The sequence below is a fragment of the Meleagris gallopavo genome, chromosome 29 (assembly GCF_000146605.3).
Source record: "Meleagris gallopavo isolate NT-WF06-2002-E0010 breed Aviagen turkey brand Nicholas breeding stock chromosome 29, Turkey_5.1, whole genome shotgun sequence".
In the NCBI taxonomy this organism is placed as follows: Eukaryota; Metazoa; Chordata; class Aves; order Galliformes; family Phasianidae; genus Meleagris; species Meleagris gallopavo.
In genome coordinates this window covers 1,813,014-1,882,477 of record NC_015039.2, presented here as the reverse complement: position 1 = coordinate 1,882,477, position 69,464 = coordinate 1,813,014, and the positions used below count along the sequence as shown (strand labels likewise).

Here is a 69,464-nt window from a genome sequence, read left to right as displayed (position 1 = left end):
TTCTTTTTTTTTTTTTTTTTTTCCTTTAACATGCCCCAGGTCATTGCTGCAGCTGCATGCATGTGATCTGGGAGTTTTGATTGATTCCCTTGGCTGTGGTTATCAGAGTTCTCATGGCCCCACACAGTGCTGTGCTTGGGCAAATAACAAATAGCGGCTATCAAACCTCTTGCTGAATCAGCTGTTTCAGCAGTAATTTAAATTAATGGCCTAAATGAGGTTAATCCTCGTGCCAAAGGATGCCTGCACTGTGGATGTTGGGTGAGGGTGGAGGGTACAAAATAGCAAATCATTTATTTGCTGTTGAATTTGTTAAGCAGTGGTGCTAAGGCAGAAATGCAGTTGCGTCACTGGTTGTGTTGGCTCTGCCAAACTCCTTAGAAGTTCAGAGAAGAAAGATTTGACTTCTTCTAGGAAGAGCAGAAAGATTTTACTTCCTACAGATAGCAAAGAGGAGCGATGATTGCTAATTTTTCTTTTCACAACAAATTTCACTCTGGGCTTCAAGCATGGGATTTTGTATATCTTTCTAGCAACAAGTGTCTGTGCAGTGCTGTGCTTCTCTGCAGTGTCCCGTGCAGTTTAGATGGACAGATCCACCCCTGAGAAATAGATGTTTGGGTGCAATAAATCTTGCCCATGATCAACCGTAGGCTTAAAACAAACTTAATCTTGTCCTACATCTATCTGCGCCAATGCATGTCATTTGCTTTAGAAGATGTGTCGGTGGCCAAGCAGGTTGTAACTGTACTGATTACAGATTGAAAGCAATCACATTTTGCCTAATTACCGGCCTGATTCATCTCACTCCCATAGCCCTTTTTTACCAATCCACATGCTATGTTTTCCCATGGGAGGTGAGACACAAGGACTGCCCATCCTGCCCATCACTTTACATGTGCGATGGGAGTTGCTTTGCTGCTGTGAGTGAATGGTTTTGCAGGCATGAGTGATGGAGAATCACTTTACTTACTGTGTCTATCTGCACTGGAGAGCACTGGGGCATTGCCAGTGGGTCTACATGCAGCCAGTGAGTGTGAAAAAAAGCACACCATGCACACAGCTGCTCTGAAGTTTGCTCTTCTGAATAATGCAGCCATCACAAGGGAGCCAAAAAGAGCGCTTGTGCTAACTTTTGAGTATTGCTAACTAAAGTGCTTGGGATTGCATGGCGGAAACATCTTTCTCAATTGACTGTAGAGGACATTTGAGATCCTGAACAGTCGTGTTCTGAATTACAACTTGATTGTATGGCAGGGAAAAACTACAGTGCAGATCCCTTGGTGCCTGGTGAGCATCAAGTGATGTGGGGCATAGAGCCATGTAGCCATGGAAGGTCTTTATCCTTGTCTCAGCCCCGGATGGGGATACTTTGCTTTTCCTCATGCCCCAAATACTTCACTTCAGGCAGAAGTTGTAAATACTCAGGGCTCTAAGTGGTAGATGCCTCCCGGGGCTTCAAGCTTCACTGGTACAGAGAAATGCTGTTTTCAGTCTGGCATTTAGTGCTTATCTCCCTTGCCTGGGGATGAGGGAGTGGTTTCTGCTTTTTCTTCAGAAGAAGCATGATATGAGGTGGTCCCACTGGCAGCATTTGAACTTTTTGTCCTTTTCATGTGGCTGGCGCTTCCCTTCCATGCACTTTGCAGACAGCAGTTGTAACTGCGTGATCCTTAAGTTCCTTTCCAACCCAACAAACTCCATGATTCTATGGTTCTGCAATTTTTACGGTCCCTTCCAAACCAACCACGCCATGATCCCATGATTCTATAATCCTTAAGGTCCCTTCCAACCCAAACATGCCTTGATTCCATGGTTCTGTGATCCTTAAGGTCTCTTCCAACCCAACCATTCTGTAATTCTATGGTTCTGCAATCCTTAAGGTACTCAACCATGCTGTGATTCCATGGTTCTGTGATGCTTAAGGTCCCTTCATACTCAACCATGCCATGATTCCATGGTTCTATGATCTTTAAGGTCACTTCCAACTCAACCATGCTGTGGTTCTATGGTTGCCATCGGTTATAGCTGCATTTCAATCCTGGAGTTGCAGCTGCTTCCATACTGGGGACTGAGTTGTGCTGCAGCTCAGGAGGGAGTTCAGCAAGGCTAATGAAGAACTATTCATTAAATGAATCAGTAGGGAGAAATTAGGAAGACAGATTGCAATTATTATCCAAATGAATCCTGGCCTTCAAGCCATCTGCTGGCACCTGCTGAAAGACCCTGGGGCTCCCAGTGCTGAGCTGCTGGTGCAGGAACGGACAGCACTGCTGAGATGGTGCTCCCAAGGAGGAGCGGGTGCACCGAGGCATCCACTTTTCTCCTCTTTCCACACCATCTGCTGCTTCCCGAGGGCATTGGCCAGGTTTTTCCTGTTGTCTGACCTCGCTCAACCCGAATCCAACGCTATCACCATCCCAGTCTGGCATGTCTCAGGCTGCTGACCTCAATTCACCCACACATTCCTGCACACTGATGGCCCCGTGGCTCTGCTGGGGCAGTGATTTTCATAAGATGTGAAAATTTTATTTTATTTTTTTTAAGTAGAAATCGAGTAATACTGCAGTCTTTTAAAACAAAGCTGAAGACCTAGCGCTCTGCAGGAAGGATCTGGATATTATTCTGCAAAATGGGTCTCAGAAGGTGGTATTTAAGAGAAATTCATGGTCTGATTGGTGCTCGTGTGGAAGATGAGCTTTTCTGGAAGCATGCAAATGTTGTTCTATATTGCTGACAAATTATGGTCCGGTGGGACATAGCTCCTCTCGCATTGTTGTGCTTTGGTTGTTAGGGTGGAAGTAATCAGAGTTTGATGGGGATCAGAGAGAGGGTAACAGTTTCCTCAGTTTATGGACCAGCATAATTCTCAAATATTTGGAGCTTCACCATTATAGTTTATTACAGCACTATATTTCTTTTTAAATATCCACTCAACTAGTGCTAAATTTCAGTGATTGCTATGGAGGTGATTTATGCCAGCTATAAGGACCCTCCATAAGTACTCACCATTCAAACAAATGCTTGCACCAATATGCCGTTACAGGGAGATGCTGATTGCACAAATATGAAGGAAATGACAACATCTCGTAGTGAATGCAACATGCCAGCCTGCAATGCCTCTGTTTAACTGTTTTTGAAGGGTAGAATATAGGGGTATGATCTACCATCCGCTGGGTAACATGTAATGCCATCCTATAAAATAAATTTTAAAAAGAACTGGTCCTGCCCAGTAGCAAAAGCTGGTTTTGAAAGCAGAGATCTTTGCATTAGGAGTGTTATATGTTGTATAGTGGCTTGTCAGCAACCATTACATTTGGGTTACCGGCTCCTAGTTTGTAAAAGGAATAGCACTAATGCTCACACAAGACCATCATAGCCTCAGGCAGTATCTAGGACTTCAATAACTTCTTCTTTAAAAACAGCAGCCTTGTAGAAGAGCAGAGCTGACATCCCTGCTGCTCCTGTACAGCTGGATGGGAACAGCGCCCAGAGGGGTGTGGGCAGACATGGAACCCATTTCCACAACGCATCTCCCTGCCTCGCCTGGCAGAGCTGCTTGACAGCCCCTCTGGGATGTCACAGTCTTGGAGGCCGAAAGGAAAACCCTGTCCTTGTAAACACATCTCTGACAGCTTCTGTGGTGCTGCTTCCCAGAGCTCCGTCCCCATCACTCTTGGCTGCTGCGAGATTAAACCTGACACCACGAAGGATGTATGATATTTTTTGCTTGTCTGACATACTTCTCTGCCAGCTTTCTGATAATACAAAACAAACACAGATTTAAAGAGAAATCCACGTCTGCTCTTAAAAGGGGGGAAGAGGACAAAATATTTAATTATTTCTCCGCCCCACCCCCCCTCCGAGTTTGTGTTAATCTTTTAGCTGCACCTTGTGGTTGACCATCTAAATCTTATTCTGAATATTGGTTCTGTGTTTTTTTTGTATTCCTCTGGAGTTTTTATAAACATCACCCTCCCTCTCCCGCCCCCCAGTGAAGAGAGTGCTGAAATATGTCTCCAGCTGAAATGAGCCTCGTGTGTCCTCTGCCCTCCTGGCATCTTCAGGACCTGAAGGTTTCTCTGCAGGTCTCTGAGACACAGTGAGAGACTTTGCTGTAAAACCCAATTTTAGAGCACAGTTTGTTGGGTGGCTGGAATAGTGCAAGCTTGTCTTTCTGCTGTGTCCCAGTGTTGTTCCCAGCTGTAAGGCCATGCTTTTGGCATGGGAGTTGAGGTGCCCTGAAGAACATCCTTGGAAACACCACCAAGGACAAGAGGTAATGGCTTTGTGTTGCCAAGGGAGGGTCATGTTGAATATTTGGAAAAATTTATTCTCCTAAAGAGTAGTAATTCATTGGCACAGGCTTCCCAGGGAGGTGGGGGAGTCACTGACCCTGGTGGTGGTGTTCAAGGAATGTTGAGATATGGCACTGAGGGATATGGTTAGTGGACATGGTGGGGTGGGTTGGAATTGGACTATATAATTTTAGTGCTCTTTTCCAACCTACTGATGGAGCGTGGAGGAACCCATGGTTCCCAAAAGTGCATGCAGTTCACCATTTGAAACCTTAAGATCCTTCACAAACCACATGGATGTGGCAGCCTGCTCCAGGTGACCCTGCTTGAGCAGGGAGTTGGATGAGGCCCAATGGTTTTCCCATCAGGACCCACGCAAGTTGTGTGTCCTGCTCTGGGAAGGGACGCTGGGCTGGGTGGATGTTGAGGCTGGATGTTGCCTTGTCGTTGTGGCTTTCATCTGTTTGTTGAGTGACATCTGCAAACAGTGGACCAAATTTGCCCATTTCACCTATCTGTCTGCTTCCTCTATCAGTACTTGCTATTTTTTCACCTTCCAAGTGAAATTTAGGGCAGTTTTAGGGTCCTCATTTAATTTTTCTTTTCCTACCAGATATGTTGTCTCCGCTCAGGATCAGAATTTTATTCCTTCAGTCTTTCTGCACTTAAGGCTAGAAGGGAGATGAAGTCTTTTCTGTCCACTAGGTGGGAGTTACCTCCACACCAAGCCATCACTGCAATCTGTCTTTTGGAAGGAGATCCCCTTGGGATGTGACGCTTCAGAAACCTGTTTGATGTAGGCATTCCTTGCAATTTGCAATTTGCAGCCACACGGTTTCATTTTAAAGAATGTACCGCAGCCTCCTGCCTAAGAGTGAGCAAATGGACCATTGCAAAGCACCTTCACAGAGCCAACTGGGCCAGGTCATTCCTCACACCTCCAGTGACATGCTGATGTGGCTCGGTGGGTGCCACAGGAGAGCTGTGCTGTGTGCATGGACCAAAAGCTCAGAAATAAAGCCATCTTTCCTCCTAAACGTGATCTTTTCCACCATCTCTTGTAGGTTCCTACTCAAACCCATCCCCGTGCTCCCCTTTCGATGCTCCTGTTCTCCTGGACCTGTTGGAAAGTCCCTTCGTTTTTCTTTATTCTCTGTTGTCTGTTGTGCTGTTAGGAGTGACTGGAAAAGATATGTCTCTAAATCTTCGTGTCCCACAATTGCAGGGAAAATGATTGTGAAGGATGCTAATTCACCCTCCTTTCAGTGGTCATTGCCTTAATCTAACAAATAACATCTTGCCTCGTCAGTGAGCTCTTCGCTGCGTCTTTGTCTGATGTAGAAAAGTAATTTACAGACTTCAAATTACTTGCTTTTACCATCATTTTGCTCCATATTGAAAGGATAATTTATCATCAGATATGCTTGTCCTGTCTGTGCTGATTATAAACTATGAAATACCTTTTTCTCTATTACTCTGGTCAGGCTTGCTTGCGTTTTGGATATGAGTCCTTTTCGGACTGTTGGTTTGACACGCAGCAGGATACACATTTCTGCCTCTGAGCTCTTGATTGTGTCTTCATTTCTGTACAAGGAGTGAGTTTGAGATGTCCATGCTCTGCCTTTTAATCCACAAGAGATAAGGTTTTCTCCTTCGATGTGTCAGCACGAGGAAGGGATCCTTATGGCACTCAAATATTGTTTCACGTGTTTCGATCTGTTTACCTTTGCACTTAGTGGGTGCAGAGGCAAAAGCCAAAGCAATCCATCAAAGGGGAAATTTGGTGTTTTCATAGGTAACTCTCAAAGCACAGGTCTGTGTTTTTTTCCTGGTTTGTGCTGGGCTTCCTTTCCATTTTCAGTTAAAGCATTAATAACAGCAAGCACTGCTGCTTTCCCCTAAGACAAATACATTGAGGTTAAATCATTCTGGTTTGCCTCGTGTTTACCATCTCAGATGTACCACAGCAGCTAGTAAGCTCTGCTGTTACCCTTTCCAAACAGCTCCATCCTTTTATCTTGATGATTTGATAATGGTCTGACTCCCCCCAAAGCCATGCCCTGTTATCAGGGAGCCCAAAAGATCCTGAAACTGAGGAAATGTACTGAAAAAGCTTTATCTTCCTGAACAGTCATTCATAGCAGAAGTGAGAAGGTCGGGAACAGCGCAGCCCCGTTGAATGTGAATTGAAATGAATGTGCTTGGTTTTGGAACTTGGCAATGCTTTTTAAAATGCTGTTATAAATAGAGTTTTATAGCTGCTTAGGGAAAGATGGAAGGCCTTGTGGTACGGATGGTGGAAAGCAGGAGCCAGCAGTGGGGTGTGGGCATCAATCAGAGCTGTACCACAGAGGAAGATATAAACCCTCAGAGGCTCTGTTTAATGTCTGCTGCTCTCCACAGTTCCATTCCAAGGAGAGCTGTTGGCCTCAACGCCTTCATTGCTCAGAAACCAGTGCTGATGTGTGAGGTTCAACTCAATGCCCGTGCTTGGGCTTGTCAACACGGCTTAGGGCTGCCTTTTCCTCTGGGTAGCTTAACCTGCAGGGAATGGCTCTCAGTTCTCCACTCTCACTTTGTCCTCTTTGATTTTCAGACCTTTGTGGTGCTCTCCCAACGATGGCTGCTGGATGTCAGCAGTGGGAGCAGCACAAGCCAGCCTGGACCCCAATGGAGGCATCTTCGTGGGGTTTGCTTGGATCAAGAGGGAGCTGTGGGAGCAAATCTCCCAGCTGTCCCCACTTAGAATGGTTTGCTTTGCATCGAGGAGCTGTTTACTCCTTGTGTAGGAAAGACATGCTGCAGCCCAAAATGGGCACCTGGTCCCAGAGGAGTGAAGTCTTAGCATCAGCTCCTCCTCTCCACTTCTTCTGCTCTGTACATCTCTTGCTTCATGCTGTTTGCTGATGTATCCCTTGTTGGAGTCTGCTTGAGCACCAGTTCTTTGCTTAGCTGTTAAGCCTAGTGGTGACCCTAAGATTTTTACATTCTAGGATTTGAGCAGAGATGCATGATTACTTGTTGGGGTGGGTTCTCCGTATTACCATCATTTCCCTGGTGCACTCTTGGCTATAGAAAACCACACGTAACTGCCTGATTTGCAGAGATGGGAGGGCAGATAGACACCAGGATCTTTCATGAGGTTTGATGCTCAGTGCTGGCAGCAGAAAATAATGGGTCTTCCCAGGAAAACATTTCCTTGCAGAGTCCCAGAGGAGACATAGATGATGGAGGTAAGGTTGTCCCCTGGGCTCGCTGTTTCTCATCTTCTACCCTACAAGAAAATATCCACTGTGGCTGTGGTAGGCAGACTGGTGGCCATTGCCATCAGCCTTTGGTGGTCCCTTGCTGAGAGTGGAGAGGAGGTCTCTCACTTTGCAGCTCACTGTTAGATTGAGTTTTCTGTGGTGGGGATCCAAGAAGTACACTCAAAGTGAGCCTCAGGCCACCATCACTTGTTTATTGGGTAAAAATGTCCGAAGTGGAGGTTTTACACTTGAAGTTTTACAGCTGCAAAGGGCAATATAAAAAGCCCTGTAAAATTGCCTGGATTTATTTGGCTAAGGGCTGCACTGGGTGCGTCAGCGTTTAAATCCTTACTTGGCATTTACAGCGTGCTGTTGCTTTATATATAAGCTTACTAGTTTTCCTGTGATTTTCACTCATATAGGTTCTCTTCTTGACACATTTTAAACCATCCTAATTAGACATTTTTGACTTCTGCCTTCAAAGCCTATCTGGAAAACCCATCTACGGGCACTGGCTGCTAACACAGGCTTACTGTTGTTCAGATTATCTTTCCAGCCTGAATGGTTTAATGGGTCACTCAAGTATTAAAAAGGGATTTTCACTTGGATAAAATCTTTTTTAAAAGGACATCATTTTTCCTGCAAGTGCTTTGTATGCTCTGCATCCCTTTTGCACCGATTGGAGGTTCGTAACTCAAATATGATTTCCTGCCCCAGAAGATTCTTTTATTTTTTTTTTTTTTTATTCAACCGGTTCCCTGATGCTGTGCTTTATAATATATGTCAATATTTGATGGGAATAAATTGCTGATGACTCTGGCTTTTGTGTTGCTTTATGAATCATCTCAGGGTCGTGTGATCTCAGCAGACGTGTTAGTGCCTGGCGATTTGTGCCGAGGCTGCTGGTGGGACTGCAGCCAGCTCTTGTGCTCCCTTTGCTCTGAATATTCATTAGTGCCCTTTGCCAGTTGCTTACTGATTGCCAAGACGGATTCTCTGTGACCACAAAGAGCGGCTCGAGGCGCTTCGTGCCCTCTGTTAGAATCATAGAAACACAGAATGGTTGGGTTGTAAGGAACCTTAAAGTCATATCACTATCAGAGCACGACCCAGCAGTGGTGATGTCCCTTGCAACTCTAGACAAGCCAGGAACGAGCTCTGAGAGATGAATGGATGCAGAAAGGCAAGCTTGTGATACTATACTGGTGGATACTTGCTATTGGAAGTTGTGGTACCCCATCCCTAGAGATGCCCAAGGCCATGAATAGGCCAGTCTGAGCCCATGATGGGGGATCGGAAATAGATGGGCATTAAGCTCCCTTCCTTCCCAGCTGTGCTGTGATTCCATGGTTCTACGATCATTAGGATCCCTTCCAACCCAACCATGCTGTGACTGTATGGTTCTATCTTTGAGGTCCCTTCCAACCCAACCATGCTGTGATTCCATGGTTCTACGATCATTAGGATCCCTTCCAACCCAACCATGCTGTGATTCCATAGTTCTACGATCATTTAGATCCCTTCCTAACCCAACCATGCTGAAGTTCTATGATTCTATGACTTTACAAGTGAGCTCCAGTGCCAATGCACAAGAGAGAGCATTGCACTGAGTTTTGGTACAAGCTCAAGTACAGCCTGTACCTGTGTTTCTTGGAAAGTGAACACAGTGTGGATCAGGCAAGCTGCTAAAGACATTTGTTCACTGCTCTGAAACACCTTTCCTTCCCTTTTCTCTTTTATTTTCTGTAAGGAGAACACAGTATGCTGAATTATTAAACTAGATTAGATTTATCTGCAGACATTTCCCTTTGAGCTGCAATGCATGGGTGTTTCACATCACTCTACCTTTGTTCAGGTGCAAAGAAGCATTTGTTACATGGCACTTTCTCTCTTTTCTTTTCACAGGTGTTTACAAAATATGGGAAATGCTATATGTTTAACTCAGGAGAAGAAGGACGGCCTCTTCTTACCACAGTTAAGGGTGGGACAGGCAATGGATTGGAAATCATGCTAGACATCCAGCAGGATGAATATTTGCCAATATGGGGAGAAACAGGTAAGAAAGGCCTTTTTCTTCCTGCAGATATGAATGTAGCGTTTTCTTGGTTTTATTTTTGAAAAGATCATCCCATCCCATCCTCCTCAGTCAACGCCCCTCATGCTTAGGAAGGTGTTTTTGGACAGCCACATCTGAGGCGGACCTCTTTGTAGTTTCCTCTTTGACATTTAGGAACACTTGCTGCCTTTTGTGTGGGTTACTGCTGCATGGGTGGTCCAAGGACTCTGTGCTCTTGCAAGTCTCCTTTTGAGCACTTTTCAATCTCCTGTTGAGATCTGGCTACATTCATTCAAAACTTTATTTGTGTGGTGCAATTGCACAGTCCTTTATAGCACGAGCGTTGCCTTCCAGTTTGCATCTCATGCTGAAAGTCATTTTCTCTGCTCTGGGTGGAGATGGTGATGTGGAGGCTCATTTCTGACTTGTTGCATGTGTCTGAAGGCAAAACAGGCTCACAGAAAATGTGGAGATGAAGTGCATCTCCCACCCATGATGCTGTGTTGCTCACAGACTGCCTGCCTTGGGGCAGGAGACAACAGCATTAATGGCTCATGGATGTAGCAGGCTTGGAGAAGCACACCATCAGCTGCCTATGTTTAGCCTTGTTGGGTTTTTGGACCCATCTGAAGTTCCCAAAGTGACACAAACCCTGTCCTTGTGTTAGGGTTGCTTTTGACAGCTGATTTTAGTACTGTGCTTTCCTAATGCTGCAGAGATGGGAAAGGTGGCTTAGTCACAGCTGGGTAGAGCAGGCTGTCGTTATACAGAAGGTGAAGAAAAGAAAGAAATGTAAGTGGAAAAAGAAACTGGGAGGACAAAGGAATGAGGGAAGCCCACAGGAGAGCCTGTGGTGGTGGAGATGTTTCCAGCCTGATTCCTCCACAATCTGTGAGCATCTCCATCATCCTGAGCTTGGGAGGGGTGATAGTTTTTGCTCTGGTTGCTCTTTTCAGGAAAGTTCAAGCAGAGGTGCTTTGTAATCTGGCTCTGGTTGCAGACTTGAAATGTGAAGGAGAAAAAAAAAACCCACACAAATGCATTCATTTTTTCCAAAAATCTTACGGGATTTAGGGTCTCTTGAGTACATCCTTGACTTTTGATCACGTGTAAACCAGTGCAAGGTACCCCGTTGTTGTGCAAGACGCCCCAATGATCTCCTGCCCCACTGCCGCCCTCACACATATTTAACATAAATTTGTACTCAGCTGAAGACCAGAAACTTGGGGAAGATCCTCATGTCCTTGGAACTGGACTGATGTTGCAGGTGCTGGATTGAGTTGGATTATCAATTAAAGTCAATACCTGACCACAAAATGCAGTAGGACTCGAAGCCATATAAATAGGGCTCTTTGTTTAATTAAATGGTGTGGGTAAAGCAGCTGGACTTGTTGCAAACCCATTTGGCCATTTGTTACAGGTCCGGGTAGAACTGGTGCTTGTCATTGAAGCTCATAAAACACAATCTTTGCCTTTCAACAAGGGACTTTTTCATCCTCCGCATTCATACAGCTCCTTGCACAAGCTGTCTTCAATCTTCATTGGGCTCTCTGGACACTACCAGAATAAAAATATTAACTATACTGGTTAACAGTTGCTGTTACCATGGAAACACTTAACTCAGCTCTTCGCAGGTAAGTGAAAGAGTTGATCATTTCCAAATATTTGCATAATAACATAAATGTGTTTGGAATTAAATCTCTTCAGCTGCTACCACTGGGACTGTGCAAAGTTGGCTCTCCAGTGGGAAGCATTGTCAAGGACACTCAGGTCATGGCAGTGGGCTTCAGCCCTTACCAAGGAGAGGGATAAGGATGGATGTGGAGTGGAATCTTTGCACTGCAGTGCCATATCCATAGGTAGGGATGAGGATACTTCTGGGATTGAAGGAGTTCCTTCTTCCCAGTGAGTTATTATCTCTGTTATAACCTAAACTTCCCTACTCTATCCTTATGTTCAACTCTTCACACATTCCTACAGTCTGGTTTTGTTGCTCCATTTCCCCCATAGCCCCTCCTGTACTCAGCAGCTCTCTTCATTGCCTCTTGGGCAGTAATTTTTGTGGGGTTGAGATGCTCAACCTTTTATCTCCATATTCCAGCTTCTGCAGCATCCCTCCAGGGGGGCTGCTCAAACCCAGAGCCATCAGCACTGGCAGCCTCCTGTGCTGCTCCTTGTCCCAGACGTGGCATTGGCATTTCTTGAAGGACTTCGTGGATGCTGAGGGTTGGCCATCTTCCATCACATCAGGGAGATATCTACCTTGAAAAAGATGTGTTTATCTTGCCCATCATGGTGGCCTTGGTTTGTGCATCTTGTGATTGTCTTCCTCATAGAAAACAGCCACCCAGAAGAACCCCAGTTCAGTCAAACCATGGCCAGAGCACCCTGCAGGACCTTTCCCATTCATCTCAGATGCCTCAGACCCTCACTGACATGGAGTTTGGGTTCTCTTGGGTGCTGGGCTGATCTTTATTAAAGCAAACTTATAACAATGGTGTCATACTCTGTATTTGGTCACGTAGCCCCTCTGGTTTTTGCTCCAGATTTGGAGGTGCCATAAAAATGTATTTTGACTGGTGTGCAGTCAAAAACCCTCATTTTGCTGCTGGTTGTATGCCTCAGGATCTCTGTTTTTAAGGAAAAAAAACAAACAAAAAAAAGCCATTGCCATCGTTCTTTGCAATTCGAGTAAGAAACTAAGATGGAAAATATTGCTTCATAGTTTGGGATATGGCTGCTCTGGAAGCTGCTGCTGCCATGTCACGTTGGCACAGGCTTTGTAATACAAAAAGTGATTTAATTGTTACCGACTCGGCAAACAAAGTGAAGTGTATTATCATTCTAAAAAAGACCTTTGCTGAGTATCCATTAATATCTTGGGAAGCTGAAATATCCTGTCTAACAAGTTCTTTGCGTTGGAATAATACACCTTTTGCTCAACTGTGTGCATATGCAAGCCCATTATTTGAGCATGTTAAATTTATATGCAGTCTAATTTTGGAATAGTGAGCACCCAGACTGCTTCAGTCTTGATTTTCCAGTGCAAAGAAAGGGTGTTTTGACTGCCTGGGTGCCATGGCATCTAGCAGCTTTGGGGGCGCAAAATACTGTGTCAGGATTGTCAAAGTCATGGGACAGGTGGAAGAAAAATGACGACAGAAAAGAAAAAGAGCTTGAAAAAAAGAGCTGGAAATCCTCGTCTTCTGAATTTTGCACCTCTGGGATTGATATTTTCTAGCATTTTACTTTAATCATGAGAAGATTAGGAAAATAACCTGTGTCTGAAGCCTTCACATCACCCGTGTGCTTTGCAGAAGGCTTTAAACATTCCAGGTGTCACGATATCCGCATGGGAATTAAGATCCAAACAGACAAAACCCACAGCAGAACAGCTTGCACAGCTGTGCTACGTGAGATGGAAGAATGCTTACCAGAGAAAACTCATTCCAGTAACCAATGGAGAAGCAGCAAGCCATGGGCTGCAAGTGGCATGGGTGAGTTCCCCAAGCCCACCCAACCCACCATGCCCACTGCCCATGGCCTTCAATGCCACATCTCCACATTCCTTGAACACCTCCAGGGATGGTGATTCCCCCACCTCCTTGAGCCTGTGCCAATGCTTGACCACTCTTCTGTAGAATTCTTTCCTAATATCCAACCTGACCCTCCCCTGGTGCAACTTAAGGCCGTTCCCTCTCATCCTTTTGCTGTTATCTGGGAGAAGAGACCGACCCCCACCTCAGTGCAACCTTCCTTCAGGCAACTGTAGGGAGCAAAATGACACCGTGTCCCCCAAATTCTGCAGTTGCTCATCTTTGTCACAACAGAGTGGCAGGGGTGCGGGGGGGGGGTTGTTTTATTGCAGTGTGAGGAAAGTGGCAGAAATGCAATCAAACATAGTAAAGGAAACTGTAATTTACAGCAGGGACTATTTGATTGGAAAGGGAATCCACTTGTGGTTAATCTTTCTGGAGTGGCCCAAGGTATTATGTATTGACCTAATATAACGGTGCAGTAAATTGGAAATCACTCAGGCTACAGGGCTGTAAATAAGAAATACAATCAGAGAGTTCTGCATTTGTGTTTCAGGAATTGTCGGATAACGATGAACATTTCATAGCAATTAATCAAGCAACACGCTGAAGAGAAAAAAAAAGAGCGATGAGAAACGCACTATAAAATTGCACTAAAAAGAAGCATGAAATCTATAAAGCTTGAGGCTTCAATCCACTTAGGAGATGTACACGTTGTGTTATGGGCTGCCGTTATTTAATTCAGTATAAAACACAGGCTACAGGCGAGACTCTGGATCTAGGTCATGCAGAGGAAAGATCTCAAGCCTGTTTCCCTGCACATCCCACAGTATTGCAATGCATTTTTGGGTTCTCAGTGGGGTCTTCTGTTGCTGTTATAGACCAGAGGATGCCTGATTTCCAGCTCCTGACATCCAGGGATGGATGGAAGCTTGGATGCACTGTACTCAGTGCATTGGATGCTCACTCTGTGCTCTAAGATCCATCCAGGTCAATCAGAAGTGCAGGTGATTTCAGTGGCATCAAATTTCTGTGCCTCTGCTTTTCTGCTTCATTGAAGCCACCTTAATTCAGCAGATCTCTTTCCGCTTCCCAACTGAATTTCAATAAATTAATGTAGCATGGCTTTAATGTTGATTTTTGGGGTCTTCACGCAAGCCTTGATGCTTTAGGAGGTGGCTCAGACACATTTTCTGCCACTGGCTGCTCTGAGAACTGCTTTGGTCCCCTTGGAGTTGTTAAAGTGGGGGAAATAGGATGGGAAAAATGTCCCATGCTGCGACAAGCAGCAGCACCCACCTTCCTCTGGCATCTCTAGGACCTGCCAGAGGTTTGGGATCTGCCCAAAGGGCTGCCCAGCAGAAATCATTCGCATTTCCTCCTTTCAGGCAGCACCACAATGATGCTTCTGGCCCTGCTCTCAGCTCACAGATGCCCTGATCCTTCATGCACTGTCCTGCTGCAGATGGGTTGAGGGCAGCTCTGGGTTCTGAAGGCCGCTGCTGCAAACCCTGAAAAATTCTTTTTGCAAAGTTCACCAAAGCTGGCGCAACTGGAGAGCGTTTCCATGGTTTCTTTGATTTCTCTGCCCCTCCGGATTTCCTGCCAGGCACCTCAGATTTAAGCAGCAGCTCCGTGCTGCAGAGAGCAGCCTGTGAAGCACTGCTGCTGCTGCTGCTGCGCTGCAAAGTTTCCTTCAGCAAGGAGGGGAAGCTGGCAACACACTCCCAGGGTTGGGTATCCCCATGCCCTTTTGCCAAAGCCTCCAACCTCTGACTCTTGGCCTCCAGCCGTACAACCTCTGTGCATGGTGCATCAGCAAGCCCAAGCCCTGCAGTGCTGCGTTTGCCAGCTGTGCAGAGGCACAAAGCAATCACTGTAATTTACTTCTGCATATTAATATGGTCAGCAGCGGTTCCTGGTCAATTCAGCCTGCTTTGCTTGCAAGATGTCTGAATCCAAACATGCTGCAGGAGGAGGCAGCCCGTGCAGCCCCAGGTCACGCTGCAGACTGCATCATCATGGATTTACACTGTGGGGAACCGTCTGCAGGCTCTGAGCCAGCAGCGTGCACTGCAGGGCTTGGGGGATGGAAGGAGGCAAAGGGTTTGTGCATCATTGTGGAGTTTGAATTGGAGTGGTTATTAGCAATGGAGAGCAGATCTGTAAGTGCAGAATAAGTAGGAGATGGCCCAGCAGTGGGGGAAGTGATGGTAGCAGCAGGTGTGCACCGTGGGAGGAAGGAGTGCTCTGGTACTGCGTGGGCAGCATTGCACAGGGCTATCGAGTAGGCACGTGCATGCCAAACCTTTGGTGTATTTTAAAACAGGAATGCTCTTCCTCTAAGCCTTGTGTGGTTAGTGCTGACCACAGGACTTCCCAGAGCCTTCCTAATTTCCTTTCCATCACAGGGGGCTGCGAGCAGTCATGCCCTGGAACAGCTTTGTTGCAGGTGAAACCTTGCTGCAGAATGGCAGTTCTCAATATAAGTTGGCTATCAATTAGAAAATTAAAAGAAAAGAGAGGGAGAAAGGCAAGGCAAGCTGTGCACAGGACTAACTTGCCTTCCTGCAGCATTTTGCAGCTTTCTCCAACATACCCCATGTATGGGGTGACTCTTCTGCGTGGGCAGATGAAAAGTGCTCCCTCTGGGAGGAGGAAGGAACAAAAAAGCATTTGAAATTCACACCGGTTTAAGGCAAGTGAATGATACTGAATTCATTTGGTAAAAAACTTCAGGAGGGACTTTGGGATTTGGAGGGGGATGGCTTTGCTCAGAGGCTGACCGGGTTAATGCAGTGTTAGTGCAAAGGGAGCATCCTGGGGCCCTGCGTAGCACAGCCCCTTGAAACTCGTTTTCCATCTCATGCAGAATGCTTCCTTGGAGCTGCAGGGGCTGAGACATGCGATAGGAACTTCTGGCATCTGGCACAGCAGGAGTGCACTGTGTAGCACAGAGGTGCTTGTGGTGCTGCTCCGATTCTGGCTTTTCCTCTGCATCCTAGCAGAGAGGAGAGGCTTGTTCCTAATGCGAGAGTGTTGAGCACAAGAAAGGCACAAAATCAAAGGGTGGGTGCTGCCACAAACGGCGCACAAGCTGCAAGGTTGACATCTGCCCATATGTGAAGGAGAACCTTGTGTATCAGCTCCCTATCGAGCAACTGGGTTTGACAGCTCCTGGTAGGTATGCTCAGAGCCTACAGACACGTCTCTGTGCCAGAAGTACTTCAGATTACGACCTGCAGTGAAAGCATGCAAAAGCAGTGGGGAAAACAGAGAGAGGGAGCACCTCCTGTCTGTGCTGGGATGGTCATCGGTTGTGTGACAGCAGGTCCTTAAGGAGCTGAGTTGTCCTGGCTGCTCTCGAGCCTTCCTGCTACATGAGGTAGAGCACACAAATCTCACCTTGCTTTGTGTGATCTATTAAATGCTGCCATAAAACTGCTGCTGCTGAACTGCAGTTGGTGCTGCAGAGGGGGAAAGCTGCTCTATGTGAAGTGATGATGGGGGTTTGGCTGCACCAGGTGGCAATATGGAGCCAAGGCAATAGAAGAGCACCCCAAGCCTCATTGGCACAAGGTTGGTTCATTCTCCTGAGGATTCAAACATAGAATCATAAAACGAAGGAAGGTTGGAAAAAACAGATCTCTCAGATCCCCAAGCCCAAGCCCAACCCACCCCACCATGCCCACTGACCATGTCTGTCAGTGCCACATCTCTACTGTTCTCGAACATCTCAGGGATGGTGACTCCCACCTCCCAGCATCAAAGAAACAAATGGTACCTATAAGTATAAATAGCCTTTAGCATAAAGAACACTGGGGATTTGGGCAGGACTTGCTGCAATAGGAAACAAGCTCAGATCCAATCTTACATCTGCTCATCAAGAGGCAACTTGACCTTTAGGAGGCAGTCGGTGTCACCTGGAGGGTGTTGTAAATGTGCTGTGTTTGGCTGCATCCTGGGACCTTTTGCTAATGAAAGTGAGAATTCATTCAATTAGCCAGGTTTCCCAGGGAGAAAAGGTCAGCATTATTTCCATCTGCGCCAGCCCCCTGACAACCAGAGCATCCACGAAATTAGGCTGCCACTAAAAATTAATTACGTTTGCCTGAGCACCCTTATCAATAGTGCAGGAGCATAGAGGGGAAGCTCAAAGGTTGCTCAGGTTCTCATGTCCAATGGTGTCATTAAAACTGTCGAGTTCACAACATGCTCCAGTTTGTTGTGAGCTGCTCTTTGGGACCTCTCAGTGCAGTGCTGGAAAGATCAATCCCAGCTGGTGCAAATGCTATTTGTTCATCTCATGCAGTGGAGCAGGTTCTGCTGTTTCCCAGCAGGTTGTCCAGGGGTTGATCCACCTCAGCTTGCCCCAAGGACTGGTGCTGGCCATGCAACATGGCTAGAGGAGAGAGGAAACTATTTTGGGAAGGAGAGATTTTGACTTGATGTTAAAATGAAATGGTAGTAGGCATTGACAGTTGGGAGAAATGTTTATTGGTAGCCAGTCTAGGACTGTGGAGCCAAAACCAGTGCTCTGCACCTGTCAAGAAGAACATCTTAGCTGCTTTGGCTGCCAGTGAGCAAGCATGAGCTTGAAATGTGTGGGCTGTTTGTAAAGGATTTTCTCACTGGGCAGCACCAGAGAGCGCAGAGCATCCCTGTACTTCATCCATCTGTCCCTCTGGTCCTCAGTGTGAGCCTGGTGCTGAAGTCCTGCCTCATGAATGTGGTTTTAGCCCTTCCCAGTGCAGTCAGTACACCACACAGTGTCCAGGAGGTCCAGTTTGTGCTGGTGTGGTTACACACACACACAAAATCACGGTGCAAGGCAAAGTGCATATATGCTGCAGGTATTGCATCCCTTCCTTCCCCAGCACCACATCCCCCTTACAAACACGTATGTGCAGAATTCAGATGTGGATGGGAAAGCTGCTGCTGTTGCTGTTCTCCTGCTTAAAAAGAGGAGAAGGGTTTGTCCTCAGTGGGACTGGAGTCTGTAAGCACACCCAGGTGTCCCCAGTCACATCATGAAGATTGTAAATGTATCTCAGTGACTTAACAAGGAAATCCTTCAAAGGATGCAGGTCCTTCAAAAGCTTCTCTTAAAAGGAAACGAGAAAACACCCCAAAGTCCGGAAGTGTTCATTTAAGGCAAAGCTAAAGGAATAAAGACTAGAAGCTGGCTTTGGGAAGTCTGGCAAAGCAGAGATAACACACCTCGCATCGCAGCTCCGTGTTACAAAGCAGTGTCATGCAGCATTACAATTAAACACTCATTTCATGCTGCTGCTTTCATTTGAGCCTTTGTGGCTGGCGTGTGAAGTTAAGTGTCCTTAGCCCAGAGAGATGCTCAGAATAACAGGAATTTGTTATTGGGAGTGAGGAGACAGGAGAGGAGCTGGGAATGTGTGGTGCTGTGGCCGTGGGGCAGTGCCCATAGCTCCAGCCAAGGCAGCAAGGTTCAGGGGCTGCTGTCTGCAGGCTGAGCCCCACCAGCCACAGATGTGCCTGCCAATATCTGTATTATTATTATTATTATTATTATTATTATTATTATTATTTTCTGTGCTCTGGCCCTGTGGTATCAGTGACTCTGGTGAGGTTTGGGGATGCTCCTTGGCGTGTTTTAGGTGAATATAATCCATGTCATTATCTCTGGGTAATTACCTCCTCTTTGGGCTTTACCATTGCCTGAGTATTTTCGTTTCCCTCCTGGAAGATGAAAAGCTCAGCACATGTTAATCAATCTCATGGAAGCACCGGGAGACTTTGTGGCTATGAAGCACTTTGAAGATAAAAATCTCTTGCAAGTGCTAATTAAATTTAATTTCATTAATCTCTTTGGTGCAGGGATCATCCTCTTGCTCCGACTTTGTCCCATCCCATAGCAGCAGGGGCTCTGTCAACGTTTGAGACCTCCCAGGCACTTCCTGAGAGCAATTTTAGTAATCTTTGCATGGTGGATGTGGATAGCAGTGGGAGGATTATTCCCCTCCTGTAGAAGCATTTCCATCATTCTAAGGGTATCCTCCAATTTTTGGTGTCCATACCTAACTCTTCATTTCACCATCACCACATTTTCATTGTCCAGCATCACCAAATTCTCAGTCTTTCAGTGACTCTCTTGCTCATTTACAAAACAAAAAAGCCAGTGGTCCATGCTGAGCATCTCTAAGAGCACAGCGCTGTCTTCACTGTGTCTCGTTGCAAGAATACAAAGTGCTTGGGGGAGTCATGGATGGCAAAGAGCATCCAGAGAGCTGTGCTGGGTGGCTGGAGAGCAGGCAAAGACTGTCTGAGCAGAACAGAAGAGTGGAAGAAGAAAGCGTGATTAATTATTCAGCCTTTATAGAGGTTGAAAGGAGGGCAGAGAGAGACAGAGCTGATGTCTCATCAGCTGGAAGAGCATCATTTGTAGCTCTGCATTCATGGATCCCTAATGGTCGAATGTGCAGAGGGATGATGGAATGGGAGAGAAAATCTTCAGTGCTGTGAGGTCTTCATTCGCTCAGATGGGTCTTGGGGGGCTTTGGTTGGAGCTCCAGGCATCACAGAGGCACAGCCATTGCCCCTTACTGCCATGTGGGGTCTTCTGCTGAATGTCTTCTTCTGTTGTCCCTTGCGTCCATGGAGGAGTGAGGGAAACCAAACCCACCTCTACTGGAGAGTTAGGGACAGGGTAAATGGCAATCCTGCAGAGTTTGGCAATGGCTTGGTGCATCCCTGGGGCAAGAGTGGGCCTGGGTCTCCCATGCGATGGGGCTGGGTGACTTTCCTGCTCAGTGGACAGCAGAGTGAGATTGCAAAGCCATGTAGCAATACAAATGAGCTGTTAGAGAGATGTGTGACACGCAGAACCATCACTACCTGTGGAAAAAAAAAAAAAAAGAAAAAACAAAGCATTTGGGGGCTATTTAGGGTTGTGTTTGGCATGCAGCCACTGGGACGAGTAGTTTGCTACCAAATACACTGAAAAACTGGGGAGCTTTGTGAGAGAGAGGGCTGCGACTGTGTTTTGTTTTATCGGATTTAATATTTTTGTTGTAGTTATTACTTCCACAACTACTATTTAAGTAGAAGCTTATAAAGATTAGAAAGGGAAATGCCATCTGCGAAACTTGGCCGAGTGACAAATTATATTACATGATGTCGTTACTCAAATATTTTGGAGAGCGTGAGCAGCGGAGAAGGGAAGCGATTGCCATTGCCTTCTGTCAGATGTGTGTGTACAAATGGGAAGGCCTCTTCTCTTTCCAGTGTAAGGTCAGCATGAGAAAAGCCAGGCAGCAATTCCTCCAGCATTGGCCTCATGCACTGCTGTGGTTCACTCCATGGGGTAGTCATAGAATCATAGAATCATAGAATGGGTTGAAAAGGACCACAGTGCTCATCTGGTTCCAACCCCCTGCTGTGCGCAGGGTCACCAACCAGCAGCCCAGGCTGCCCAGAGCCACATCCAGCCTGGCCTTGAATGCCTGCAAGGATGGGGCATCCACAAACTCCTTGGGCAGCCTGTGCCAGTGTGTCACCACCCACTGAGTCTTCCCAAAGGCTCCTAATTAGGTGCAGTGCTCCTTGCTTTTCTGCAATCTCTAGTTTTCTCAGAGCCAGGGACCTCTCTCCACCACTTTTCCAACCTCCAGGATATCCAGGTCACATAGGTCTTACTCCAATGTAATTCAAGGGGAGAGCTAAACCAGCTCCACATTGCAGCCCCAGTGTGAGCAGTATCAGAGCCAATTCTGGAAGAGAGGAGATGGCAAAAAATCCTGTCTATTTCAGTGATAGTCTGATGGAGATGCATTTGTCATGCTGCGAGTTCTTATCTGAGCATGTTCCCAAGGGAAAAATTGACACATTTTAAGGATACACAGCAGTTTGTTATACTCTGTCCCAGGAGCCAGCAGCAATTTATCTTCAGTGTCTCATACTCATGCCCTCCAGTGCAGATATTTATTTCTGTAGATAGCAATGGCCTCATGGGCTTGTTAGTATGGATGTTCTGTGGGCTGCCATAAATACTGCAATAATAAAAACAATAATTAAGCATTATTACAGCAATACAACTTCATACTGAGCTTAAGAAAGCCACAAGCTCATAAGCAGGATCCCTCTCACCTCTGGCTTCTGGCTCTAACCCATCCCATTGCAGCCAAGGGAGGGGACCAAGTTGTTGGGGGTTGGGTTTGGCCATTTTGCTTCCCCACCATAGGCTGTGGATACACAAGAACCCATGTGAGCCGTTGATGTAATAAGAATAATGGGCAGCGGTGCAGGGACTCTCTTTCTGTACCCCAGTACAGGGCCAGAACTAAGCTTTCCAGGGGCAAAATTTTCTCTTGGGGTTGGAATTGGGGTCTGTAAGATGCTGTCATGGTGCAGATCATTGGGGTCAGGTGAGACAGGGGGATGTGGAAGGCAGCTTTTGCATCTTCATGACCCAAGGGTCTTCTCGACCACCTGGCTTTGCTTATGAAGAGCTGCCTCTCTGGACCCACAAAACCTTGTTGTTTCCAGACCATTTGATTTCCATACTGAGCTTCTTCACCATCGGCTTATCTAGCTTGGATTTTATTTTCTTTTATTTTATTTACTTTTTGCAAACATTTTCCTGTTGATGGAAATGCTCCCTTCTGGTGTTTGCCTTGGGTGTATTCAGAGAGGACTCGTATCCACATTCAGCCTTTGTCTCACCAAACACTGCACAACCCAACCTGTGCTGGACTCCTCCCAAACTTCAGGCTCTGCCCATCCCAGCTCCTATGGTGTGTTCCTCTCATCACCCCATCCATCCTGCAACCAGAACCCAAGATGGAATTTCCGATGTGCTTTCACTACCAAAGCTCTCTTAGATCGTTTTGGTTGGAAAAGGCCTTTGAGGTCATCAGCTGCAGTCTTCACCCAGACCTGCCAATTCCCCTATTTTAAGGTCCATTCCAACCCATCCATGCTGTGATTCAGTGATTTTATGAACCCAAGCAACCGTGGTCAGCTCTGAGATGTCAAAAAAACAGAGCTGAGCACTCTCCTTGCTCTGCCTCTTTGCAAACCCCACCTCACCTGTCCAAAATCTGGTTCAAGCCACATCTCATGCTCCATCCAGCTGCTCTAATTCACCTCTCTCCTGCTACCCCTTCCTCACCATGCCTTGTGAAAGCTCAGAGGTAACTTCTGACATCAACCCACCATTTGTCAACTTAAACCTCCAGGTTAGCAGTGATGGATTTTCTTTTTCCACCCCCTCCAGCAAACTTCCTGGCAGCTCAGTGGGCTGCCCCGCTTCCCCAGCAGCGCCACACAAGATGTGATTTTCACAGGTTATTTTTATCTGAAGGAAATATTAGACTGCCTGCTGCCATACAAGATCCGTCCGTGCCCTGCTGGCCTCGCCGTGGGCAGCAACACAATGCAAATATTTTTATATATAGCATCCTCCATATGTGCTGGTGCGAGAGGAGAGGGCTGGGGGACAGCAAGGGTATGGCAGTTTGGGGGCTGGAGGTGCTGATGTTGCAAGGAAGCAGCAAGGCTTTTTCAGTAAGATGGGGCAAGCCTTGACTGTGCAAAATAAGGAAGAATGATTGTCTGGACAGCAAGGGCTCAGTGGAGTCTGAATGATGGGAGTGGGGAACGTGTGCGAGTGGGGAGCTGAGATTGGAGGAGCCCCCATCCTGACAAACTGTTGGGGTAAAGAGTGGGGAATGTTCTAAGGAAATGGGGAGGAACCAGAACTCAGTGTGGGAATGTATGAAGGAGAGTCGCTGGGATTCAAGTGTAGGGTTGAAAAGCAAAGTCCTAAATATCCCCAGCATGACCTGCAGCTGAAGCATTATTTTAGATGTGAGATCTACGCTTACCTGCTTTTCTCCCTCTCATCAAGCAGGGATCTGGGGGCTCTTTTTTTATTTTTCTGCCCCTTCCTCACTTCTGAAAAAAATCATCTGTCGACTTTGGGTCCTTCCTGGCCGACACTCACACAAATGCATGAGCAAGAGAAGCATTTCCCTTGCTGATGTACCTTAAATACTTAGTTAATCTGGTTATTTTTTCCCCAATTGGGCTGATAGTGTAGCTCTTTCCTGGCATTTTGTAATCAAAAAACACATCTGATGTGCATCCTTTTCCATTAAAAGAAGTGTTTACTTAGTCACCGAGTTCACTGAAGTGCTTGGAAATTACATCATTCAAAACACTGACATTTATAGACAATGCAGATTAAACAGACATAACCAGAGATGTCAGAGCATGCCAAGTCAAGGTTTCTCCAGGCAGTGTGACCTGCTCTGCCCGTGCCTTTCTTCAAATGTCCTTGCTCCAGAGCTGGTTTTATTGAATGCCTCTCTAATTCTGGAGCCTTCCCACCCAGCCTGGCTCTGTCTTGAGAAATTGCTTCTCTCCAAAAGGATGCAAAATGAATAGAGCTGTCCCCCAGGTGGGGGTGTGGCTGCAGGGTCTGGTGGGGAGTTTCTTCCTGGAGATGGGCTGGTAGAAAATGAACAGTTGTAAGCAGTTATTATCATCAGAGCGGCTGCAAAGTGATAAAATCAGGCAGGTGCTGGGGAGGTGCATGCTCAGCCAGAGAGGGAACTCACATCCCTGCAGGATGAAGAAGCAGCAGGAGTAAATCCCAGCTGGGTGGCTCTTGTGCCAACCTGAGAAGCATCCCTTGGCATGGACAATTCAGCACTGGTGCTATGTATCAGTCCAGCAACCTCTGTACCTTGGTGGCACGCACCTTGTAGATCCTCATTGCACACGAGGTTGTCCCTTGCTTATGCCCACCCCCATTTCTCTATTTCTTCTTATTCTGTCCCACTTTGTTGCACCCTCCCACAGGACCACATTCCCAGGGAGGTGTCCCCATCCCATCTGGGATGTAGAGGTGTTCCCCATGCACCAGTGATGCTCAAGGCTGGCAGATCTCCCTGGTACCTCCCAGAACCTCCAGCTTGCTAAACCAGATCTCACAATAGCTCTGCCTAATGCAGCTGGGATGGCATCTCCTTCCCATGTGCCCGAGGACAGCAGCATTGCCAGGACCCAGCCTGGGCGCTGGGAGATCTGCTTCCATCTGACTCCTCATGAGCTGAAATTAGCAGCAGCTTTCAGACTGTTTAATATTTCAAGATGTTCTGGGCAAAGCAGCGAGGCTCCTGGGGAGGGGGGATGGAAGGATGTGCAAGAACTGCTTCTGTGCCTTTAAAGTGTGGCCTTTGTCAGTATTATTATTGTTATATATATATATTTTTAGCTCCTTTCTGTTCCTTGCTGGGGTGCAGTTGGCAGATGGGAAGCCCTGGGGGGAGCTCCCTCTGTGTGGGATGCAGGCAGCAGCCGGAGGGAGCAGTTCTCCCCTCCTCGCTTCAGCTTTCGGGCAGCATTTCAGCTCCGGGGACCCCATCCCATTTTCAGCTCTCCTCCCGGGCTCACATTTTTCCTGTGGTGGCTGCTCAGGACCTGGACATAGGCAGCAATGACATCCAGGCTTACATCTTCCATCCCTGCAATATGCAAATCCTATAGGATGTGGAGGTGGGAAGTGAGTATTTGTCCCTTCCCCCTGAAAAAAACAGCCCTAAAAGCAGCATCACCCAGCAGGACTGACCCTCCCTGCCCTGCTGTGAGGATACAGGTTAGGAGATGTTTGTTTTGTTTGTTAAACTTAACAGGGGTTGAAACAAGGAACTGAAATATTCATTGCGGGCTCCACGCCGTCCATTGAAACCACTTTAACATCCTCGGTCTCGGCTTGCTCCTTATATTATGTAAGAGGCTTTTTAATAATATACTTCGAGACATATGGCCCCTCAGATTTAGTATGCAAATGCAATATGCTTAACTAAAAATAGCTGCTATGCTTAATGTAGTTTATTATAACACCTTCTGTTACTTGGTGAGTAATGGAGCGCGGCTGCGCGGTGCGGAGCTCGTAATGCAGGGAGCAGGGGAGCAGCCCCCAGCCCTGAGCTCCTGCCCTCCCCCACCACAGACACTGGTCATGGAGCAAAAATCACCCCAGTAAGTGTTCACTGGGGGGTTAAGGTAAGGAATGGTAGGAAAAGTTTTGCATCCCACCAAGGTAGAATGTTGCCTTACATCCCGGAGCATTACCTCGTGTTTTGGAGTCTATCTCCTGCATGACTTCTTATCTCAGTTTATCATGTAGGAGTCATGCAGTGGCCAAATCCCACCACGGTGATGGTTTTGCGCAGCCTCATGTGGGATGCAGTACTCTCCTCACAGGCACAGAGCTCCTTTTCCTTTTCCTTTTCCTTTTCCTTTTCCTTTCCTTTCCTTCCTTCCTTTCCCTTCCGTTCCTTCCTTTCTTTCCTTTCCCTTCCTTCACCTTCCCCTTCCTCTTCCCCTTCCCCTCACCTTTAAAGGTCCCTTCCAATGATTCTATGATTATTTTGGCCTCTCTGTGCAAACCCCTACTTGCTGAAGCCAAGAGCAGCACCAGCCAGGTGTCATCTCATGGTGATGAATATATCTGGATCACAGTGATGCTCCTGTCCCCTCCACAAAGCCACTGAGGACAGTGAGCCCTCTGTGCTCCCATCACAGCCCCAGGAACGTTCCAGATGCAAGATTTCTGAACGTATTTACCAAAGGTGTGATTTCTTAGTTGGGGGAATGATTTAATAGAGATGCTGTATTCCTATTGGTTTCTCAGCTCTGGAAGGGAGCAGCTGAATTTCCCATTGGGTTTCTGTAGTGTGTATCGTAGCTGCTGGGGGGATGAAGGAATTGCCTGGCTCAGTGGGCTGTGGGAAGCTGCAATGTGTTGGCTGTGACTCATCCTGTTGTAGGCATTGCCCTGGGATGGGATGAATCACTCTGGGGCTGTCACTTCGCTCCTGCGATGGAGGGAGATTCAGCAGGGTACAAACTGAGCCCGGATCAATGCAGCAGCAGCACAGCCCCCTGCCATGCCTCCAAGCATAGAAAACAGAGAAAACAGCCCCATTCCTTAAAGGGCTGCATGGAGGGAGCAGGGGGTGAAGCTGGAGGTGATGTCCTTGTCCAAGTGGAAGGAACAAGGTTGAGGAACCTGTGGCAATAACCAAAGGGCTGAGTGGCCTCCAGCAGTCCTCTATATAGAACCCACTGAATGCAACACCATCCATCCCATCATGCTTCCCCAGAAGGCCACACACAGGGGGTTGGGTTTTCCCTCTCCTCCAGCCCCTACAGGGACATTTTTCTCTTCTCAAGCATCACCCCCTTCCCACCCAGCCCCATCAGACAACACCCCAATGGGCACTTTGTCCCTAGGTCACTCCAGGGAAATTCCTCATCCCCACTTCCTCCCAAGCAGCCCAAGCAGAGCCCAGAATAGCAAAACATGCAGGACAAATGTTTAGAGATTGTTTTCAGTGGGAAAGTTGTGTTGGCTCCATCGCCTGTCAGGCGGATGTTGTCAACCCCCCCCTCCCCAAAACCCTACTGTAAATACTCTTATTTCAGCCTCACTTCATCTTGTTACCAAGCAACTTTAGCTGCAGAAAAACACAACACATCCACGGGAACAAGAGCATGCACAAGGGATCAGGGCTGGTTTTGCTGTAGTTAAATGGGTTTCAGTGTAATTCCATATTTTCTCCTGTTGAGCTTAGCTGAGTACAGCTTTCCAGGACTTACCTTCCCATGACTTTTTGTTTAAGTATATGTAATCAATAAATTTTTGTCTAGCAAAAAATGTGAGAGTGTTATGCATTTGCCGGAGCTTTGTGCACAGTCACAATGTGTTTGTGGCAGCAAAACCCCTACAAGCTGCTCCATGGGTGCAATGAGCCCAGTATGCTCAGCCAGTGCCCTTGAGCCTCCCAGATGCATTTCACCTCCACGGCATCACTGTGCCATCAACCCAACCAGAAATACAACAACCACAAGCAATCAGCATCTTTGCTCCGACCCATCCCAGCAATCAGGTTTATGTGCTGCTCTGCTCCATGAAAGAAGCTCTTGAGCAAAATTGCTCACTGTGCACATGCTCCCCTTTTATTTTATTTTCTCCTCCTTTTCCTACTGCCATGTTTCTGTGTTGTCTGACAAAGGTTTGGAGGGATTTATGGGGACAATAGGCTGGTGGTGACAGGGACATGGCCATGCAACGTGAATTGTGCTTTACAGAGTGTAGAAGAGGCACTGGAGAATATTCCAGCCCACCAACCTACAGACTGGAGAGTTGGGTGGAGAGGAACCTGTTGAGTTTTAACCAGAGCAAGCGTAGAGTCTTGTACCAGAGGAGGAATAACTGCATACATCAGTACAGTTTTGGGGATAACCTGAAGAGCGAAGCTCTGGGGGTCCTGGTGGATGACAGGTTGGCCATGAGCCATCAATGTGCCCTGGTGGCCAAGAGGCCAATGGGATCCTGGGTTACATTCAAAAGAGTGTGGCCAGGAGGTCAAGAGAGGTGATCCTCCTCCTCTGCTCTGCCCTGGTGAGCCCACATTGAGTGTACTGTGTCCAGTTTGGAGCTCCCCAGTTCCAAAAAGACAGGGATCTCCTAGAAGGAGTCCAGCAGAGGGCCACAAAGATGGTAAAGGGCCCAGAGCATCATCTGTATGAAGAAAGACTGAGTGACCTGGGTCTGGTCAACCTGAGAGGATGGGTTTATAAATATCTGAAGGGAGGTGGGAGGCAAATGGATGAGCCCAGGCTCTTCTTGACGGTGTGTAGAGACAGCACAAGGAGTACTGTCCTCAAAGTAGTTCTCAAAGTAGTGCATAGGAACTTCTGTACTAACATGCAGAAGAACTTCTTTATGGTAAGGGTGATGGAACGCTGGAACAGGCTGCCCAGAGAGGTGCTGGAATCCCCTTCTATGAAGATAGTCAAGACCCCTCTGGATGCCAACCTGTGTGACCTATTGTAAGGAACCTGCTTTAGCAGGGGGGATGGACTCAATGATCTCTTGAGGTCCCTTCCAACCCCTTTGATTCTGTCATTCTGTGACTTCAGTAGCAACACTGCACCCATTCTACAGATGAGGAAACTGAGGCAAAGAACGAGGAGCATCCAAGGGAAACCAAACCTCCTAGCTCTGTGCTCTATCCAAACTAAACCTCCAGGTCACCTAATACAGACATGGTTGAGAAACCATGGACCAGGCTGAGCCGGGTGGGATCTGCTTTGTTTTTCTCCAAGCAGTGGTCACTTCCAAAGCTGTGCACCTTGCAGCATGCAGTGCTCTGCAGCCAGCCTGAAGCACGTGCTGAATTCATCCCCACTTTAATTAACGCTACTGTAATCCTTCAACAAAAAGAGCAGCTCAGTATTTGTTTGGAAACACTGCCCTGTGTATAGTAATATGTATTTATGTATTTTAAAAGGCAGTCATTAAGGGGATTTTCTCTATTTCCCATATGGGCTGCATGAAGAAATAAATGTGTATGTGCTGCTCTCTGAAAAAAAGGAGTAGATATTGGATGAAGATCTCTGCTTGGGCTTCCCAAAATCACGAAATTGGTCTAAAAATGATATGGTACAAACCAAACCTCAGTTCCCTTGAATTTATCTTTAAAATCTCTCTGGCACCTAAGCCAGACAAAGGTTTTCAGTAGTTTCATCTCACCTGTGTTTCCTGCAGAAGGAGCAATGAGGTGGGGAATATTGATGACAGGTGGACGGTTGGGTTGGGTGATGTTGGAGGTCTTTTCCAACCGTGGTGATGCTATGATTTTATGAATGCTCTCATGCTTCTGGCAGCCTTTCTAAACTGTGCTGTTTATTTTGCTCTTCTTTCGTCTATCAGCGACGAAAATTAATAACTGTTTGTTTTAAAACCAGACTTTGTTCTACAATGTAGTAAATCCATTCCCTTCCCCGTGCGTGATGGTTTCCAGCCAGGATTTTCTATGTTAAATTGGAAAGCCTGTCACTTAAGTCTTTTGCAGATACTTGCAGGCCATATCTTGTTTGCTTGCTCATGTTCTGGACGCACAGTGGTTTATCCACGGAGACAGAGCAGTGCACAGCACTTGGGGAAATGCCTGGGATTCAGTCAGAGCTGACCCTGGGAAATGCGAGGCAGATGCAGAAATGGGCAGAATAATTTCGGACCGAAAGTGTTTCGACAAAACAGCTCCCGTTGCCCAACAAGTGCAGCTAAATACAAGCTTTCTCCTCCAACTTGTCAGGTAATTAGTGAAGGAAGCATATGGCATCGCCTGGAAGTGTTGGAAGGGGATCAACACCAGACAAAGCTGGGGAGGGTTGGGTGAGTGGGCGTCATGTGGAAATAATGGGATAGGGAGAAGTGGGAGGCGGCGATGGGAAGGGGTGGAAGCCCGTGGTTCTGGCATATGGCTGCCTTGGCAGTGATGGGGTGGATGAGGATGCTGGGTGTTCCCAAAGGCTCGGTGGGAATGCTCTTTTCCTCTCACTGTTTTGGGGAGCTGCTGCTGAGGAGGTGGTAGTAGGGAGGGGATCTTCAGTGAGGATTGTGTGTGTGGGCAAGTGTAGGGCTTGAGCAGCCGGACAGGGAGCCTGGACATGCCAACATCCACCCAGTGTCCACCCATCACCTTGGAGGGAGATTAGCCAAATTATGGGAGAACAAGGCAAAGGCAAATACACCTGGTTTTTCTTGTGGTTGTTGGTAATAGGCTTCATAGAACCACAGCATGGTTGGGTTGGAAGGGTCCTCAAAGCCCCCACAGCCCCACCCCTGATGTGGACTGGCTGCCCCCCACAGCTCAGGCTGCCCAGAGTCCCACTCATGGCCATGGGAACCTCCAGGGATGGGGCACCCACAGCTCTGGGCAGCAGTGCCAGGGCATCAGCACCCTCTGAGTAAAGAATTTCCTCCTAACTCTCTCACCTTTTAGTTTAGAACCATTCTCCCATATCTTCTCTTATCCTGTCTTTACCTTGTCTTGGTAATAGGGCTGTGTTGTTTACAACAACTCCCATCACGAGAGGTTGGCAGAGATAATTCAGATCATGGTCACTGTGTCTTAGGCAAAAGTGGAGGCAATTGTGGTTACATCCAATCTTGCTCCATGAGTCTTCAGTTCAGCAATATCCAAAACAAACTCATCCTTTCTATGCCGTTATTGCGCTGATGTGGCATTTTACATAGGAAACACCTGCAGCTTGCTCATCCACCCCAGCGTGCAGCAGTGATGCTGCCATGCCCCCGTCATGACACTGTTTACTACTAAAAGCAATTTTGTCACATGGAAGTAAAAATACACAATTAGCTTGCAGAGGAGTATTGCAAAGCCGATGCCAGGATTAGCACAAATGCTGGAGGTGTTGATCAATGGGAATGTGTGATAAAGAGTGAGTGGTGATGCAGATAATACACCTCCAGCTGGTTCAGAGTCCAACTCCAAATGGTTGGAGCCAGGCACACGGACAGCTTGCTGACCACCTGGGTTTAGCAGGAGTATGAGAGACCTGGGGAGGTAACTGATTTAATAAATCCTATTTATCTTCAAATTGTTTTGGAGGTAGGAAAGCTGAGCTTTAAAAAGGTCAAATGCTAATAAATACTAATAGCTTGCTCCAGCTGCTCGGTTGGTAAAGGATGCTGAGATAAAATGCCAGAGAGCAGCGCTGGATGCTGTGGGCACAGAGTGTTAAGATTCAAGTGGCCAATGAGTAAAGCAACCTCACAGTCACAGCAGGGCTTTTTGATGCTGATTGTTCCCAAAAGGTGAATGAAGTTGTTTGTGTTTGGACTGGGAAGTTCAGTGGCACAGGAGTGGCTTCCCGGATCAGTTTGGCCATGGCTTTGTGTAGCTGAGTGCTGAAACCTTGAGGGATGGGCAGCTATCAAAGAGGTCTGGGGCTGACATTCCTTCCTTCTGGTTTTGTTTTGGATCAAATACAGTGCTGGTAAAAAGTTGGAAAGCATAATAAAATAGTAGAAAAATACCAAGAGATAGTAAGCAAAGAAAATAAAGAGTGATTCATCACCAAACAGAAGTTCTTCAGATGCTTAGGCGGCATTTGTTGGCCCTGGGCATGGATTCCTATTAGTGGGTTGCTGTGTGTTTAGACCATACTATGCATAACTGATGAGTTCCTTTGCCAGTGAGCCCCCACCTCTTAAATCCACATGCTCCCTGTAGTTGGTTTGGATGTGAGGCTGTAGCAGCAAAGCCGAAGAGAGAAGTGTTCTGTGCCCCTGTGGTGGAAGATGCCTGTGTGATAGAGGAGCCCAAAGTGCTGGATCAGCCCAGTCAGGTCTGACTTGCATCCTTCAACTCAGCTTCAGAAAGCCTTTTATCAGTTTGGTGCAAGAGTAGCTCAAGATGTGAGGATGTCACATAAGCCAAGTGAGGAAACCCGTAACAGGGTCATAAGTTTGAGCCCGTGAGCTGCAAAGGGCCTTTGTGCATGGAGCAACTGAAGCTTGGGATTTTACACTTGTTTCATTGCCCATGTTATGTTGCAATAGGCTTCAGGTGTGTCAGTGCCAGAGATGAGGCTGCGGGGCAGCAGAGGTGGGTGCACCTGTGCTTTTGGTATCAGAGACCATACGGATACTAGAACTGACTTTTTGGGAAGGAGAAGTGTATTTGTTTTAGTCGTGTGGGAGTGCATTTAAAGTTCTGCAAATAAGCAGCCAGAAAATGGATGTCATCTCCTGGTTTTTGTCTTGAAAGTATGGAGAAATCACAGCTCTCTGACATATGCTGACATCAAGCCCTTGGGATAGAAAGCAGTGAAGGACCAGGAGCCAGCAGATGGTTGTGATCCCAACAGGGAGAAGCATCCCTTGGTGCTTCCCTCCATCGTGCCCAGCCCCTCATCAGCCCAGCGATGCTCTCCTGCCTGCATATCTCCTTTTGAGCAGTATTGACCAGACAAAAGTCCCCAGTGGCATCATCCCACCAATCCCAGCTTAATCCCCTGCCTTCTTCTTCCAGAAGAGACGACATTCGAGGCTGGAGTCAAAGTTCAGATCCACAGCCAGTCGGAGCCGCCGTTTGTCCAGGAGCTCGGCTTCGGGGTGGCCCCTGGATTCCAGACCTTTGTGGCCACCCAAGAGCAAAGGGTAAGTCCCACATTTCGTCTGCACACCGAGGTGCCTCCGCTGGGTCTCATCTATGTGCTGATTGCTCCCTGAGAAGTGATGTGTGGTTTTTTTTCACTCCTTGCTCCAGATTGGGAAGAGGACAGCTCTTCTTGTTTCCAATACATTACCCACAACCCTCACAGTTTGGGTCACAGAAGGGATTCCATCCCTGGTAATATCCCTGATTGGCTTTTTGGTGTTTGTGGTTCCCCTATGGCAGTCTCTAAATGTGCTGAGTACCATCCAACCCAGTGTGACAGGTTGCTTTTTTACAAAAATCTCTCATGCTCCAAGGAGATTAAATGAGACCAGAGGAACGCGTTTCATTAAGCAGAGCAGCACGAATCCTTTCAGGTTGGCACCAAAACAGTCACGTTATTTATGCTGACCAGTGGTGGGAAGCTCGTGGCCCAGGGTGCATCACCATCCCTGCATCCCAGCAGTGGCACTTCACAGTGCAGATGGATGCGATGTGACACGGCGTCATTAGACCCAAATCCTGGGTAGGTATTTGGAAAGCTAGGGAGCAAAATAATTTTCTCCCTACTGTTTTTGGCCACAATGCCTTTGCTCCTGACCTTCCTGCCTCATTGCCTCTCTTTTTCCTCCCTGTTCTCTTGCCTCCTCTCAATGCAGCATGGTGGGTCGATGGCTGGAGTAGATGATCTCAGTGCTCTTGTCCAACATTCTTTATCCTATGAATCAAACTGAGGAGAGCGAGCAGACTCTCATGGAGGGTTTGCTGTGATCAAACCTCAGCAGAGATCAAGGCTGCAGAACTTCAGCTCTAAGCATCTCAGCAAAGTCGCCACCAAATATATCTTTAAGCCAAGGCATCTCTCCAGGTCCCCGGGTACCAAAATACACCTGGAGGCTGCAGCATTTCAGTGAGGCTCATTCATTACGACGTGCTTGTGTGTGCTCATCCCAGAGATAACGAAGGGTGTGGGTTCCTGGTGGGCGGGCGCCAGGTGGAGACTTCTCAATTAAAGCAGAGCAGTGTTTTGCTGTGTCTTGTGAGAAGTCTGGTGGGCTGGAGAAAATGAGCAGCTCTATTAGCACTCGTTTGGAGTGTAACACCTCGGTGACAGTGAAGGCAAAGGGATCTTCAGGGGCACAGTGAGCACCTGCTGAAGTCCAGAACAGCTCCTGCCCCATCTATGTCCCAACCACAGGCCAAGCCCTGTCCTCGTGCTGCTCAACCTCCCCAGACTCACTCTTGAGATGCTGCGTGGCCTGGGCACACTTTGCTGTGGGTTTGGATGCATCAGCTATTGGAGGAAATGGCCTTGGAGACCCATGGGGGGCATTCTTCATCCCCTACCCTTCCATAAATCCATTGACAGTCATTTTGTGCTGCCCCAGAGCACCTATTGGGTTACAGCCAGCAGCCAGTCGGTTGGGTGAGCCCACTCACAGCCTGCAGCAAGGACCTCGAGGACTTTATTTTAGGTAGGAAGAAGCATAAATGCTGAGATTTGCTCTAAATCTTCCCAAATGCTACCCTTCCTACTGCCAACCTTAATTATTTTTCATTCTTCCTATTATAAAAAGCAATTGCAAAGGACTGTGTTAGGAAGACAACTAGCTGAGAGAAAAGAAATGAAATAAAAACCCTCCCTCTTCACATCCCTCCTTCAGGAAAGAAGATGACAGTGAAGCAGAATTTGGGAGGCTCTTTGCTAAAGCATGTCTCCCCTTCTGTGGGCTTTGCCCCAGTTTCAGTGCTGGCAGAGGGCAGGGCTCATTGCTGCTCAGTGCCAGCCATTCTGGAACAGGTTTAAGATTGTACCACAAAGCCTTAGCCCATGAGACACAATAAGGTCACTTTATAGCCTAATTACAACTACTAATTACAACCACTGCAGCACAAGCATACTACTGCCTTGTCTAATTACCCCCCAGGGCACACCTACCTCCTCCCAGCCCAAATGAGCATCTCTGATTCAGGGCCCAGATTGAGTCTTTTCTTAATACCTCATCTCCACGGCTGGGGTGGGCATGTGCTATTCCTGCCATAAGTCAGAGCAAAAGGAGGAAAACCCCATGAACATCACCCAGAGGACTGAGTCCAGCCCATTATTGCAGTCCTAAACTGCATGTTTTATATCACCATGGTCAAAAGCAAACCATGACGGTGTGATTTCCTTCAATGTTGTTTGAAAATGAGCTGTCAGTCGAAAGAAGCAACAAAAAAAATCACTTTTTCTCCTCCTTCTGCAGCAGCTGAGCCTTCCAGCAGAGTGACTTCTAAGAAACATTTTCCAGGTTGGTGGTGTTAACGCAGAGTAGTGTTGGAAGCACCCAGGGAGCACTGCAGATGGGGACACTGCAAGCAAGCTGTGCTTGCTGAGTCAGCAAAAGCAAAGGCAGTGCTAGCAGGGGGTTCTCCATAAAAGCTGTTTGTGCCGTGTTTTTCTGCTGTGGACATGTCAGACTGAAGCAATTTCATCTAATTACTTGGAGTTTAGGAGCTAGGACAGAGCTCCCCAAAGCTCAGGCACTGCTGGAGGCAGTGCGGTGGCAATTAAAATGGGAGTGGTTTGATGGAGGACGTCAAAAATCCTCTCTGAGTGATTTAGGAAGGGAGCTGGGGCAGTTCACACGGAGACGTGAGACTGGCTGCTGTCTTCCGGGGATCTTACACTGTGTTACATGAGGAGGGGAGCTGGAAGAACTGGGGCAGAGCAGAGATGCTCTGGCCATGCAGGAGAGCTGTTTCTATGGCAATCCGTGAGCCTAATGAGTAAGGTTTGTTTTCTCATGAATGAGCCAAATGTGGAGCAGCAGCACAGGAGCTGGCTGCAGGCACAGGCAGGCTGGTACCAAGCAGGGCAGGAGCACCATGCACAGGGCTGTGCCCTCCTGCTGCTAGATTTGTGGGAGCGCATCCCCAAATTTCCCTTTTCCCAGCACTTTTGGGTGAGCCTGCAAAAAAACCTTGCGTTGTGCATACCATAGGATCAAGGAGTCATCAAGGTTGGAAAAAACTTCTAATATCACGTGGCCATAATAGCATTAGAAAGGCTGTAATGCACACTGGCATTCATATTTTGGAATATCCATTAAAAATAAAACAGATTCCTCCTGGATTTGCCATCTTTTTATCCTATTTTCCCAGCTGTGCTTTATGGCATCATTGCTGGTGGATGGGATGGGTAACTGCTGCTCCCTGCCACGCCACCGGCACCGTGTGTTAGGGAAGATGAAAAGCACACTAAAATGGCAATTTCTGCCAACTTGGCAATAAAAATTTAAGAGGCTTCAATTAAGCAACAGGTTCGAAGACGGAGCAATATTGTTTTATAGGGCTCTAGTGCGCCTTGGAGACTCATCCCCTTGTAATGTTTGCACGGGACAGAGAGCATCAGCTACCAACAACTGCAGGATCATGAAGTGTAATTACAGAGCCAGGAAAATGGGGCTCAGGGTCCGGCAGTGCTCACTCCTATTTTCAAACAGGGCGTACGTAGGCTGTTGCATTTGAAAATCGGGAGCAATTAAGTGACGTTTCCCTGGTTTGCCAACGCTCACTCAGAGCATCTTCTACCTACAGTCTTACACCTCCTCCTGGAAATGTTAGCTCTCAGTTTCCCTCAGTCCCACACACTCTCCCTGTTGATTTCCTCCGGTCTGTCATTGGGCTCTAATTAATTAAACAGCAAGAAGCCAGCCAGCAGCCAGCGGTGGCAAAAACATCAGCACATGGGTTCAAGGGGGGATGAATGGAAGCCATTGCAAGGATGTTTTTCTCGGTCAACTGTGTGGTTTTGCTTGGAAAATTTCATTTGGAGTTGGCCTAAAAGGATACAAGGGGAAATGGGCTTGGAGCAAGCAGTGGAAATGAGTCCGACTGAGGAGCAATGAAGATAGAGAGAGATTTGAAAGGGCTGCTTTGGGAAGGAAGTTGGTAAGAGAAACTCCTCAAGCACATCATGGGTGTGTATGGGATGATGGGCAACAGTGTTCTGTTAACCATTTGCTTTGTGACAGGGATAGCAGATAGATTTTATTTTAAAAGATGGAAAGCCACTTTCTGAGCATAGCAGACCTCCAGAAAATCCAACGCACCCCCAGCTTGGGCACCTATGTGAGGCTGGCCAACGTGGTCCAACAAGTAGAGCCCACATTGACCAGTGGAATGTGAGATGGTACTTCTACTGACAAAGGAGGTAGCCAAGGGGGAAAAGGCAGAGCTAATTGCCATTTGATTGCAGAGTTAATTGCCATCCCATCCATGGAGGGTTTCAAGGCTGGATGGGATTCTGGGCAGCCTGGCCTGGTGGGGGGCAACCAGCCTACAGTATGGGGTTGGAGCTTGAGGTCTTTCAGGTTGCTTCCAACTAAACCATTCTATGATTCTGTGATTTAAAATACAAGCAGAAGGCACAGTTCATTGAGCACGGGCGAAAAACACGTGGAGCTGCCACCCAACGACTTTTGCTTTGCAAAATCATTCCCAGGGAAAAGGGAACCTGGAGGGGCTCACAAATCACAGCGTGCCCAAATGAATGTTTTCTCCCGGTGATTATTCAAATCCAGGGCTGTGTACCCTTGCCAAGCACCGCAGGCTGCTGGAAGGGTTAAGCTCTTGTCAGTCAAGATAATTTTATTGGTGCAAATGGGAAAGAACAGCTGCATGGCACACAGCACACCCCGCCTGGGCAGGGAGGCGATAAATAGAGAAATTCCAGCATCATTAACTGGGAGATGGAGACAGGAACCTGCAGCGTGTACACTGAGCTTTTTAAGCATTTTACAAGTGCTAAAGCTGTCTGGGATTGAAAATCTATTAAGTTGATGCCATTTGATGTCTCATTAAAGAACATAGGTTTCTGGTCATTATTTCATTTGCAGCAAAAGCAGACACACCTTGCCTTGAGGCTATAAGCTCCAGTGGTGGGCTGGTGGCTCTGGATGTGCCTGGAGCACGATGACATCGGGTGGTGCTGAGCCAAAGCAGATTTATGGCAGAGCACAGCTGCAAACAGGGCTGGAAGCAGCTTTGCCACGTTCCCACACTGCAACCGCTCATTGTAATCCCCTAATAGCAGGAATCAAGGCAATTTAACGAGCACTTAATTAATTAATTAAGTATTAATGACGGCGAATGTGAGGGGATGCGTTTGTCGGCCTCAATTAGGGGCTGACGCTGAACTCCAGCTATTGGGAAAGCAGATCAAAATGATGGATCAGTGCCACTGAACTGAGGGCAGAAACTGTTCCTGCTTTGCTCTTTTCATCCTTTCCTTCCAGCTTCTAAGGGACGTCACTCATTGCTGGTGGTGAGGAGCAGCTCAGCATCCTCGGGCAGCATCTGGTCCAGCACCAAATCCCACTGCTTACTGCATTTGGGGCAAAAATTAGCACTGCACAAAAGAGGGGAAAGCAAAGCAAGTGAGGCAGGCAGCATGGTGTGATGGCTTTGTTAACTTTGTTAGCTCTGTGCACTGGAGATTCAGGTGTCTGCACTGCACAGCCCAGGCAGACCCCAGGGTCAGGTGTTGTGCATACAAAGGCTTTGCATGAATTTGCAGCCCTGAGAATGCACCAGTTGCATCAATGAGAGGGTTACAGGGGCTTGCAGGGAAGGATGCTTTTGCAGACAGGTTCACCGTTGCACTAACCCCTGAGTTTGCACTGACCACAGAGCTTGCAGTGCTCACGGGAGCACGGATAGGGCCATGCAATGGGAGAAACTTCAGATTTTGCTCCATTGCTTTTTAGTGCAGGGATTCAGCTGTGGGCTGCAGAAGTGTTTGCCCTCTTGCTCTGAGCCTTCCCCTGCAAAGGGCACTCTTGCAAAAGCACAGCATGGCTGTGGGTCTGAACAGGCTCCTCTCGGGGAACGTTTCTGAGGATATGCCTTGCCTGGAAGCAGCACAGAGCTGAGTCCCTGGGGATGCACTTGCCCCCTCCTGAGAGGTCCCACACCCACATGTAGTGCTGTTCAGTTGAGGATTCACTTCTGATTACAAATTACAGAACACAGGGGAAGCAACGTGCCTCTGAAACTGTAATTACAATGGAAGCTCCACTAATAGCCCTTGATGAGTCCCTCAGAGAGGGAGAAGTTCGTTGACTTGCACAAGGGAGGGGGGAGTCTTAACACTGAGAGCAAAAAATGGGACGTATGGTGGCACGTGGTTCTGTGTGCTGCATGTTGGGGAAGCTGGAAAGGAGTAAACTGTGGGCAAAGCAAATGGAACCCCGTGATTGGAGGGAGAAGCAAGCCAGCTTTGCTTCACTGCATGGGGTCTGTGCTAATGCAGGTCATGGGCGGATAGTGCTCGTGGTCCTGGATCTGGAACAAGACTTAACTCTGTTAATGATGCTGGCTTTAATTAAGCATTCAGCCCGTGCAGCTCCTGCAGACGCGGTGCTGGTTCACAAACACCATGGCTCACATCCAGTGCTGGCTGAGCAAAAGCTGTGTAAGCTCAGTGTCTGATGGCGACTCCGTCATCTCCTGCTCCTGTCACCTGCATCTCAGAATAAAATTTACAGGGCTTAAAAGATTTGTGTATAGCGGTGCTCAGAAGAAAGCTGATTCCATCTGAGCCTGTGATTATTTATTCTCCTTTATCATACAACGTGCAACATATGGGCCCCTTTCTCCGCTGCAGATGACTAAATGATGGCATCTGGTACTCTATTATGCAGCAAGTGTAAAGCAAATGAGAAAAGATCCTCTTCAAACAACACTTTGCTATTGTTGCAGAGACGCTCTCGGTATTTTCATTCAAAGGTGTTGCTTTGCAGACTTCCAACACCACCCGGTTCAGAGCCAGCCCTGTTTCTTGGAGATGCTGCAAATGTCTGGGAGCTGCTTTTATTCTCAGTTCTTCTGCTGGTTCCACAGATGGGAACAGCCTCCACCGGCTTCACCTCCGCACCTGGGAGCTGTCTGTGGCTCAGATGGGACCTGCAGGGTGCGGAGATCTCTGCATGTTGTGCTGAGCTGCTCTCACTGCTGTTGCCCTGAAGTGAGCAGCAGCGTGGATTTGGGAGGATTTGGGGAACTCCAGTGCCCATGGGCGATGCTGCAAAGTTATTTTTTTTGTCAGCACTTAAATAGCAGCATCGATGCTCACAGGAGTAGGGAAGGGAGCTGGTGATTCTGTGCTTGCCTGGCTAGTGGGCAACCAGAGCCTGGGAGGGTTCACTGTTACACCGAAACCCCTTCACCTTCATGTTGAGCTTTCCTAGGGTCTCTCCTTGGTCCCATGCAGGGGAAGACCTGGAACTGCCATCTTATCATGGCTGGGAGCCTTGGCTTGGCTGGGAGATGGATGTTCTGCAGGGCTACCTTGAGCATGGTTCCATCTGGTCCTGCAAACCTGCAGCAGGTTAGAGGCTGAAACAACTGGGAACCATCAAAGTGGTGAGCAAAGCACCTCCACGTTCCTAGGTGGGAACTTTTTGTGGCAAAATTATTCATAGAGAAGGAATTAATTCAGCTTGGCTGAGCTGTGAGCCCAGGGGCCCAGGGCCATGGGGCAGGATGGATTTGGAGAGGGCAGGATTCACCCCCCAAGCCTGGCCTTTTCTCCAAGCTCTACCTTACTTCCACCCTCACCATCAGTCAAGTTCTTCACGACATCTCCTCTTTCTCTCCCTATCTGCAATTGAAGCCCAACATAGAATATAACTGGTGATTGGTTACGAAGCCAAAGCCACAGGCATTTTACCTTCTCCCAAGCACTACAGGCTGATGCAGAAAGGGAGCAAATGTTCTGAAGGTGCTTTGGAGGTGAGCTGGAGCTCTGCTCTCACCAGAGATCTCACAAATCATAGAATCATTATGGTTGACAAAGACCACTAAGATCATCCAGTCCAACAAAAGAGACTTGGAGCACAGTATGGGCTTCAAGTGGCTCATGTCATGTCAACTTTGTTGTAATCAACCCAGGTCCATACCTGAAGGGTTTCTGGGCTTGTTATTCATCCTACAGGGTCCACAACGTGCTTCTACTTTGTGACTCATCCCTTTTCAGGTTCCTCAGAGAAGTGTGGGTGCCCCATCACTGGAGGTCCCAAGGCCATGGATGGGACCCTGAGCAGCCTGAGCTGGTGGGAGGCACCCAGCACATGGCAAGGGGTGGAACTAGATGGGCTTTAAGATCCCTTCTAGCCCAACCATGCAATGATTCTATGGTTCTGCAACCTTTATGGTCCCTTCCAACACAACCATGCTGTGATTCTATGGTTCTGCAATCTCTGTGATCCCTTCCAACACAGCCACACTGAGTTCTACGATCCCATGGTTCTACGTTCTTTAAAGTCCCTTCCAACCCAATCGAGCCATGATATCATGATTCTGTGATCTTTGAGGTCCTTTCCAACCCAAACCATGGTTCTATGACTCTCTTTCCCCTTCATCTCCAAAAGACCCCAGATACCCCCAAAGGAAGCAACTCACACCTAGCCCCTAGGTCCTAGACTCGTAGTCCATCACCATACGTTTACATATTTATTTTAGAACATGATTAATGTTGCTACATATTTAAACGAATGTTTCTCTTCAACCAACATGCTTTGCCAGCACAATGCGTTCAGTGTTTCGAGCAAAGCATGGCAAATTGGATGCTGCTTTAAAACACAGAGAAGGAGGGGTTAGGGAAGTGCTATTTTCTGCTCTCTAGCAAAAAGTATTGCAGAGCATTTAGCGAAGATAAAGAGAAATAAGAAAGCCTGCCAAGCTTCAGACAGAAGGCAAACAAGGTAGATTTGGCCGTGGGGGCCAGAGAGTGACTGTTTTTCCTCCAGCATGTTCTGGGCTTGCAATTAAGGTTTCTGGTGGATTGCAGTGTTCTGCTTTTCTTATCTTTGCGTTTATGCTAAATAAAGTGGTAACAACAGAAGGGTTTGCATTGCACTACTACTGAGCAGTCCTGGTTACTTCGTGCAAGGTGACATGTGAAGATGGGTCGTCAGCAGCATGTGTGCAAGGAGAGTGGATGGCTGAGGTCACTGTATCTTGCTGCAGAGGTGTTTGGAAAGGGCGTTGCTGACTTGTCCTCAAAGCTGGTGCTGCTGTCTAAGGGCTGTCACCTGGTGCATTTCGTGTCACTGGAAAAAGTGCCTATGTGAGGAAGGGAACAGTGCAAACCTAGGTTTGTTCACACCACAGCAATCACATTTCCTTTGCTGGAATTTTGCTGTTTCCATTATCTGCTCCTTCATGTCACCAGCACTGCCTGCATTGTCCCCATGAGATCAGCATAAGGCTGAGCCAGGAGCTGTCACACCCCGCTGCTGATTACCCTGTGTTTGTTCTGACCAAATTGGAGCCAATTTGTAAGTCACAGCCTCCCCAGCAGTCCCTACACGAGCAACATTTTCCCAGAGGTGCAAGAGAAAGGACCAAGTGCTCCTTTAAAGCTAGTCCTGCAGAATGCCTGGTGCTGCACATCCCCTGTGCACCATCCTGCTGGGTGTGCACCGTTCTGCTGGGCTCTGCTGCTGGACTGGAGGGGAGCTCTGCAGCACAAGGACTTGCTTACAGTAAAAAAGAATCGCTGGAAGGGTGAGGATGGGTATGAGAAACCGATTCATGCAATTGCTTAATGCCATTTCCAAGATCATGATAAAGAGTTGGACCACTAGGCGTCACCTGGCCGGGTTTGGGAATTGGAGTTGAGAGTGACTCATATTGGGATTTTTGGGGTTGGGCTGGACTAGGCAAGCTGAGTTGCCCCTCTCCCCAACCAGCATGGTCCTTTTCCTTCCTATCGGTGGGGGGGAGGAGATGCTGCGTCCCCTGACACCCCCTCCTCCCTCTCTTGCAGCTGACCTACCTGCCTCCGCCGTGGGGTGAATGTCGCTCGTCAGACATGGGCTTAGACTTCTTTCCCGTTTACAGCATCACGGCTTGCAGGATCGACTGCGAGACACGGTATATTGTGGAAAACTGCAACTGCAAAATGGTTCACATGCCAGGTCAGTGTTCCCCTCCCTCCATCCAGCCTCCACCAGCCAAGGGACCTGGGACTAGAGGAGCTGGGAATATCTTGTCCTAAAGGGAAGAGGGCGCTAAAAATGTTTGCAAAATGCCCTGAAATAGGGGCAGGACTGGCAGAGGGCCATGGTTCTGGTAATGACACCTCTTTGTACCTGGATTAGCACCCTTGGGTGATGTTTGCTGTGACTCTCTGATTTGGAAAAAAGGCCCCCAGAGCCAGCAGAGGTGGGATGGGTCCTGCAGTCCCTCCATTGCCCAACCCATCCTTGGCTTGCTTTGCAAATGTCAAGTCAGTGGTGGCATTTCCTTGTTGTCCCCACCCTGCCCTCAGTTCATTCTGGGACTGAAAAGGGGGACAGGACAGGGCTGAAAAGCTTCCATGTCACCAGTCCCTAGCAACACTGGTGTATGTGTCCTTTCCTGCAGGGGATGCTCCCTTCTGTACCCCAGAGCAGTACAAGGAATGTGCAGAGCCTGCGCTCGGTGAGTACCAGGAGATGTCTCTGGGTGTCACAGGAGTCCCGAGCTGGGGGGACTTCCAGCAGCCTATGTTCTTCTGGATGGGGTCATTAGGAACAGCTGCAGCCCAGCAATGGCTTTTGATAAGACCTGGGGGAGGGCAGGATATTCCCTGGGATAAAGGTCCCTCTGTCCTATGGTTCCATCGAGGCAGCAGGAATCAGGATAACAAGCACCCTTGACGTGTAGGAGGGGAGCACTTCTAGGTCTGGGTCTGTGTTTGGGTCTGGATTTGGAGCTGGATTTGAGTTTGGATTTGGATTTGGGATTGGATTTCCATTTGGGTTTGAGCTTGGATTTGGAGTTGGGGTTGGGGTTTAGAGAGAGCAACCCATTCTAGTTTGGCATTTAGGAGACTCTTGGGTTGAGTGCTGTTGGCAGGATCAGATGCATGCTGTTGGCATGTTACCAACATGAGATGAGTTACAGCCCCAGGCAGATGCTGGTAACAGAGCATGGCCTCCAGTGAAGAGCCTGTCTTCAATCTGCTATGAATGGCGTGCAATAAAATGGAAAAGAAATGGCCAGGATTTCTTGCAGCTCTTTTCATTTGAGATCTGACTGCTTGGCTCCTTTCTGGGCTGTGTGACTTCTGGGTCCACATCTGCTGCATATTTCCAACTCTTGAGATCGAACTTTGTCACCTTCTCCAGGTTTGCTTGCTGAAAAAGACAGCAATTACTGCATCTGCAGGACACCCTGTAACCTGACCAGGTACAACAAAGAGCTCTCCATGGTCAAGATCCCCAGCAAGACTTCGGCCAAGTACCTGGAGAAGAAATTTAACAAATCAGAAAAATATATCTCGTGAGTGTTGCAGAAAACAAAACTCCTTCGTTTGGAAGGGGGGGATGAAAAGTAAAGATGTGTTTGCCATTTAAACCACCAGTGCTTAGACCTTGCCAATATGGGTCTATGTCCTCCATGGGAGATTAGGCTGAGCCCTCAAAGAGATGAGGTATGGGTTGCTTTCATCCCAGGAGAGCTATTGGGACACTTTGGGCCTCTACCAGTCCTGGGCACATTGTTATCTGTATGGAGACAGCAAGAGTTATTCCTTATTAATCATCATTCAGACTTCTGCTCTTACCATAAAAGTGAGATCCAGCACTCACGTCCTGAGCAGAGATCTTGGAGAGAAGTTCTCCAGCTTGTGCTGAGGCTCCCAGAGTACAGCCTTGGCATCCAAGTGTGTCAGCAGGTCACCAGAAAGAGTGATGAGGACAGGGGGTGGGGGAAAAGCCCCCAGACCCCTTTATCTTTTCCTTGTCCCAGAGTGGTGGCTGATGGGCTGGTGCTGTTGTTCTTTTTCTACAGAGAAAATATTCTTGTCTTGGACATATTTTTTGAAGCACTCAACTATGAGACGATTGAGCAGAAGAAAGCCTATGAAGTGGCAGCCTTACTTGGTAAGGAGGTGTGAGGATATATTATCAGGTCTGTCTGAGCTGGGTGTATTTGTGGGACAGGGAGATGCCACAAGTGAGTGCATCCTGTGAAATCCCAGCAAAATCCAACCACATTTCTGGCCACCACGCTTTCAATCCCTTCTCTTCTTTTCCTTCTGACACCAAGCCAGGGAATGTCCTGGGGGCCACGATCTGATGGACCACAGCTAATCCGTGTGTCACCCATGAGAGATTAATGTGAGCTGCTCCATCTTTGCTGGATACCAGAGCCCTGATATTCGGGTTGAGCAGGCAATGGATGCTCCCAGTGGTGATTCTCATGCTGGAAGGCAGTATATGGAGAAAGTCATCTCTTAAAACCTTCTACCCATCACCTCTTACCTGCTCCTAATCCATCTTAATCTCCAACAGGGCCATCCAGGACCCCAGGCTCTTTGCCTTTGGGTGCTGCCCCACAGCTCAATGGGGAATGTCAAGGAGCTGCTGGGCTGCTTAGCTTCAAATTGGGTCAAGCTTTGTTGGTGATGGCTAAAGATTAAAGTGCTTGAGACCCATCAGGTTGGGCAGTGGAGGTGTTCGGTCGAGGAAAAGGCTGGTGATGAAGCTGCTCTGGTAAAACCATTGGCGTGTTGTTCTCTCTCCTAGGTGACATTGGAGGCCAGATGGGGCTATTTATTGGTGCTAGTATCCTCACTATACTAGAGCTCTTTGATTATATATACGAGGTAAGTGCCTTGCCTTCACCTCATTCCTGGCAGGGATTGGGCTTGAAAACCTTGATGCCAGCTGGGGCCACCACAGATCACAACCCTCCGTGCCCAAGGTGCTCAACTAATGCTATAATTAATTATAAATGACTATAATATAAGAATTATAAGTTAATTACACCACATAATTCACCTCCAGTAGACCTCAAGCCAAACAAACCCTCCCTGGAGCATTCTCTCCTCCAGGATCTCATTTCCCACCCTTCTTTAAAAAAAAGAATTAATGTTGGGGGTCAGGTTCATGGCTTTCGATTGTAAAGAGGAAACTGAGCATCTGGGGAGGCTGCAACAAACCTCTGGAATTTAGCTCCCTGTTTGCAATGAGATGAGTCCAAGAACCCAAACCTGCAGGCCCTATTTTATAGCAAGAAAGAATGAGTTTATGGCATAGTTACAAGTGGGATGTGACACCTCTGGAGAGAGGCAGTTCCCAGCAAATCTGTCACTTCCCATCCCAAGCTGGGGGGTTTAATGCAATATTTTTAGTCTCTCTGTACCGAAATCTGCAATCATTTGGACCTCCATCATCCAGCTCTTATCATGATGGCACTGGGGAATTTTAATCCTATGGGATATTGTATTTAGAGGTTGTTTGTGGCAGTTGCCACAACAATGTGTGCCGAGCCAGCTGGGTGCACGGGGATGTTGCCTGCTTCAATCTTGCTGGAACATCCTTAAAAAAAACCCTTCAATTTTATTAAAGTATAGATGCTGGCTCTGCATTTTAAGGCAGTGACTCCCCATCGCAGCTCCTTCTGGGTGGCTGTTAGCACTTGGTGGCATTATCCTGCAGTAAAATAGATAGAAAATTACAAGCATGAAGCTAATAATGGCTTGGGTGTGCAAACAGAGCCGGGTGCCTTGGTTTATATCTCAGTCTGAATTCACACCATATTTCATTAAAATCTCCTATTCTCAGCTATCTTGGGCTTCTTTCATAAGAATAATAAGGTTATAAGAAACCTTGCCAAGTCTGGATTTTTTTCTTCTCTTTTTCTTTCCTTTGTTTGATATCTGCTTATGGAACTTGTCTGATAGTTTCCTCATGCTGTATTTTTTTTGTTTCTTTCATTCTTTTTTTGGGCAAACATGGCTTAAGAGAGCATCCCATCTCCTGATGCACACCTGGGGCTGCACAGCGAGTTCAGCTTCATGATCATGATGGATCTTTGACCCACACTGGGCAGAAAGAGCAGGAATAAAATGCCTCGAATAGCTCTGATCTGCTCAGGGCTTCAGCAAGGCAGGGCTCAAAGCACCTTAAACTCACTGCATTCTCAACCAAAGTATTTGCAAACTCTCTGAGATTGCCAGCAAACGGATGCGCCTGTTGTTTTCTATTAGCTTACCCAAAATCAAAAGGGTTGAACCTAGGAATGACTTTTCACATTGGTCACGCTGCTCAATCCTGGACCAGGGCAGAATGTGCAGCCAGTCCTGCGTCCCACCAAGCATCTCCTGCCGACATCAGGAGGATGCCTTAGGAACTGCTTCCTTAGGAGCTGACCCAATTGCTCACATTTTTAGCTTGCTTCTTTGGGTTGTTGTTTATTTTTTCCTCCCTGTGGAAGGTTTTCAGTAAAAAAAAATGCACTCCCTTCTCATCCTTTGTGGGATTTCCCTTGAAAACCAAATCGGCTTTTCAGCAGCAGCTCCTGAGGAGCCATAGCTGCAAGGGGAAGCTGTGTTCACATAGCTGACATTTTCAATAAACTCCCAAATAGATATTTTTAAATTGAGGTCTGGGAGCTTTTTGTTGTTTTTCTTGTGAAAAAAAGTCAGGTTTGACACATGGGCTAGTTTTCTCTGGAAGATTTTCTCCTTCCTGTTGATTCTGGGTCCTCCAAGCCCAGTGCCCCTCCAGCTCTGGAGGTGGCCACAGCTTGCACCATGCTTTTAGGCGTTGTACTGAAGGATATGATTTAGTAGGGAAATACTGGTGGTAGGTGGATGGTTGGATTGGAAGATCTTGGAAGTCTTTTCCAACCGTGGTGCTTCTATGATTCTATGGTAAATCTCAAAAATTCAAGGGGGGGTTGGCCAGCTCTATGAGGTGGAGTCACTGCCTCTAGAGGTGTTCAGGAGACGTTTAGATGTTGTACTCTGGGACATAGCTGGATGGATGGACTGGATGATCTTGGAGGTCTTTTCCAACCTTGGTGATTCTGTGATTCCATGCCTTGCTGATGTCAGAAGGCACTCTGCTCACCTCCTCCTGCCCAGCTTAGAACCATAGAATCACCGAATTCTATGATTAACCAACCCTCCCTCTTTTGCAGCTGATCAAGGAGAAATTATTAGACCTACTTGGCAAGGAGGAAGAGGAAGGGAGCCATGATGAAAACGTGGTAAGGAGCCCCATCACCGCGTTATTTCCCAAGGACTGATCGTGCTTCCATAGCAAAGGAATTTAGCGGTGCCAACGAGGAGAGGCAGTGGGTGGAGAGCAGCCCCGGGGTAACCCCGTCCCGTTTCTCCATCGCAGAGCACTTGTGACCCCATGCCAAACCATTCGGAAACCATCAGCCACACTGTGAACGTGCCACTGCAGGCCACCCTGGGAACACTGGAGGAGATCGCCTGCTGACACCGCCCGACCTCTGCACAGTGCCAACACCTAAGGAAGGGAAACTGCACGGGAAAGCAGGGACCGAGCTCAGGTTTGCAACGGGGGCAAAAATAAATAAATAAAATAAAAATAAATAAATTAATTAAAAAATAATAAATTAAAAAAAAAAAAACAAGGAAGAAAATCACTATGCATTAAAAAATAATAATAATAAATATATATATTATATATATACTCTGCCAAAACCAAGCGAGAGGCGCCTTGGACTTGACTTGTGTTGTCCTTTCCTCTGGGGGGGTTGTCTCCAAGCTGTGAAGGCAGCAGCTCCTTTTTGAACTGTACAAAACACAGAGACCAGCACCACAAACACAGAGAAGCCCCGCCACCTCACATACTGCCAAATGTACAAAGCACTTGCATGCCAGTTCTTTTTACGGCAATATATCCCTAGCTGTCTTTATAAGCTCTGTTCCTCTTTACAGTCTCTGATTTTCACTACAAGAAGGAACTCGCGGGCCCAGCCATCCCCTGAAATCACCATTACTAACGTCGTAGGCTGAATTAGAATAAAGAAACAAAAAGTCGCAGCTCTTGGATTCTTCTTACGTTCTTGTCCTTCGTGTCAGTCTGTGATGAATCTTAAGCTAAGCCAGGTCCCCGAGGCCGGGCCACCTCAGCGCTGCCCGACACCCCCAGGTGAGCATCCCTGCATCCCTGCGGAGGGGCAACCGTGTGGCTCTCGGTAGGATCGTCCCCACCCGGCTGCTGTGTCGTGCTCCTCCATCTGCAGTGCCTGGACAGTCCTTGGGGGGGGGGAGGTGTGTGGGAGGGGTGGGCACGGGGAGGTGGGTTTCTGAAGTTTTCTTTTTTAATTTTTTGTTGTGTGTGTGCGTTGTTTTAATTTTTTTTTTTTTAATTTTATTTTTATTTTTATTTCTGTTAATGGATTCTGTGCTTTCTCCTCGTTCTCATGACTGATATTAAAGCTGGTCTTGTGGAAATGGCCGGGCTGTGTCATTTCTGCCTTGCCCCCAACCCAAGCTGGATCCCCCAGCACAGTCTGGGCGAGAGGCAGGCACGAGGATGAGCCCACCCTGTTCCCTCGCCCCTTCCCTCTCCATCTTAGTGCATAGTGGGCACCAAGTCCCTTTAGTCCCCCACTACAACCCCATCTGCACTGGCTGTGCATCCTGCTCTTGGAGTATTGCTGACCAAGAGGTGGAAGGGAACTGGGTCAAAATGATGCAGTTCTCCCCTCAAAAAAGAGGGAAAGCAAATTTCGGGAAGCTCCCAATCCTGCTGGTTTTGTAGCCTGGAGGTGTGGTGGTTGGGTCTGCAGCTGGCTGTGGTACTGACAGCATCGCTTTGCCCTGGGAAAAGTGCGGAGCCACCATAAAATCAAAGAGTCGTGAAGGCTGGAAAAGACCTGTCAGTTCCCCAAGTCCAACCCCAATCCATCCCACCATGCCCACAGACCATGTTCCCAAGTGCCACATCTCCACGTTCCATGAACACCTCCAGGGATGGTGACTCCCCCATGGGCAGCCTGTGCCAATGCATCACCACTTCTTGAGAGAAGAAATTGTTTCTAATATCCAACCACCTCGCAAGCAAGCAAGAAACCAACCAAGGGTGTTCAAGGTGGGTCTGTCTTGGGAATAATTGCCCCTTTCTTCCAGCCCCATCATCCGTCCTGGCTTTGTGGGACCAACATGAAGAGCTTCTGACACAGGGCTGGGCTTACATGGACAGCTCTCCTGGCTGATGTGACTGCCATTTCCAGGCCACAGGAGACACAAAACCCTCCATATTGTCTCTAAAATCTGCTATGATGAGTGTATGACTAATGGGGAATGAAGGCAGCCGGTGCCCAGCCCAGGTCACCACTGGTGGCACTGACCTCAGTGCAATGACTCAGGATAGCCAAGTTCTGTCTCTGCAAGCCCCAAGCCACGTTCTCCCATCATACCCTACCACACTTGGCACCGTTTTGACTCCTGCCCCTGATTTTGGTGTGGCTTTGACCGGTTGAATGGTAAATAGGAGCTTTGCTTGGATGAACACAGGGGCAGAATTGCAGCCCAGCCCCTTGCTCTACTTACCAGCCAGTGAATAACCCCAAGTCATGGCACCAAGGATCCTTACAATACATCTCCACACATATTTGGGTTGAATTTTCCTTCACCTTCTCTTGCCCTACAGCCAAAGTTAGGCACCAGTCCCCTCAATGTTTTGCTCCCATACACAAAAAATAAGGCTCCCAACAAAATATACAGCTTGTGAGCCTCAGCACCCCTAAAAACAACATCACCATGAAAAGGGTCAGGCAAAGTCCTTTCAGATCTGGAGATTCCAATTCAATCTCTTCCAGCCCGCCAGGCAAGTGTTCAGAGGATATTGCCTCCTAAGGGTTAATGGCAGCAGTGACTCCTGGAGTCATTTGGATGGATATAAATATCCCCACTTGGCAATTTAATCTCTTATAAGAGTTTTTGGTAAAGAGCCATTGGAAGTCGTTGCTGAAGCTTGATGAGATGGGACACCTCAGGGCTGCCCAGAGGTGCTGTGGAGAGTTTTGCTGATCCACCCTAGAGAGAAAAACCACTTGAGCGTGCAGGCTGGCATGGAACAGCAGCTGATTGCTCACAAAGAGCACAGTCTCTGAGGGGTGTGCTGAAGAGCCCATTTGGTCTTATCAGTTTCATTATCTCCTGAGATTTGGACTCGGGCCACACAGTCATTATCCATGGGATGCCCAGCAGCCATTAGCTGCTAACAAGTGCTCAACAACAGCACAGCTGTGAAGCTGCACAGATGCCAAGCTCCATCTCCTGTTGCAAAACTCCTGTGGTCCCTTCTAGGCCAGTGGAGGGAATTTGTGCCACTTTGACCCAAGGAGACTCGTTGTGACATCTCCAGGCCCTTATACGTGCATACGGTTGAAGCAGCCATTATAGCACAGTCTGGTCTGAGCTCCTTGTATGAACTGGTCTTTCTATCCCTTAAACTCATTACTGGCTGGGAAGAGGGTTGGCCATACAAGCATAGTGGTCTTACATCCTTGGTGGCCTTACATCTGTGGTGGCCGTAGAATCATGGTAGCCTTACAACCATGGTGGCCTTATATCCATGGTGGCCTTATCCATGTTGTCTTATATCCATGTTGTCTTACATCCATCGTGGCCTTATATCTATGGTGACCTTACATCCATGGTGGCCTTACAGCCACGGTGGCCCTTTGCACTATATCTCTGTGCTTGAAGGCCCATGGGCATCTCCTGCTTTGGTTTGGAATCCACAGGAGAAATGGGAACATTATAGGATCCAGACCCCAAATGCAAAAGCAGCTCACAAAGTGGCACCCAGGGAGGATGGAGAGATGAGTGAGATGCTGCCAGTGGGCTCCAGCAGATAAACTGTCATCAGCTGACAGCTAAGCCTGGACGAGGGTACCTCCAGACCAGGCAGACTGAGAAACCTCAGCTCCTGGGCTTCTGTGCTGAATACCTGAGGTAGCCATTTCCTAAAAGATGTGTTTGATTACTCAGTCTGTATCTCAACCCACAGCAGCTTGAACACTGATGGTTTCCCACAAGTTGTCCCCATTCCCATCTCCCATCATGAGCTTTGCCCCAAAACCACAACCAAGATTTCTTCATTGGTGGTGCTGATGGTCTGGAGGAGTCCAAACACAGCATCTCACTGGTGGCCAACATATCCCAGACCGAAGAGCCTCGTGCTCTGCTGGGTTCCTGCAGAATGCAGCAATCCTAAACAAGAAACCTGGGGCAGGCAGCAGCTCAAAGGGAGGCAGGACTGTGAATTGCAAAGCCTTGGTCTGAGAGCTGCAGGGGAGGGCTGAGCCTTGGCAAGCCGCTTGCCAGGACACAAAAGTTCAAGTCATTTCGTTTAACAGAGGGAAGGTGAAAAGGTGGCTCCCTTAGTCCATAAATTCCACTGTAGTGAGATTTCTAATAAAAGGTTCTTTAATTTGGCAGACAAAGCCACAACAGGAGGTCATGGCAGAGGGGAAGCTGAATGCAATCAAATAAGAGCCTGCCAGGGAGTGAGGATGCTCCCTTAGCCCCGCCAGCCTTTCAATACATTCCCAGCACATTCCCAGAGCACTGCCCCATCCCTGCAGCACTCAGAGCTGGCTGATGGAGAAGAACATGCAAAGAGCATTAAAGGAGCTTCACTTCGAAGTGAAGACCCCCACACTTTGCTGGTGTCACCCTGCCCCCTTGCAAGCTGGATTGGTACCCAGTTTTTCCAACCATAGGCACCCACAAATCCTTTTCATCTCCAGGGCATTCATACCAGATCTTGGCCAGGTCTTTGGGTCTTTGCAGCAATGTCACTCTTCCACTTACAGCTGTTTGATAGCTTTGACTTTCATCCACTGAGGGATAGTTCATAAAAAAAAGTCCCATATTTCATCTGTTTATCACACTGAAAGTGCTGTGATCTCCAAGACAGGCAGGGAACAAATAATTACCACTGGGTACAAAGTGTTTTTCTGTCAAGGATCTAGCATGTCAATTGATTAAAGGCAATGCATATTGTGTTGACTCTGATGGTCTTATCTATTAGCTGCAAAGCCAAATTCATATTGGAAGAAAGAGAATGTTCTGCCATGTCTTGGGGTGGCTGAGGACTTAACTGCCTGCTCTCTACAGCATTATTAAGCTCTGATAAAGAGCTCAGCTTTTAGGTGATGCTCAGTGGCATCTCAATGGCAGCAGGCAGCAGAGTTGTGCTGGCTTGACCTGATCCTGGCATTGCTGCAGGAGCCCATGGGGGTTTGTGAGTGATGCCCATCTGCCCACAGCTCTCATCCAAGTTGTAAAACAGGAATCCACCCCTCCTGTGAAGCTTCCAACAGGAGCTGCCTTCAGGAGGTGACTCAGGACCTGCAGGACTTGGGTGCAGCCCAAGGGAAAATTAACTTCAATCCTGCCTTAAAATCTCAGATTGGGTGCTGGCATCATGCTGGAAGTACTCTTTGCCCTCTCTTTGCTCTTCCCATCCTCTTCCTTTCTCTTCACATTCGTTTTTCCTATTTTTACCTCCTTTTCTCCTGGGACAATACCCAGTCTGTCGTACATCAGTGGTGTTGGAAAATTCAGGAGCTGGTTTGTTCCTCTGGGTTCTCCTCAGCAGATGGTAGAGTTGTTTCCTGATGCTTCCCTGTTTGTGCTCCAGGTGATAAATCCAGCATTAGCTCTCCCAGTGCCACCAGTCATTCCCATTTAGGACCAAGATCACAATCCCTGCCCAGTAAGTGGGGACACCTATTTGTCCTGCGTCACCACTCTGCAGGGTGAGCATTGCATTGGTCCACCTGCTGCAGAAGGCTGGGACACAGAATGATGCTCTCACCTTCACCCTGATGCTTTCACCATTCTCCTGATGTTCTCACACACCTCCTGATTCTGCCAACCACCTCCTTGATCTATAAATCATCTCCTGATGCTCTCACCCATATCCCCTCTCCTGATTTCCCAGTGTTTCTTTATGCAGACCTTATGGAGTCCCAAAGCAAGTAAGAGGAAAGGAACTCCATGAGGAGGTGCTCATCCCATGAGGGCTCAAACACTTCCATGGGAAAGCTCTCAGAAGGAATACAGTGTCCTCCCCAGGATTTGTTTTGGGTGCTGCTGTGCCGGGTAGGGTCTGACCTGCCCAGCCCCTTGTCTGTCCCACCCCTCCCCGACCTCAACAGTACTTTCCATGAGGGAGATGCTGGCACATCATCGACCTTCTCCCAGTCACACCAAGCCAAGGTTTTTCCCCAGCTGTTCAACACCTGGGCACTCTTCCATGCTCATCACTGTTCTGTAACCCAGCAGCAAGCCTCCCCAAAAACACAAGATTGCTTTTAACAATCACCAGATTTTTCTTCTTACATACCCCTCCATACTGGGCTCCTCCTGTTCCTCCCACCTCCCAAGCAAGGAAGGTGACATTCACTTCACAGCTTCGAACGCTCAGGAGGAAGCCTGGAAACGTGCAAAGAAAACTGAGATTCTCACACAAATCTGCTCCCACCACCTGCATGGCAAAGAGATGGAGAGACATGGGATCTGCTCACTGGTGCTGCTACCACGGTCCTGCCACTCCAAAAGCCCCAAGGGACATCCCCAGGAGGGGGTCCCCACTGGAGGATGCTCTAAACCCAATAACCAGCCTCTTGCTCTCCTCTAGCTCTAACTCATCCCCACTGAGCTCTGTAAGCAGGTGTGGCTCACACAGACGTGCTGCGCCTGGATGGAGTGAGGAAACTGGGAATCATTGCTGCATTATTATTATTTTTTAAGATGCAATAGAAAATAATGACTTTGACCCCCTCTCTGGAGGAGAGATGAGTTGTGAGAGCTCGTTGTCTGTTGGTGCATCACCCCTGGCAGCTTTCGAATTCATGAGCCACTTCCACTTCCAGGAAAATTCAGCAGTGGGCTCTCAGAAATAACTCAGATCATTGCACAAGTGCTGCCATTGAGTAGAGGAGAAGAGATAAGGCTGAGGCTGTGCTGGAACGAATGCAAGCAAACTAGCAAGGCTGAAAGACCATGCACATGGCTCCAAGCAGCCCTTACTTGTGCCTGGGAGCTTGTCCTAGGACATGGCAGATGCTCATGCATTGCTGGTGGCAAAGAGGGTTTGGAGGGCTAGAGGGCAGGGAGCCACAAAATATCGGGTTTCTTTCATTAATGCTGCTCAGGGAGCAGTTATTTCCCTCCAAGAGGGAGGTTTCAGCATCTGGGGAGAGCAGCTTTATGAAACTCCATGCAGATGGGGCTGGGAGTTTTGAAGCATTGCTGCACTGGCAGCTCATTCCACCTTGTCCTCCACTGATCATTTTGAAATGGCTCAAGAGAGTAATGAAAGAATAAAGTGACAAGCAAGCCAACAAGCCAAGCCTTCCCTTAAAAAGGACATTGGTAGTGTCTTCATCCCTGGGTCCTGAGGCCAAGTGGCAGCTCTCAGTAGAAGACTAACTTCACATAACCAGCTCAATGAGCCAGCTGAGTGCTCCAGGATGTCCCTGGAGAAAGGGTCAGGGGAGAGGTTGCAGTGCCAATGCAAAGCCCCATTGCCCCATTGTATGGGGCTCATTTGTGATTAGAAACCAGGACAAGCAATGACAATTATTTGAGAAAATGAATGAAACATCAAACCTGCTCAGCAATCTCAGACAGCAGCGATGCTGAAGCGGAAGAGGATCTACCAAGCAGAACAGGCAGCTCTAAGCATTTGGTAAATTATTTGCTGTAAATTATCCCTGTGCTGGCTTGGAGCACGGTCCAACAAGAGGAAAGAAAAGGGATGTAAAAGACATGGCCCCACTGTCTGCTTGTGATGCAAGACAGTGTGCATGTCTGGAGAACAGGGCCAGACGTGATGGGGACACACAGCAGCTCCATGCATGCAGTCATTCTGCAGATTTCTATTCTGGGTGGCTGTGCCTTTTTTTGGCAATCTTATCCTTTCACTGAAAAACAGCTTTCCTGATTATTTATTAATAGTTGATACAGCATAGAAAAACCTCTATTGGGAAAATCTGTGGGCACCAGCCTTCTGCTGCCTGGACCCAGTAAAACTTTTCCTGGGCCAGTTTTTGTTTTGAAGAACGTGGGGATTTAGTAACCTTTTCTGGTTCTGCTTCTTCCTGAGCTGGTTCCATCAGCATCATTTCTATGGGCTCTTCTCACCTGTTAGCTTTGCATGGAAGAGTGGACACTGCAGCCATCAGGAGGCTTGGTCATGGAAAAGGAGTTTGGACCAGACCCAACCTCCTTACAGCCCACCCTACAATGCAGTGGTCTCACAGATTGGGTGTAGACTTTGCAAGGTTCTCCATCAGCCCTAAAGAAGGCTTTGAGAACCATCTTGAAGGCATCTGGGGGACTTGGAATGGCTCACCAAGCTCCCACCTCCACCATGGGTAGAGGTGCTGTTTGCTGTAGCTGCTGTTCCCTGATGCTTTGCATAAGTTGCATCTTCTGGACTGAGTCTGGCCTCCAATCTACAGCTCCATCAGATACAGCAGCATGAGTTGGGGCTGGTTTTACTCTCAGCTTGCCCATGCTTCAGGTGGATTTCAGGCCAGAAGGATCTGCTGTCTCCTGGAGGATATGTCCCACCTTAGTCTCACCACTTTCTGTGCTGTGTCTCCTTCCTCTGAGATTCCCCTTGCGTGTAGACAACATCCCTTACCCCAGAGGCAAAGTGGGCAACACGAACTCAAGGGGAAAAAAATGACATCTAAAAAAGGAGTATTGAAATCTAAGAGACATCTGAATACATGCCTGGGGTCCTCAAGGGCCCAGAGTCAATGGTAGGATTGCATGTAAAAAGGGAAAAGAGCAGGATTTTCAGTGCACAAATCAAAGAACACTAAGGAAAAACACACTCCCAAAGTCACCAAAATGAGACCTCACGGGCTGAAGCTGAAGTGTGTAAAGGATGGAATCAGAGAAATCTGTGGAGATGAGCACAAGAAAGTGGCTGAAAACAAACCCCAGCCAAAGCCCATCGACAAACTCATGGAAGATGAATTCGGACCCTCCAGGTCCAAATTTTGAGCATGAAAGGATTGAATCACAAAAGAAGATCAACGACATTTCCATGTCCCAAGTTAAATATGAATAAATAAATGCGGAAGGAAAGAAAAGAAAGCATTGCTTTCATAATTTGACTTTGATGGGATATTTTTTTCCCAATCAACATCCCAGCCAGTTCAGTACTCGGGGAAAGCCCAGGAAGCATTAAACTTTTAAGAAGGCAGATTTCATGCTTCGTGTAGAGAACGGTTTCTGCCAGAAGCCTGGTCCTTGCTATCCCTGCAGTGCCTGAAAGCTGTGTCTCCACGCAAGGCTTGGTTTTCAGAGCAGACCATGCTTGGAGGCAGCATGCGTCCTACCATCCTGAGCCAGTTTAACTCCTAATGGTGACCAGAGCCAAGAAAAAGAGCTACGTTCCCTAAAAGTGTTTGCCCAGCTCCTTCCGGATGGCATCAGACAGTGAAAAGATAATTTAGAGGTTTTGTACGGTCACAGCCCATGGGGTCAGGACCTGCTGCATGCCCTTTGGGACACAAGGCAGTTGATGCACTTGTAGTTCCCATGCAATCCTTTCCTGGGAGCCTTGCTGCAGAATTATGAAAGCAGAGAAAACACAGAGATGATAAACCCTCATAATTCCCACAATGAGTGAAAGGATGCAGAAAAAAAAAGATCAAAATCAAAAAATAAGAAGGAAATGTCCTGTACAGCCCAGCTGGGGCAATCAGAGCTCACACCCTGGGCAGACACCAGGGGTTGCAGCCCAGCAGAGCTGAGCTTTGTGCATCCAGCTGCTCACACGAGGGCTGCTTTCCACAAAGCAAGCAAAGATCTTTCTTCTTGCCTTACAACAGCAGAAACAAAGGTACAGTGTGCAAGCTGCAGGCAGTCTCAGTGCTTACCAGGAGGAATTTGTTATTGAGAGATGCCTGGAGCCTGGAATCGCTGGAAGAAAAGCTCTAGGAGTAGGAATTCAAACAGAAAAATAGCTTTCTACTTGGCTCATCCCATGGCCAGAGAGGACAGGTTGTGAATGTCTGAGGATTGCTGCTTTTGGAGGTGGCACAAGGACGCAGGGTGCAGAGCACAGCCCGCAGGAGTGCACCAGCAGCGATAACAAGGCTCAAACCAATGGGGTCAACCAGCACGAAACCTTTGGGGCTGCAGTAAGAAAAGAGGAATCGTGCACTATTCTTATGATAGCATTTCTTGGGGCTTTCGAGTGATGCTGGGGGTGTAGGGAGGGTGATTTGCCCCCTAGTAGAGGATGCATTGCTTTTTGCACGGTTCTTGCAAGAATGCAAACGAGAACTTAAAAAACCCTCTGTCCTTTCCCATCAGGATCAAAACTAACAAGGGCAGATCTCGTGGCTGTGCCCTGATCCAGCTGTTTGCTGGCTGCGTGGATGCTGCTGCAGCTCCCCACGGCTGTGGGAGGAGAGGGAACAGGAGATGAAGAACTACTGAGAATCAAAGAGAGGAGGACATAAATTGAGCCATGGAATGGCATGGTGAAGTTGCACCCAGCTGCGATCTGCAAATATCCTGAAAGCACCAGGATGTGGCAGGATTTCCCATTCCCTTTTACAACTGTGTGCTGCAAAAATAATAATAATAAAAAAACCCTCCTGCATGGCTTCCTTTCCAGCAAGAGGAAGAGATGGATGGAATTATCATCCTGAGCTGCTCATCCAAACATGCACTGTTGCTGCAATGTGGCAGCACATCAGAAAGCCTCTTCACCAGCACAGCCCCGCAGGAAGGCACACCGATGGGTCTCACCTTCAAATCTCAGCTTTGCCCTCCCCAGCACCCACTATTGCATACAGGCATGTCTTCCAGCAGTGCACCTCCCAGGGGATTTTCCTTCTGCAGCCAGCCTGTTTGCTCACATGCAGCCTTCTCCACTGCATGAAGCAGAACCAGCCCCTCTTGGGACTCAGTGTATGACGGAGATGTGCTGTTTGTCTGATGAAATTAAAATAGAGGGTCACTGCTGCGATAAAGGAACACGACGAAGCTATTACATCTCCCAACCTTCCCTTCAAAGCTGACAAGTCCTGAAAAATTAAAAAGCACATGCGCACATGTGCGGCTGTCACATCTTTCCCTCTGGCGTCTGTGTGCAAGGCAGAGCTCAGCATGGCAAAGTGATGGCACCCAGATCCAGATAGGTGTGAAAACATGCTCAGGTTTGTTGTTCCCTGTTGTTTTTCCCTTCTCTGACTCAAGGCAGCGCTCTGAGGTTCTAGGTGCACCAAATCAAAATGGGCTCCGCTTTGGAATCTCTCTCTTGTGGTGGAGAGGAAACCAAATGTGTCATGGCTCTTCCCTCCTGCTCTCTACCACTGTGGCCATTCAAATGAGTTAAGTCCAGTAAAACCATGGTGATGAGCAATGACCCCCTGGGGTCCGTCTTGGCATCAGTGCTCTTCAACATCTTTATCAGCAGTATAGATGATGGCATCGAGAGCACTTTTTGCACTGAGCTGAGTGGTGCAGCTGACCCAGCAGGAGGAAGGAAGACCATCCAGAGGGACCTGGTGGGTGGCAACCCTGCCTATTGCAACTGGGTCAGAACTGGGTGATCTTTAAGTTCCTCTCCATCCTAAGCCACTTTGGGATTCAATGATTCTATGTTTGCTAAGAGCAGACATCCAAACTGCCTCTTTTTTTCCCAGGAACTACACTGTTCTGTCTCAAGAAGAACCTACCAGGCACTTTCTTCACCATTTATCTCCAGCAAACCTTCGGAGAGCATTTTATCTCCCTCCCTCCAACAGCCAGCCCTGCAGGCTCTCCCATCCCATCTTTCTGTCAGTACTGCTTTTGTAGTACCCGCCAAAACGGCAAGTGATTTTCCAGGAGAGGTGAATTCTCTCCCTATCTCACACAACCAGCTTGTCTACAGGAAGCCCAAGGTTTCCTCCCACTAATTTCAGTTGCTGAAACTTTTTTTTCTCGTGTTGTAAAAAGCCTTAATTCGTTTTGATCCTGATCATACCCATCCAGTCAAATTCAGCTCTCCTCTCATCTTTTTAATATCCTCTGCTGCTGCTGTCTCTCCTTCTGCTTCGATAGCATCAAAAAGCCCCTTCCTTGTCACCGTGGTGCTCGTGCTCCCTCCCGGCACATCACTTTTATTAATTTGTGCTTTCAGAGTTCTTCTCATCTCCATGTCGGGAGGCATTAACTTCAAGCACTGCTTGGCATGGGGGCTGACAGGCGGCTGCCAGCTTCTCAGGAGCCCCCGATGCTAAACGTACATCTGACGTTTTCCCTGGTGAGGGTTTTTCTGTGCTGTGTTTGCTTCCTGAGGCAGGAGGGACTGGGTCCCAAAGGAGCTGATGTGTGTGCTTGCAGCAGCCAGACCCCAAGGCCTAAATGGTGCTCCACCATGAGGATGGAAGGGCTGGTGCATACAGATCAGAGAGAAGTGGCTCCAACGCACAGCTCTGCTCCATGCTCCAGCATCCTGCTCAGCAAACACCCCGGTGCAGACGCTCACGCAGGCAGCATCTCTCTACTGTCCGCTGGGGAGGGCTCTGTGATTGTGACATTTGGCATCAATTTCTCCGGGCAACGTCTGGTGTTGGCGCTTGCACAGATGGCGTGGAGCAGGCAGGGGGGTGGCACATGCCCAGGTCCATCCAGGTCTCCTCACCCACGCTCACACAAAGCCCTGCCAGGTCCTGACGCTCTGCTGCAGTGCAGTGTGAGCAGTTTGCACCGCCCAGCTCGCTCCAGGCTCTATTTGCTAATGACACGTGGCCACGTTCCTACCATAAAACGCTCTTATTGGCACATTAATGCAGCAGGCAGCAGCTCCAGCACACTCTATCCACCACAACCATCACGTTTACCCACACATTAAATAAATAGACTGATGTCAGGAATTGGAAATGGCCATTTGTCCCACCAACACCCATCAGTTCCCATATCTTTCTTCCCCCAGGACAATTCCTAATTGCCTGCTGAGCAACCCCAGTGTTCTCTTCACAGCTTTCCCTCCTAGGCCCACAGTGGAAATTAATTACAGAGGCAAAAAGTGCATCTCCAGGTTTTCCCAGAAAGTAAATTTTAGCTTGTGTTCGTGTCTCTTGGTCTCCCAGCCAAAGGCTGAACTCACTTGGAGGACACTCCAGATAATGGTGGTGGTGGCTGAAGCTAATTCTTTTTCAGCACTCTGAGTGGAGATGGCACCTCCCAGAAAGTAGGAGAGAACTCATTGCACCCAATTCTTGTTGTGTAGAAGTCCACCCTCTAGTTTTGAGGTTGTCTTGTTCTGAAGTCCAGAAATGTCTCTGTGAAGATTCATTGGTAGAATCATAGGATAGAATCATAGAATAGTTGGAGTTGGAAGGGACCCTTAATGGCCATCTGGTCCAACTCCCCTGCAGTGAGCAGGGACCCCCACAGCTCCATCAGGTGCTCAGAGCCACCTCCATCCTGATCTTGATTGCCTCCAGGGATGATGCCATTTTCTGACAAGGTGACTAATGAGCAGTTGGACCAACTGACTATTTGAAGGACTGCTCTTCATAAGCCAGGTGGGATGGCATCTCTGGAAGAACTGAACTGAAAATGAAATTATTGGCTTGTAACAGGTGTAATAACTGTTAGAAATGTCTTGGCTTGCCCTGAAGACAGAAAAAAATAAATTCTCTGCATTTTTTTTTTTTTGAGCCAACAGCCAGAATCAAATAAAAGACAGGGAGTACATCACAGGGAGGACCATCACCTCGTACACAACTGGCTCTGCCCTGTGCAGAGCTCAGTACGGCAGTCATCCAGTTTCAGGCCTGCTGAGAGCTCAGCTGTGGCTGCTGCACATGTTCATGTCAAAGTTCTCAAACCTCAGAGTCAATTCCACCTTCTGTAGCACAGTGGTTAAGGGAAAACCATCCTGCCAACGAAGAGGCCCTGGCAGTTCACCTCGACACAAGTGCCCAGCAAAGCCAGTAAGCAGCAGTGCCAACCAAACCAGCAGGAGAGCAGAGCCTTCCATCTGAACGGCAGTGATGAGACACACGGATGGGCTTCTTCCATCCGCCATCTCTCCCTTCCCCCAGCAGAGCTCATCATCAAGATGCAATGTCTGGGATGGATCTATTGGAAGCTGATCAGTTCTCTCACAGTAGAAAACAGTGGAAATGTGCTGAGGGGCAGCCAGGGATGACTCACAGCCAACCAGGACACCCAGGTCTACCTCCACAGAGCTTTCCAGCAGGTCAGTCCATTGCCCGTACAGATGTGTGTGGAGGACCCTATATTGCTGAACCTCATAAGGATTCCTCATAAGGAGCCTGTGCTTAACTCTCAGCCTGTCCAGGTTTGGCTGATTGGCAGCACAGCCTTCTGCTGTGTCAACCACTCCTCCCAGCTTCGTGCCATCACCAAACTTGGGTCATGAGCCTGTTTTCATCCCCACAATCCCATCCTCAACTCCTGAAGACTGGGACACTGCCTGTGAGGGCACTGCTGGGTGACAAAGACAACACACTCAAGAAATAGCTAACCTCCCCATCCAAAATGAGAACCCATCCATCAGAATGAAGGATGGAGTGTGGACTCTCATCCTTCAACAGTGCATTAATCACAGTTTCCTGCAGCCCCTTCAGCACAGGCTTGCAGAGCCCTGACTGTATGTAGGTCTTTTTCGACAGATCAGGTGAGTCAGCATCGATGTTTTGTTTTCTTCCTCCAAATTTTGTGTCTGAGGGAGAAGCTGAAGGAAAGAGAGAGGGAACAGCAAGCATTTTGTCTGTAGGGCTGTCCCAAGTCTCTTGCTGTCCTTGATAAATTATGCAGGCTCTGTGCTCTGCATTTCAAATGAGGAGCTGCCTGTCCGGTTTCCACTCAAAAAGAAGCTTTCAGAAGGTGACAGTCTTTGCTCACAAGCTCAGTGCTAAGCTTGCATCTGTAATTTTTTTCTTCTAGTTTGTGAGGCTACATAGGAGACATCCCAGGGAGAGCAAAGTGGAGAGACCCTGCCAGGCAGCTCTGCAAAGCTGTGGCTTCTGAGACACCTGAAATCTTGTCAGGAATGACAGGCTCCTCTCAGCAAGCATGGCTGTGGGAGATGGAACTCCCATGCAAGAGCTGGGGACAACTGAAGTTCAATGGGACTGACATAGGGGTTGGCCCTTTTGGAGCTCAGTGAAGCCATCCTCCAGGCAGAGGCTCAGAAAGCAAAGTTGGAATTGGTATCCAAGGCAGGCAGTTCTCCTCGAAGCCCATGAGGAGATGGATTGCTGTCACCTCCACTTGACAGCCGCTCCCCCAAGGTCACCCACCCACCCAAGCCCAAAATGGAGAGTAGCCCACCTCTGCCCTACACCAGCTGGGTTTCCAGGATACTCAAAGCTCCTCTGCCCCTTCGATGCGCTGAGGACCAACGCTTTATCCCTCCTGATAATCACCAACTGTGAAGAACGCATTCATGGTTCATTCAACACGAGCCTCCCTCCAGCAACTGCCAGCAAGGAGATCAATTAGAAGCAATTAGACTGATGTTTTTAGCAGAACGATTGTCCTTCTTTTGTGTTCGGTTGGACGGAAAGAGCCAATTCCTAATTCCAGCCGTATGGGAAATGATTGTTACGGTGCTTCGCCCACAGTCTGGTGGCTTCTGAAGGTTCCATTGCTTTCTTCTCCCCACAGCGGCTGTCAGCAGTCCTGGAGCTCAGAGCATTGCTGGAGAACAGCACTGTTGCTTTTTTTGCTGAATCTGAGCATGAATATTAATGTATTTCATGTTTGACTTGAGGTTTGCTCTATCAGAAGCTGCTATTTTCCCACTCCTCCTCTGTATGTGTGCGTGTTTTCCTGCCTCTCTGCCTCTGCATTATTATTCCAGATTTAGAAATATGTCTCACCCTTCTTAAAAAAATAAATAGATATTGATGCTGTGCAGAGTTCCTGCTCTCCCTCAAGAAGCAGTGAGTTGCCACAAGGATGCTGAGAGCTCTGCACACGCTGCGTTTTCCATGGCCCTAAGCTGGCCAGCACCACTGCATTGCACCTGAAAACGTTGCACAGGGGTTTTAGCACTGCTACAGCTCTGTAATCTGACTGTCCCTAAGGGGCTGTAGCACCATAGTGGTGTTTGAGAAGAGCCTTCAGGTTTGCTCTGGGGTAAGCAGTGGTGGTGGGTCCCATGCAGGCAAGATGAACTCTCACAAGACACTGTTTTTTAATCTTTCTTTGCTCTTCCACAGACCTCAACAACTGTGGTTTGACACTGTTTTTTTCCCCAAAGCACTGCAGATGCTTGGTGCCTGCTGGGCCCTCCACAATACAGGCAGAGCAGCTGGGCCAGGGGCTTCCCTGAGACCCACTGGGGCCACAAGTGCCAGCAGAGGGGCACCCAGCCATGGCACCACACATCACCATCTGGCAGAGGGAATGGGATTTCCCACTGCAAACACCAGCAGGGACTGCTCAGCTTCTGCTCTTCTGTATCAAAGGTCCATTTCCTACACTGGAGACCCCCAGTGCTGGTGGGCTGTGTCATTCCAGGGACTATGCAAAGAACAGAGGAAACACGACCAAAACAGAGAGGCTCTCTAGGAGAAGAAATCCTTTTTTTTCCTACTAAACTCCCCCAGGAAAACACCACAGAAGAGCAAACTGGAACACAACCTGTGTGCAAATGCATGTGGTTGCCAACCAGTCCCAGGCAGCATTTGCAGCTGCTGTGCCCAAGCTCACCCACCCAGCATAGAAGAGTAGATCAATCCCACATGGCAATCTCCCTGTCTAGGATCTGTCAGTCTGTCTGTCAAGTGGAATGTTTGAAGCACTCAGAAGTGATGGGCTCACGCAGCGTGGCTGGCAGAAAACCCAGTGCAAGGCATTAATCTGTGCCCATTAAAGCAGGGGACACGGAGCATGCCACACCAGGGAGGGCTGTGCTGCAAGACCTGGACTGACCAAATGAACAAGACAGGATGGATGGGGCTGGTGGAAAAAGGGTCTAAGTGGCTCTGTGCATGTAAGTGAGTGCGAATTGATGCTTAGGCTCTGTGGGGTGGTGAGAAGGGGCCATGGATGCCAGCCTTGGCTCCTCTACTCTTCCCATCTGCAAAAGCAAAAGTGCTTTCATGGTTCATAGAAACACCAGCACTGGAAGATCTGTCTCTTTAACCAATGCCTTAGCCCATTTGCAGGGCTGGGACTTGGCTGGTGCAGTTGGTTGCCGTGATGCTGCCACAGAGATGGAGGGCATTGCTCAGCCAAAGGCTTCTCTGTGCTTTGGTGAGCCTTCCTGGTGGGTCTCTGGGTGGATTTTTTTCATCAGAGTGATTAACAGCAGTACTACAATGCCTGAATGACATACCTGTGCATGCCTGTGCTTGTTGCTCTTCTCCAAACCTCTGCAATCCCCTGGGATATACCTCCAAGCCTCCCCAGGACACTGGAACTTCATGCAGAGTGAGATGACCCCACCTGAGCATGGTGTACTTCCAAGCCAGACCCCAAGAACTCATGGGTGTAATTGAAAGTGTTCCTTCCAACACACTCGGTTTCCACTTGATAAGCATGAATTTCATTTTCCTTCCCCTTTTCCATCCGCTTGCCTTGAGAAAGCACTTCCTAAGCTCCCCAGAGCCTGTTTCAGTCATGATTCATGTAAATCCGTGATAGCAGATACAAAGCTTTCCACCTTCCTGCTCACCTCCTCTGGCTCATTAATGAACAAAGGGCTGGGCTGCCAGAAGGTGAAGCAACCTCAAAGGTCACCCAGAACGCACTGAGGATGCCAAGGTGTCCTGCAGACTTGGGAGGAGGAGCGCTGGATCTCATTTCTGTGGTGAAACAACAGATAGGGGATGGGGCAGCAGCCCAAAGCTCAGAGAAGCAAAGTGCCACGGGCGGTGGGGTTGCCTTGGTTGCAAACTCAGGCACAGAGCTGTGAGCAGGGCCTATTCTTAGTGCAGTCGTGCTCATTTGCAAAAATAAAAGCAAGAGAGCAGCTCCAGGCCTTGGTGAGTGGATGTGGGAGGCAGAAGCTAGGAGGAATGGGAGCAGGACCCTGGGAGAAGGGCAGAGCCTGGTGGGGGTCATCAACAGATGGCTCCAATGGGGACTGCCCAATGGGGATCCCACCACTGCCCACCTGTGGGGACAGAAGATGCTATGGGGCCTGGATGGATCCAGGGGAAACCATCCCTGTGATCTATGTGTTTGTTTTCTGCTTGCCGATCCAGCAATTCAATTATGCATAACAGAATAAGGCATAATAGCTGTATTTGACAAAGCAGCACTTTGTCATGTGGGTCACAGATTAAATATTTAGAAGCAAAACAACTGCCTTTTCGCCTGGACAGGATTTCTGGCCTTCCACCTCATCCTCAAGTTTAGAAATGCTGTGATGGGACCTGGGAGAAGCATTAAAACCCCATAGTGGCACCCAGCTTGGAGATAAGTGACACATGAAATGTTTTCCATCTGTACTTGAGGGCTTATGGCAGGCATGCCTACGTGGGGCTGCAGAGGGGTAACAGGGCAAATGATGCTCAGAAAGTGGGACCCAGAGGGGAAGAGGACAAGGCAAGGTGGGAAGTGGACCAGAGCCCCCAGCTGTTCTGCCACAGAACACATCTCAAAGGCTGGAGAGGCAGGAAAACTTTGCACTCCAAGCTTTAAGATGCATAAACAGGAATAAGCAGCACATTAGAGAAGATGAATCTTGTCCGGGCTGATACGATCCATCTCTCAGAGTCTGCTCCGTGTGAAATTTCATTAGCATCTGGAGGGGAGTTGCTCTGTTTACAATAATTGATAATTACCCTGCGTGATGCACGGCTTGGTGGTGTTGAATGATTGCTGCCCTCCGCACCAGTGACTTCATCATTTCGTCTGCTTTAAGACTTGTTTTTATGCTCACATCATTCTTAAGGGAGAAATTTTGGAGAGTAATTCAGACTTTTATGGCTTCCATTCATCGTGGCTTATGACAGCGTCCAGTGTATAAGACAAGACCTGGCCAGGAGGATTTTTCTAACTGTCACACGAAGAGCTGAGGTGCTCACACAGCAGTGAAGGTCATCAATCTACAGCAAAAGTCATTTGTCTTCCTTTGTTTGCCTCAGGGACAAGCTCTAAAGCCCTTCCTTGTGTCCACTGGGAAGAGGAATGTGAGAAAGTCCTGTAAGGTTGTGAGTCCCTCCACAGATTGACTTCCCAGTGAAACCATAGGGCTGGTCCTTGTGTCCTACCCTGACCTATGTAGAAGGACGTGCTGCAAGGCAGAGCTGGGTAAAGTGAGAGCGGATGGATGGGAAATTGGGTCTGTGAAGAAGAAGAGACAGCATCACTAAGTCAGCTAGGGAAAGATCTTGTGGGTGCCCCCACGATCCCCATTAACCTGCCCAGTTCTAACTCTGTTGGTTCCACACAGCACCTTGCCAAGATCTGCCCCAAATATCAGCCTGGGACCAGTCACTGGAGATCATTTGATAAAACCAGGGAAATCATTTGCATCATTGAGATCACCGGAGGGAGCTTCTCAACTTGGACTCTTCTGCTGTTGTCACAGTCCTGCCAAGGCGGAGTTAAATATATAAATTAAATCCAGCTCTGTCCCTCTTCTCCCGAGCCCCAGTGCAAATAGAATAAATCAGATTCATTTAGAAGATCAAACCAGGCATCACTCACAGACGGGTTTAAAAATAAACTCCTTCACTGCATGCATTAAAAAACAACAAGCAATTTATCTTCCCCATCACTCTTCAATTCCTTCCTTGCGAGCAGAGCGGGCAGTTACGCAGGGCACCGCATTTCTCCGGTGCCTTGAATACGGGAACAGGATGAGAGCTGTTGTGAAAAGGTGTGAAGAGGTGGTAGTTCCCAAGCTTATCATAGGATGGTGGAGCCCAGGTTGGAAGGGACCTCCAGAGATCACCCCACCATCCCGAAATCTTTACAACCCCTCCTATAAATAGAAATGAATGGCGTCCCACCTCCTCCTGAGCCGTGGGACTGGGGACCAAGCCTCAAAGTGACAGCTCAGATCCCCAGAGCATGAGGAGCCTCAATCCCTCTGCAAGCAGGAGAAAGGACCACCCTAAAGCCTCCAAAGACGCATTGGCCACCTCCCAAAAACAAAACCCACCTCCTGACCCCACAGCACCCCATGGCCAGAGTGGAGGAGCCCCTCTATGGCAGTGAGGACAGGAAGAGGGGACACAAATATGGGGAAAACCAGAGAGAATTGGTTGTTGGAGAGCCCTTGGCTATGCTCAGCCATAACTTGTCCCCACGATGGTGGCATGCAGGGACCCACACGCAGGACTCTCCCCATCACCCCATAGAGGTCGGCTCCGAGCAAAGCGGGATCTTCTGATTTGCTTTTAATGACATTGTTTACTGCTAGCTAAAACTCCCGGAGCCAAAACTTGTCTTTCCTAATAATAAACAAGCAAATAACAATGAGAAGGAGAAGGGAGAACATTTTTAAGCCATCAGGGTCTGATTTGATTGATCCTGGTAATAAACAGCAGCAAAAAGAAGTTGTTAAGCTAGAATGGAGGCTGTAGATCTCCATCAATAATTTAAGTAGGAAAGCAAGAATGAGAGCAGTGCATTTAAGCGTGCAAAAGCCCCACCAGCTTCTGAGAGCCCAGAAGGCCGAGGCTGGAAAACGTGGAAGAGCCCCAGTGGAAGGTTTCCTGGATGCTGAGGAGCCTGCAAGCTGGGGAAATGCACACAGGACACCCCAGTCCCCGTGGGATGGTGCAAATCCAGAGGCTGAAGTCTTTTTTCTGCACATGAGACCTCACCTGCTTCTGCTCATCCTCCTTGACTATAATTGTGTGTTTTCTTGCTCTCTCTTCCTTGCCTGCACATCACCAGCCCACACACAACCGAGCCGACAGGGGAAGGGATGAAGATGTAAGAGCTGCGGGCACAGCACCAAGCATGCACCATCCTCAGGGCCTTTCTCCTGCACAGAGGAGGGTGAGGGGACGTGGGGAGGGAGGAAGCCTTGCTCTCACCTGTCTGCAGGGGGGCCTTCATGCAAACGGTGCTGTATAAACAGGGGATGCAGGAGGCAGAGCTGCTCTTTACAAACTGCAGGGAAAGAGGTGAGACGAAAGCTTAATCCCTTAAAGGCAAGCTGGGTAGCTTTGGGAAGTCGATACAAGCTATACAAGGAACACTCCATCAGCCTGATTCTTATTTAAAACAGTAAATGGAAGACGCTTCTGCTACTGTAGGATTTAAAGGCAATAAGGCGTGACTAATACCCCCTCGCTGAGCTGCAGCAGTAGCATGTCATCAGCCATGCAGATGGGAGATACTGGAAGGGGCCCTTTGATTTGCTCTCCCCAAAAAGAAGGTGATTGAAGAAGTTTTATGCACTTGGAGAAGAGGTGCTCACAGTTCTGTGTTGCTGGCGAGGAAGACTTGCAGCCTGGGCCATGGTCTTAGACAAATCCCACTTTCCAGCTCCTCCATGACCTTCTTTCCAGTTTGTGTTGGTCCATCAACATCTTCCCCTGGTAGCACAGGGTTGCCTGAGAGCTGACTGCTGCAGAGCACGTGTGAGCTTGCTGCAGGACATCATCTGCAAAGCCATCAGAAGGATTCCCTGAGGATGGTGTGGGTCTTCTGGACGTGGCCACCCTAGGGTAGGTCACAGCTCCTTTGAGGGAGACCTTGCTGTGCCAGGACCATGGGATTGTGAAGAGCAGGACTGGTTGGTTCTACCAACCCACCCCTCTCTCGTGTGGGTCCAGATTAATCTGAGCTTTTTGTTCAGTGAGGACCAGAAAACTCCCCTCCTCCTGTCAGAGGCTGCAGGGACCTGGAGCAGCCTATCTATCCAGGGAAGGGGAGATCAGCTCAGAACCCTCCACCAATCATCAGTGAATCCAAAAGGCAGACCCCATCCTACACCCACCTCTCTGTAAAGTTTCCCACTCCTAATTATCAAATCTCAAGCAAGCAGTGTTGACTGTGAGAACATCCTAATCCTGATCACATGAGGGACCAGAGTAAGCGTGGGACAGAAGTTAAAGGAGGAATAATTTCCTCCTTTTTGCCACCCTGCCAGGATTTGGGCATGGACAACAGGAGCAGCATGGGTTGCAGCTGAGCACTGCAGAAACACGCTGGCCCCTGCCAGCTCTTCAAGAGCTCCTGATTTAATTGCATTATCTGCCCTTCAGTGCCATGCAAGGCCACCAATCGGGCAAGAGATAGGTGCAGTGCATCCATGTCACTGCTCCAGGGCTGCAGCAGGACCACAGTCCATGGAAATCTGAAATGCAGAGCCACGCTGCTTTCCAGGAACAGCTGTGTTGTCGTCACCAGCATGAATTATGGTTAATGATAAGTTACGCTTATTAAAAATGTCAATAATTTACTCTCTTAGAGACAGGAAGGATGTGTTTTATCTCGTGCTTGGAAACTGCTTTAAGTCCAGTGAAACAGAGCAGAAAGCAGATGATTGCAGAGCAAAACATCCCCGTGGTGCAAAGTG

The 69,464-nt window shown here is 48.1% G+C and overlaps 1 protein-coding gene across 1 annotated transcript; it reads left to right on the top strand.

Annotated features, from left to right (window-relative positions):
* The first annotated feature begins 9,447 nt into the window (after positions 1 to 9,447).
* On the top strand, positions 9,448 to 48,233 carry LOC100539998 (acid-sensing ion channel 2). Its single transcript, XM_019623401.1, has 10 exons — positions 9,448 to 9,602; positions 32,029 to 32,156; positions 41,969 to 42,119; positions 42,568 to 42,624; positions 43,314 to 43,467; positions 43,978 to 44,069; positions 44,715 to 44,794; positions 47,116 to 47,184; positions 47,322 to 47,496; positions 47,888 to 48,233. The coding sequence occupies exons 1-9, from the start codon at positions 9,479 to 9,481 to the stop codon at positions 47,421 to 47,423; spliced, it is 957 nt and encodes a 318-aa protein (XP_019478946.1). The 5' UTR covers positions 9,448 to 9,478; the 3' UTR covers positions 47,424 to 47,496; positions 47,888 to 48,233.
* The last annotated feature ends 21,231 nt before the right edge of the window (positions 48,234 to 69,464 follow it).

What these genes read in the sequence shown, in the direction of transcription:
- LOC100539998 (XM_019623401.1), top strand. Translation starts at nt 9,479, where the DNA reads ATGTTTAACTCAGGAGAAGAAGGACGGCCTCTTCTTACCACAGTTAAG. An exon ending in TGGCCACCCAAGAGCAAAGG is followed by an intron (nt 32,157 to 41,968) that starts GTAAGTCCCACA and finishes CCTCTCTTGCAG; the next exon opens with CTGACCTACCTGCCTCCGCC. An exon ending in TGAAGTGGCAGCCTTACTTG is followed by an intron (nt 44,070 to 44,714) that starts GTAAGGAGGTGT and finishes TCTCTCTCCTAG; the next exon opens with GTGACATTGGAGGCCAGATG.